The sequence below is a fragment of the Astatotilapia calliptera genome, chromosome 6 (genome assembly GCF_900246225.1).
Source record: "Astatotilapia calliptera chromosome 6, fAstCal1.2, whole genome shotgun sequence".
Classification (NCBI taxonomy): Eukaryota; Metazoa; Chordata; class Actinopteri; order Cichliformes; family Cichlidae; genus Astatotilapia; species Astatotilapia calliptera.
Genome location: NC_039307.1, coordinates 33,104,425 through 33,176,513, shown reverse-complemented (window position 1 = coordinate 33,176,513; position 72,089 = coordinate 33,104,425). Strand labels below are relative to the sequence as shown.

The window sequence follows — 72,089 nt, the reverse complement described above, 5'->3', positions numbered from 1 at the left end:
CATATAAAAATACTGTACAAATGCCTACATGCATATCAGCGAACCAACTAGAGGGACTATCATGGTGTCATGCGTGTGTCCTACGTAGCGCCTATGCATAGCTTTTCAGACCATGTCCACATATTGTAGCTATTAACTATCACCAGGGGGCAGTGTCTGTGGGGCTCACTATTAAACCAATCAGCTTTTGACCCATGTATGCCATCCTCACCTTCAGGCCAGCACTGTTGCTTTTTGTAGGACTGCATGCAACCACATACGTATAGGATGCATATCTCACATCCTTCACCCTGATAGCTGAATATCAACACAAATGAACACCAACAAGGTTATATCAATTCTGCTTCAAAGGATGGGTTGGAAATGTGATCATGTGGCTTCAGGCCAATCATTGTAAATGGCAAAGGTGAGGGTCGAGCATGGGTAGCAACATTATTTGATGCATGAGTGCATTTAAAGGTATTGTTTAGGATTTGCCCCTAAAAGTACCACTTGAGGTCCTCCACGTTGGTCTAACCTGGTATATCCCATCCAGTACTCACCCGATTGGCAAGAATATTTATTTATTTACTGATTGATTGATTTTTAATAATTAATATCATGGTCTCCAAAAAATGAAGTGACATTTCCTCCAGCACCATGTGTTATCCTTTTGTGGCTTTTGGTAACACGTCTTGGCATGACCGTAACATTTGTCACAGATCTCCGTGGCAGAGGATGCAGCCAGTTCTTACTAAATTGCTTGTTGCAGTTTCAGAATCAAATCTCCACCTGTCTTTAATAAGTTCTACATTTACATGCTTAGGTTTTTGAAAACTAATGACCACATTAATGACCTGCCTTACTGAAGACTATGTGGTAACCTTCCATTCAGTGTGTTTCTGCATTTTGGCAAAATTTGAAAATACTGCAGAAATGTTAAGGGGGATAAACAGAAACATGAGTTACACTTGAAGATTTCGGGCAAACACACAGCAGGCTGACACACCCTTGGCCTTATTTTATTATGCAACATGCTGTCAAATTGATTAGGCCACACGTTCAGCTTGCTTTAAGGCAGGAAAAGAAAGTGTGCAACAGACGTTTTAAAGTTACTGAAAGCTTTGCAACTACAAAGGCAATAACAATTAGTCAGATTTTATAGCTGGTTTAATATCATCAAACGGGAACAAAAATTAATCTCTTACATCATACTCTACCAACAAACATCACCCCAATGCGTGCCTGCGTGTGTGTGCGCGCGTGTGTGTCTGTGAATCATAACAAGTAACAACCACTAATCAGCTGATCAACACACACTGCACTCATGCAGCTGTTATAATGAATTGGTTTAAGAAGCCACGTCTACAACGCCAGAGCATCAACTTGGCATGCATCTGCACTCCGGATAAAGCACATACGCGCGCACACGCACTCAATGTCGGGCAGTAGGCCGGCGCGTGAGAGCGTGCGCGGTGATATAGCTGCCGGGGTAAGTTTGCAAAAGAAAAAAAAAGCTACTGCTGAGTTGGCGACTTGTGAATAACTTCTTCAGCCTCTGCACGTCTCTGCAAGCGCACCGCCGGCTGCTTTTTTCTTTACCTTCATTCACCGTTTCTTTTCCTTTTTTTTTGTACAGCATTACGATGCAGAGTCGGTCGATTGTCATAAAGTCGCTGTCACATCTTGTCAGAGTGTCTGGTCGCTTTTCTTACCTGCAGGAGTCTCAGACGAGGAGGAAAAGCAGACTGCTGGTGTCAGACTGAGAGGAGGAACAACTGAGAAGAAACCTCTCTCACTCTCTCTCCTATACACACACATTCCTCCCTCCCACTCCTGTATATAACCTACCCTCACACACACACAGCACAACAAATCCTCCTCTTTCATCAAATAACATAAAGTCAGTGTTACTCCCTTCTCCCTGGTGTGTTCATTTCCTGCAGCCCCTCCTCCACACAATCTCTCTCTCCTTAAACTCCAGATCCATCATTCTTACTTAACAGAGAGTCAAGATAGCTGCGTTTCCATCCAGGAGTTTTATAACAGGGAGCTCAAAGTGGCACGAGGAGCTGTCACCACCCAAACTCTAATATAGGTCATCGCTCTCCTCTGTTCAGGCAGCGCAGATGCCCATGACTCAGATTCTGGACTGCAGCAACATACTTTCATTTAATTTGTTCCATTTTAAAACTATCACCGTCATAAAGTCCTGCTGTAGCTGCTGTTAAGACTGTGAAAATGCATAACCAGCATTTTCTTTTCTAAAACATGTGCTGCAGAATATCAGAATGAATTCAGCAGGCATGGGAGTATCTATCATCTGGGTGTCCTGGTGGTCCAAGCGCATGTGTGCACAAAATAAATAATTTAGCCAATTTAGATTCTGTTTATTTTGTTTTATTGGTATATCAAATTGTTCTAGTTCTTAACAAAAATGTTATTGACATTTTCTTGGTGTCTTTAAAAAACAACATTACTAAAAGTGGCAGGCAGCCATGAAAATCATAGGTCAGACAGCTCATCAAAGACCTCAGTCCCTTTATGGACAGTGTGTTACAATAAGCCTGGGGAATTTCGTGTGACCCAACTCACATCCTGTTCTCACAATATGAACTTTGTACTTTCTGGCAGAAGATACAAAGTTCCACACTGTAAGTTTGACAGACTGAAAGTCATCAGTTGCTTGTTCAATTGATGCTCTGAACAGCACTGTGTAGTGTGGAGGTCATTGGGTGAGAGCAACCTATCAGTTACACGTACAATTATTGTTCATGTTGATTAGTGTTATTAAAATGTGATTTGTTGTGATTGGTATTCTTGGTAGTTTTAAAGGCTGTACTGTAAACTTGGATTTGAAGTCCAAAAGTCCAAAACTCCTCCTTAGGGATCATAAAGTAAACACATTCTGAAACACCAAATGGGTGGCTTCCATGCCCAGTGAGAAACCACTGTTCTCAGAGGTTTCAGTCAGCTGATATTGCAGTGCAAAGACTGAAAAAGAGCTGATAGCAGTGAAAGTGAGCTCTTAACTAAGCAGCAACCCGAATGGCAGAAAAATGAAGCCAGTGCAGACCTACCAAAAATTATGGTTCCTCCAAAAGCCAGCTGAGGCCGGCTGCACACACAGGACTCTGTCCCCATCTCACGTCTTTAGCTATGAAAATAACGTATTTACATCCTGGTACAAAATGCTGGTCTCTGTAGTTCAAATCGCTATTGCTATCATCAGCTAATAATTTAGCTCTTCACCTGTACAAACAAGGTCATTCCTGTTTCTCAAAAGAACATTTTGCTCATGCTGAGGCCATGGATGGTGTTGTGTAGATTTCTACAAACTGAGAGCTAAGTTCATTGGATGCCAAACTATCGATCCATCTCTTTTGTAAACTGGAAGCTGTGACCAGATGTCACAGAGCGAGAGGCGGGTTACAGCATGGACAGGTCGCCAGTCTATCACAGGGGCCACAGTGGACATCTGTATCCTCCGTGTCTTCCCTCACTTTAACTGTTAATAATGTTCACCTTCCAGATATGATCTTTGTGTGTGCCTTATCAGTTACTGCCATGACAGTGGTCTCAGATGAGCTTTCTTCTCTTGAGATAGGTATAAACTGGTGTTTCAAATCCATCAGGGGTGAAGCACAGTGACTCTGGTAAAGGGAAGATAGATACCCTGCAGCTTTTTTGTCCAAGGCCTCAAATTACCTTTCTCCTGGAGGAAAGGGTGACAGAGTTTGGTTAAATGGTGATTCTAAATTAGCCATAGGATTGAATGTGAGTGTTAAGGGTTGGCTGTCTCCTTGTCTTAGCCCTACAGACTGGCAACCTGTTCAGGGTGTACCTCTTGCCCCATACAACCCAGAACTGGCTAAGTGGAAGAAAATGGATGGAAGGATGGATGAGTATTAACTAGGAACCATGATGCAAACCATGCCAAAAAATTGATTCTGTTCATCTGGATGCAGACGTCACTCATCCAAGTGACTTCTTCAAACTTCTTAAGTCTCTGGAGACTGGAGAAGTCACTTGGATGAGTGACAAAACGTTTTTTTCACTGAAAACGCTGCATCCAGATCAACAGAATCAACTTTTTGGGATTTCCTCAAATAACTCCATTTGAATGAATCCACTGCCCCACCATTTAGGCCAACTGATTAGGCACCTTCCTTCAAGCCAAATACATGAAAGCATTATGGAGCTTTTATTTCCCCAGGTCTACTCTACAGTTTTCTGTTTGTCAGTTATCTTGCTTTCATTCTCAAGTGGTAACACCTTTACTTTGGAAAAAAGATCCTCTGCCTTTGCTAGTCTGGCTAGAATCATTAACAGACATGATTAGCTTGGGTGTTTTTGTTTTTGGGTGAAATAAATTAGCCTAGTGCATCTGTGCTCAGAGAAGCATTCATTTAGGCTATCTCTGTAAGATCAACAGAGGGGAAATTCCCTGCTATTAGCACTGATTAGAGCCAAAAGTGAAAGTAAGTAAGTAATAAAGTCACTTTTTAGTTGCCTCTACCTGAAACCAGCTAGTACTTAGCACACTCTTTGGATAACACCCACACAAAAGGATAGCTGTGATGGTAAAAACAGCTAATTATAAAGCAAGCGTACCCAGGTGCTGTTTTATAAAGATCCTTTGCCTTTGATCCGTTCTCTTTTACCAGGTCCCTGCTTCACTGAACTCCTTCATGACGCTTCAGCAGCAAACGCGGTCAGAGGCTTTTAAAACCCTAAGTACACCCAGCTTACAGGCTTAGTGATGATGTCATGGGTTTTGGGGTTTAGACACTAATTTGGTCATTTTTTTAGTTTTCTAGCCTAGAAGCAAGACAGCAACAGGGTTTAGAAAAATCAAACTGTGTTTCGTTAGAGTTACCTCCCAAAACTTCCCATGATCTATCTTTGTCCAAACTCACAGCCCTGCTTCCTCCTCCCCCTCCTCCTCCTTCTAGCATTCCATCACACGGGCTTTCGTCTATTCTCCGGGGTTTTTGATTGGGTCCTTCATGTTTTGCTTCCTGTCCAGGTCAGTGCTGAGCCCTCAGCCAACCAGACGCCACAGAAGTGAAAGTAGAAAACAAAGCAAAAACACAGAGAATACTCATGAAATCTGTGTCAAGAGCTTCTGACTGACCCAAACGGTGATGGCCTTGAGCATGTAGGACCGTGCTGTATGCTGGGAGAAAGGAGTGGAAGTTGGGTTCCCTACCAATAAATTACTCTCTGTCATATTTAATGGGCGACCGTGGCTCAGGGGGTTGGGAATCGCATCTGTAACCGGAAGGTCGCCAGTTCGATCCCTGGGTTCTCTGTCCTGGTCGTTGTGTCCTTGGGCAAGACACTTTACCCTACTTGCCTACTGGTGTTGGCCAGAGGGGCCGATGGCGCGATATGGCAGCCTGGCTTCTGTCAGTCTGCCCCAGGGCAGCTGTGGCTACAACTGTAGCTGCCTCCACCAGTGTGTGAATGTGAGAGTGAATGAATAGTGGTATTGTAAAGCGCTTTGGGTGCCTTGAAAAGCGCTATATAAATTCACTCCATTATTATATGTTTATTTTAAAAATGTAACACAACCATCAGCACTTCTGAGGAAAAAAAAGTATTTCTGAAAAACGTCATTTAGACATGTTTGTTTTGGCAGCTCTGCAGAGTACACTAGTTCAGAAGTTCAAGACTGTAAATGTGAATGCATAATGATACATAAAGATATAAAACCTCACACTGCAGTCACGTAAACAAGAGTCACGGTTTTACGTCTCAGTATTCATTTTGTTTTGGTTGCCTGGGTTACATTTTCTCAGTCAAGCCATTCAAACAGATGATCACGTGCAATGTTCTCTTTATAATATAAAATAATAAAAAATGATGTGAAACGTTTATGTGGCCACATTTATGTCACTTACTGATTTATGGAATTGACTGAAATAAAAGTGATCCATTTAGACCAAAACTAGTTTTATGCAGGCTGTAGAAATGCTTTTTATTGCAGTTATATTGGTCATTTGAACACGTATGGGTGCCGACTTTGTTTTGAAGTCAGTCTCAAGTGACGCCTCCAGGAAATGCACAATTTGGCTCTGTTGTGTTGGTGCCATGCAGCCCAACAGGCTGCTGCTTGGTTATTACAGTAAGAATGTGCAACAGGAGTGGGGAGTGGTCTTTGAGGAACCTGTTCTCTCTCAGAAGTGTTATAGAGTCAGCAGCAACATGTATATAAATCTCACTGTGCAAAGAAGATCTGGTTTGGCTCGGACCAGACTCAACATTTGAAAGCACAAATGAATTGTTCCCTTTGTGTGCTTTGGGAACGCAGGGCCAGGGTTAAATTGGCCCAATGAATCAGCGGCCTCTGGTGCAACACTCGGGTAATATAACAGTGTGTCCAATGTAGCATCGCTTGCTTTGATCAAATGTTTTGCTTTGTTTTGTTGGAGACAAAAGCAGCTCATTTCTTTTCCACTTTCCTACTCACCTCCATTCACTCATAGCTTGTGTCTGAGAATGACGCCTGTGCTTTTCTGCCTCTTTACTCTTTGTGTGTGAGTGAGTTGTTAAGTTGTTGTTGCTTGCCTTTTATTTCTGCTTGTTATTGTAGAACTCCATTTTTAGTTGGCTCTTCTCAGCTCATTTGCAAACTTTGATCAACTTTTGACCCGTTTCAGTCCGTGCTGTTTGACTTTTCTGAACCACATCACATTTTTAGCAGTGGTTTTAGTTGCCTTAAACTGTGAAAGAAGTGGGCTCATGTTCTCTCAAGTCAGGGGGACTGTTTACTTATAAAAGCTCTTTTTCTTCTTTCTTTTTTCAGTCTTAATTTATTGTTAGAGTTATCCACATTTTGTTGGCTCACGAAGAGCCATGTTGACATTAATATCGACAGGAACACAACTGAGGAATTCAGTTTGTGACTAAATGAACTACAGAGGCTGTCTTCTGTTTGTGCAACAACTCCGCTGCAATCAAAATGACAAGCCCAGGGGTTAAACAGCATTCAGTTAATGAGCATTTAAATCTGATCTGCAGCTAATGAAGATTACTGTCGAGTGAGTTCATTTTTTGTGTCCTGCAGCCTGGCATTGCTTCCAATGATGGCTTGGAGTTGAGTAATAAGACAATAATGAAAATAATGACATCCTGTGGCTCGCTCGCATCGTTTTTTTCTAATCCCTATGATGCAGTCAAATAGAGTTGGTCACAGTACTTGAGGATCTACAAAGGAGGGTGGCATAAATAGAGTAAAGCTTTTTTAAGTGCCAGGCAATTTCAAATGCAACTTTCCAAGATGGAGAAAGATGTAAGAAAGGGGGAGCAGAAGAGGAAGAAGATGAGAGTTAGGTACAGTACTTCCAGCTGCTGACAATAATCTTTTTTATACAACTGATACTTGTTTTGGGTTGCTGAGATATTGTTGAAGCACCGTCTGCTTTGATAGCAGCCTTCAGCTCTTTTTATTTTTGGTTCAGGTGTTTTTCATCAATCCAGAAGATTCTCCGTGGCTCTCAGGTCGGAGGAGATGACTGGCCAATCAAGCAGTGTGAGAAGATGGTCAGCGAACGATTTGGTATTAGTTTTGGCACTCAGAGTGTGTCAACAGATGGAAGCATGAAGTGCTCTGAAGTCTCCATGCAGATGGCAGTGTTGACTTTGGACTTGACAAAGCAGAGCAGACCAACCACCACCAACAGCAACAGATGAAACCTTAAATCATCACAGATACCAAAACGTCACACTGGACTTCAGAAACCTTGGATTGAGCCTCTTCCTACAGAATCCAGGACTTTGATTTACAAATGAAATGAAGAATTTACTTTAATCTGAAAAGAGTATTTTAAACCACTGACTGATGCTCCACTTCTTTTTTTTTTTCTGTAGCCCAGGTAAGACGCATCTGATGTAACTCTACTTGTTTCTGATTCAGAATGGCTTCATATAAGTGACAGTTGTAGCTGTTTTTTGGAAGACTTCTTGATGCACTGGCAGCAGCTTCAGTCCACTCCTTGCAAAACTCTCCCAAGTTCTTGAATTAACTTTTCATGACAATCCTCCCAAGTCATCCCTACTGCTTTAGCACCTTTTTTTTTAATTTACCATGCTTCTTCCTTCCATGTTGATGATCATCTTCTTCATGCTCTTCTTTTCACTTTTCCATCACGCCACCAACCCTTCATACCACATAGCTTCCCCTCTGAGCCTGGCTCTGCAGGAGTTTTCTTCCTCTTAAAAAGGAGTTTTTCCTTCCCACTGTTGCCAACTGCTTGCTGAAAGGGGATCGTGTGATTCTTTTCTGCAAAATACTTTAGGGTCTGTACCTTGCAGTACTGTTATTATCATTTCCTAATCACAATAACAGTCAATGCGCTATATAAATAAACCTAAATTTGAACTGTGATCTGAACTGAATTGAATTTGGACAACTTCCCACTGTCCATGGTTACATATACTGCACTGGACCAAAAAGACTGCATTTACACTCTTTGAATAGTACTACTAGCACTAGTACTCAAACTCAAAAGGAAATATTCTAATAATGTTTCAATTTTTTTCTGATTTTCATGAGCCATTAAAACAAAACGAATTACCCAGAAAAATTGCATTCTCATTATACTGAAATCATTTGAGATGCTCTAGTATAAGACTGGGACTGTGGTTTCATGGTGAGAGTCCTCGGTTGACCTGTGAGAAAGCTTAAAGTTGGCCATTGTAACAGTCCAACGATAACCTGGGACAAAATTCTGAGAGAAAGAATCAAACCCAGAAAAAATAAATTGGGGGGCTTCCAGCCAAGAAAAAAATGTTTGCATGATTAGCACAACTGTCATAGTCGATAAAAAACAGACTTGGGGTCTTTTATACAGTCACTGGTTTTATCATTATACAGTATACATAAAGTTTATTTAATAAACAAAATGATTAGATCCATGTCACAGTATCACATGCAGTAAACACAATCTCAGTCTTTTGGGACCTTCAGCACGAGGGGCCAGATAACCAACCATCTTCCAATCTTCAGAGCAGGTATTTTGGTACATAATCTTAACAAAACAAGTATGTTTGGCAAAGTCGGTCTTTCATTTTCACTTTCTCTTTAATGTTAAAGTTAATCTTCTCAGATTTCCATCCATTCATCGCCTTCCAGCTACATTATCTGGTTTACATAATTACTATTAACAGAGGAGTGCTCCATGACTTGGCTGCAGATGTGCCTTTCTATGAAGCCTGTTTAGCTGTTCAGCTTATGACAAACAGTGACCTTGGAGAAAATAGTTATAGTTAGCCTGGAGGTTGGGGTGTCTTGAGGTCTTTTTTAACAGATGTGATGCCATCTATAACCAGACAAGAGTATTAATGAATCCAGATTTTCAAATAGGTAAATATATGTTGGCTGAACATGATTTGTTTCTAAGAGTCTTTTCGAAATATCTAAAAATCTCGATTTTGCAGGGGAGAGATGGTGAGTATCAGTTTCAGAGATCACGTAGTTCTTTCTCTCCCACCGGACCTCCATGGTCAAAAAAAAATGATGCCTATAGCTGCAGTTGGTTTAAAATCTCTCATTGTGGGATACATTTTCTAAAGCCTAGAAAACAAAGTCAAAATGAAAAGGAGCGGCTTATTTCTCTCGCAGACTGCAGACAGTACACTGAAAGGTTATTTTGCTCAGTGACGCCAAATAAATTACAGCCAACACCAGCGTAAATCAAAGCTCACACTAATTTGAAAAGGTGAAACACACCCCCACAAACCGCTGCACTCTCCTCCAAGATCGTACTTAGTGTAGCTGTGATCTTTGTGGAGACATTCAGTGTAAGTATTATATTCCACTTCAGGCTGGTGATAAGTGTTTTTCCACTCGACTCCACTTCTCAAAATCATCCACAATCCATTTCCTCTGGTCACCTGCATGAATATAACACTTCCTTTCTTTCTGCTACTTTATTTTTATCCTTTGGTCTGTGTCTGTGTCTGTATCTGTCGATAGCTTTACCAGCGATTTTCTTTCTTGCATCGAGTTATGTTATTTCCCAGCTCTGCATGATTCCTCGGGTCCCATCTGTGGACACTCAGCATGGAAGAAAATTAAACAGATGGTGGGGCAGACAGGGGGACTTAACATTATGTGTGTGTGTGTGTGTGAGTGAGAATGTAATCTGGACTGCAGTTTCTGCAGTCTCTCTATGTGGATGTATCTCTTTATGTTGGTTAGTTGACAGTAATAATTCTAGGAGCTCCATATAACCTAAAGTTCTGAGTAATTAGAGATGACACTCCAGACACTCCAGACACTCTAAACCAAGGCACAATGTACATTTCAATTCCTTTAATTTTAAATATGTTTATATTGTCTATCCTGTAAAATAGTCAGATGTCTATTCATATTAATGTACAGAATTCACCTGCTTGCTGCTACTACTGCACATTCACCCAGTGTATGTATATATATATATATATATAATGTTCTTCCTCTACACCCCCCCCCCCCCCCCCCATTTTTGCACACGTCGAGGAGCGTGTCAGGCTACATTTCACTGTGTGTTATACTTGTATAACTATGCATGTGACAAATAAAGAACCTTGAACCTTGAACCTTGACACAATGGTTTCTGTCAAAAAGTAATTCTGTTGTTCCACTAATTTTTATTTATCTCTCCTGTGTTTACCTCCCACATCCAGCATGAGTGTTGGCTGTAAGACTCTTTTAGCAGCAGACGTGTAAAGTAAAATTTGCACGTTCATAACATTTTGACCCACCTATTGTTGATGCAGCCATCCATACTGACAATGAATAATTTCCATTTCGTGTGTGAATAAACAGATCGAACCAATCAGACCACTGCATTTGCCAAGAAGTGTCCTCGTAGTTCACTGAATATACAATCACATGGAAATGGTAAAGTAATATTTTTTTTACCTCAGGCACACAGCTAGACACCACCATGATACATAATACATTAGGTTATGTTCTTTGCTGCAGCAGCCAGCTGTGTGTTCTTGTGCAAAGTTAATAACTGCAACGTTACCCGTGCAATGTGTGTGCACAGCTTTTGGAGATTTATCAGATGTTAAAGTTATGTCACCTTAAAAGTTTTGAAAGTTTGCTCAATTTTGCATCCTGCTCTGTCCCTTTAAAATACTGTTTCACTGCTACAGCTGAGCTCCAGTTAGTGAACTTAGCACCGAGATGATTTATTGCTACAGTTGCAGAGCTGGGCCAAAATTTTTACACTTCACTCTCTCTCTCTCTGTGCTTTTCTTTAGTTTCTGTGTCACTCGCAAATTTGATTTCCGTTCCGTTCAGATGCTTCGATGCAGAAAAAATATGAAAAAAAAAAAAAGATTTGTCAAACCTGCCAAACTTTCATGTGTAATTCTTGGGCGTTGGAAAAAAAAATGGATTTGTGTATTCATTGTGGGAAATATGTCAGTATGTTTTAGTGCTTATTTAAGGTTCTATTTAAAATCTATTTAAGATAGGCTTTAAAATGGTTTCTAGTCATCATTTGTAAATCCAAATCAATTAAATCAAACCGCAATCTGCTCGCTGCAGAAATGTCTCGTTTCTGTCAGTCTGGATACGTGTCTATGGGATTACAGTTTCCTCTCTATATGACAGGTTTTTACCTCAAACAATGGAGAACAATGTTTTGTAACTGTCTCCAAAACCTATACTGACACAAAGGTTCGATATACAGTCTATGTTAACTTTGAATATGAATGTGGATCTATATGTTAACATATTTATTCATCATCTAATGATATCTGGGAAGCAAACTTGTCTGTAGCCCATTAAGACACAATTTTTAATGACAATATAAGGGTTGCACATAGTAGTGATGGACAAGCAGAGAAAGGTCCCTGAGTCTGACAAAAGCCACAGACTGAGCAGCTGCTATACCATCGCCTCGTGTTGCATACAAATGACATCACGGGACTTTTGGGTAATAACCCAACGCACATTACTCACCATAACTCAAAAATGAGTCACGCTGAGCCAATCAGAGTAGATATTAATGAAAAAGGACTAAATGTGATTGTGTTGCCTTGAATGAGTTCAATTCAATTCAGTTTTGTTTATATACATTAATCCAACAGTTCAAGGCACTTTACATCGTAAGGTAAAGACCCTACAGTAATACAGGTAACAGAGAAAATCCAAACAATCATATGACCCCCTATCAGCAAATGCTTTGGTGACAGTGGGAAGGAAAAACTCCCTCTACCAGAAACCTGCAGCGGAACCAGGCTCAGGGAGGGACAGCCATCTGACACATCCAGTTGGGGGTGAGGGAAAGAAGATGGCAAAGACCCACTGTGGAACAGAACCAGAGATTAATAATAAGTACTGATTAAATGCAGAGGGGTGTATAAACACATGAGTGAGTGAAAAAAGTAAGTGAAGAAGAAACAACCTGCAGCCTAGACCTACTGCAGTGTAACTAGGGAAGAATTCAGGGTCCTATAACTCTATGGTTTATCAAAAAGGAAAGCTTTAAGCCTAATCTTAAAAATTGAGACTTTATCTGTCTCCCAAATCAAAGCTGGAAGCTGTTTCCACAGAAGATGGGTCTGGAAACCAAAAGGCTCTACCTCCCATTCTTTTTAATATGCTACAAACCACAAGTAAGCCTGCAGTCTGAGAACAAAGTGCTCTAATAGGGTGATACGGTACTATGGCATCATTAAGATAAGATGGGGCCTGATTATTCAAGACCGTGTATGTGATGAGAAGGATTTTAAATTCCAAGTCACATGCAGTGGCTTGTTTTTTTCCCATGCTCTACATTGAAGTTCACTTTTGTATTGGAAAACTTTAATATGTCTTGTATCAAACTAATCAGAGATATTGCCAAACTTTTCTGCTTGCAACGCCCCCTCATTCACCTCCTCCTCCATATCTTCTTCTTTCCACCCTAATATCTCCCTCACTCTTTCAATCCAATTTTCTCCTCTTCCTCCATTCTGTCATCCCTTGTCCTCCTCACTGTCCGCCCCCACTCCCTCACATCATTTAGGTCTTTTCATCTCTCGGTCATGCTGTCTATTTGATTGGAGCTTGCCTTTATGGAATTTCATTCTTTAGCTTTGGGGTCATTTTCTATCTGTCTATCCTCCTACTATATTCCTCATTTCCCTTCTTTTTTTGAACTGTTTTCCTCACTTCTTTATCATCTTTCAATCACATTTCCTTCCTTTTTTATATCTTTCTGTGCCCAGTCTTCCCTCTCCCTTTAGTTGAGCTGTTCCCTCAGCTCATTTATTGAACTTTAGCCTATGTTCCTCTGATAATTCATATTCTTCCTCTCCTTTCCATAGTGCATAGTATTATGTCACCATTACATTAATCATTTCCATAAGTTTACTGAATAATACTAGCTTAGAAAGTTTACTTCTGAAACCATCAATCATTAAGAATCTGGACATGAAAATGTTATTTTTCTTTGCTACCATTAGCTAATATTTCCCTTTCACAAACATTACACCTATATAAACTAAAGTCATCATATTCTATAAATGACCAACACTGATAAAATCTAGATATATTTGGAAATCTTGTGCCTAGGCTTTGCAACACATTTGTATGGAGGCATGTTTCTAGGTGACTCACAACTGCCCACGTTTGACTTTTGAGTTTGAGGCCTTGTTCTGTGGTAAAACGTGCAACCCATCACCTCTCTGTTCCAGTGCTACATATTTCATAAGGTCTCTCTTAAGGTCCCATCACAGCTTTTGATAGAATCCTAGCAATGCTGAAGTCTGGAGTTTGGTCTTAGTCACTAAAACACCTTCATTCGTTTCTTTTTCAGCCATTCTGTTGTAGACTGCCCTGTTTCATGACTCAGTTTCAGCCACACATTTGCTCTAGAATACTGTGGTATACAGAGGAGTTCACAGTTGACTCACTGACTGCAGGGTCCTCAGGTCCTGTGACTATAAAACAAACCTGAATCATCACACCTCCACCACCATGTTTGACACTTAGTATGAGGTGTTTGTGCTGATATGCTGTGGTTTTCATCAAATGTGAAACTGAGCATTGTGGGCAAACATCACCACCTTGTTCCTAAGCCATGCTGTCACCTAAGCCACGCTGTCATGATCGTTTTCTCCTGTTTTCTCTTGACAATCCTCGTCACTGATGATAAATTGGAAACATTGGCTGATCAACTCAGTTCTAACACAAACCCTCTGATTAGATTCTTTATTTCGAGGCTGGCTCTCCACTCCAGTGATAATCGTGCTTATCATTCCAGCCCTGTTTCTCTGTTTTGTAGCACCATGTCTGAGGTTGATACAGTTGGTTCAGTGTACACCAGACTCAGAGTGGAAACTTTTGAGATTCTGCTGATCACACACGGAGGCACTTGTGAGCGTCATTTACAGAACTTTATTTACAAGCCCAAGATAATAACGAAGGTGATTCGACTGTAAACTGTGAACTATGACAAATAACATGAGACTCTAACAACATTAGCAAACACAAGTGATACTAAACTATGTGAAATACTAGATTTACAAAAAGGCACTTGGGGACTGTGACAAGGGAATAGGAACAGGAAACACGATCAGGACGCTCTGAACACTAGAAAGAGAGAAGACAAGGTTTAGTGGCTGGGTCTGTGAAGTCCTGGTGAGTATGAACCATAAACAGATTTTATCTTACTTTAGCAGGTGGAGCAATGGCAAGAGAGGGATAAGTGGTCTGAGTGAGGCAGTGTGGGCTACAGGAAGAGGGGATCAGTCGAGTACTGTGACAGGAGGACAGGCAGGTGAGTGAATCCAAAAGGTGCTGTGATGCAAAGAGCTGCCGAGTACAAACCAGTGTCCGGATAAAAGAGTGTATTGCCAGAGGGAAGTGACAGGATGGCTGAGGGTAGGAAAACACAAGGTGAATAAATATTACTATAAACAAAACTCTTTCTGTGAAACACTATGACGGTCAGCACTAATTGCTATTAGCTGATGACTTGGCAAAGAGTAGTGTTGCGTGCTGGTCTAAGTACTGGCAGCTCAATTACCAGCAGGTGTGGAGACATGCAGAAATGTAGCGACTCGGCCCAGCGGTGGAAACCGTGACTCTGTGAAAAGCCTCAGCATTCACTCTGAGCATGACTCTTTTGATAGAATCGTAGCAGGGCTGCAGTCTGGAGTTTGGTCTTAGTCACTAAAACTCAGTTCTAACACAAACCCCCTGTTAGATTCTTTGTTTCGAGGCTGGCTCTCCACTCCAATGATAATCGTGCTTATCATTCCAGCCCTGTTTCTCTGTTTTGTAGCACCATGTCTGAGGCTGATACAGTTGGTTCAGTGTACACCAGACTCAGAGTGGAAACTTTTGAGACTCTGCTGCTCCTCTGTGCCAAGCTGACCTTACTGAATGGAAGGCTTCATATTGTCTTATTTTGTAGCTGCCATACTTGTTCAATCACATTGCTGCAACAAACCTCGTAAAGGTCCAGAACTTAACCCAATTAAAATTTTGTGAAGAATGCTAATGGATGCCCACAATGAACTGAAGCAACGGTGGAAAGAAGATGGGCCAAAATTCATCCATAATGATGTGGAAAAACTGATAAAGTCATACAGGAAATAATTACTTCACATTGTTACTTGTACAGGTGAGTCTACAAGCAGCTGAATCATGGGGTGTAGTTTTTCACAGGACTCCTCTTATAAAACTTTATTTTTCACATGAAAGCTAAAAACACTGAAGCTGTAAAACTGTCAACATTTTTCTGTAAAAAAAAAAAAAGTAAAGAAAAATCCTAAATGAAATTAGTGACGGCCAACAGCACGAAAGACTGTGGGCACCCCAGCTTGAAACTGACACACATGTGAGCTCATTTATGTATACAAACATACTGCATCCCATCACAGCAACTTACTTCAAAGTCATAATGTTAAGGCTAAAACATGTCATAATAGCTTTAGGAGGATTAGGATGATTCATGCCAGGGACCCCACATGGTTCCCAGAAATACCAACGTCTTTTTTCCATTACATAACTGGTTAGACACCAACTTTACAACTGGATGGAATTACAGCATTATGTGCCCTGCTAATTATTATGGTCACATGTTAAAAACCCTACATACTCCAGTGTTCAAATGTTCAACTTATAGCATTCAATGTATATATAATAAAATGTATAATTTCATTGTACATTCTTGGACAATGGCAATAAAGTATTTTATTATTATTATTTATAATTATTATTATTTGAAGCATAAATAATTACAGTGTTGTTTAAAAAGTAAAATTCTAGTATTTTACTTGTTCGTTATTTAGCTCATATGTGTGTGTCTGCACTGCACCTGTGCGGTTTATCAATCCAGCTTGCGTTAGCTGATAAATCACTACTCCACACTTTAATCTACAGACGGTAACTTTTGTCTTAAAAAACAAAACAAAACATGGAGACAGCCAATATGCTAATGTTGGTACTTAGTTGGCTGTAGTTATATCCTAAACACTTTTTGTCGATACTTAATGTTAGCATATTCTATGAACTTGGAAATTTGCTTGGTGTCTAAGGTGTCTAGTTTAGAAATTATTACAGTTTCTCATCAAACGTAATACTGAGTTGGTCATTTTTTTTAAAGCTAGGCTTGTCCTGGTCTTGACATCTCCATTGCAGCTTTTGCGTCTCTGTCTCTCTTACCTCCTCTTGCTCACCCTGAATGAGGACCACAGCAGTGAGTCTTCTGCACACCTGTTTCTCATCTTCTCAGTTCACTGCAAAGCTTAAGTATCAGCCTCCGCTTCCTTTGTAAGTACAGTTACTTTCATTGTAAGTAACTATACTGGACTGATTGGACTTTTTGATTATTCATCCTGCCACATTATTTTTCATTTGACTTTAATTCTATTTCTCTTATTGTCCTATACTTTTACAATAACCTAAATATTTCTAACAAATCTACAGAAATCTGTAATTTTATTCAATTTCATTTCATTTGGTCCCTCGTTAATGGCGTCATATATTTTATATTCTTGCTAGCCATCAAGCTAGTGACTTGTAATGTTAGAACCACCTCATAAACTGATTTTTGTATGATTGTTCTGACCATGGGTAGCAGCTCTAGGATATCTTCCGACTGAAATTAATGTCATATAATGTTAGTTAAACAAGATGCATTGGTAGCAGACCAGTTATTATTACATTAGCTACATTACTTTTAGCTTTTTTATTAGCGTGACAACATTATATGAATCTCAACAACAAAAGGTGAAGAGAATAAAACTGGAATATTGTGCATGCAGCCAGAGAGGGCAGGATTTTAACTCTATTAAAAAGATTTTTGCCTTAGCTACCAGTCTTTTATTTTTGTGTTTTTGCTCCCTTTCGTGTTTCCTGATTGATTTCCGCACAAGTGTTCTCCTCCCAGACTACCCTTCTCTTCCTGTCTAAACACACAAAGCCTTAAGATGTTCAAACCATTGAGAAAGAAGCTAAGGGCAACAATGGAGAGATCAACTGAATAACAGCCTTATACCCCATAACAATAATTAAAACCAAGATTTATGACAAGTTTGGTTTAAAATTACAGTAATTATTCAACACTTTATTTCTTTTGCTTTTTCATTGCTCAATATTTTGTATTCATTGAGACACAAGAGTGAAGTAAATGAGTTCCAAGAAAGCTGTATTACCATTTACTTTGTTGTATTCCATTAATTTAACAGAACTGCTCGTGTGCGGGACCGATCTTAAACAATGCTTTGATTATTATTATTATTATCATTTTAATGGATAAGGCAGAAAATTATTTGATGGATAAGGTTTTAGAGCTTTGAGTTTTGGAGACAGTTTTTAAATTTGGCAATACAGAAGAAGTGAAAAATGCAGCTGTCTTTATCCACTAGTTTCCATGGAAATATTGGTCAGTTTGTTTTCAGAGAGAGTGCATGTCATTATTAGTAAATGGATCACAGCTCAGTAATTGTGAATTGTGAAATCTGTTATCCACATAAATCCACAGACACTGGCTTTCTCCTTGCTCTCCACTTTCTAAGTAAAACACACTTCAGATGCAGTAGATTCTGAATCATTTCTGGCAATAACCCAAACATGAACAGAGGTGGAAGGAACTCATGTGAAGCTATGATTGAATAACAACATGATGCTCAGTGATGAAAACCATATATGACCTGTTGTTTTTCCACTCTTTTTTCTTTCATATTTTCCTGTTACGGTGGTCCATTACAATGGATCATCATGGTCAAACTGCACACTAATCACTAAAGCTGTGTAGATACACACACTGGAAGTGATTTGCAGAGACTAGAGTGACCAGAGACCATAGAAAGATATTTGACAATTTCAAGCACTGTGGGCAAAAAAACTGCTGCTGACCAAAAGTGGGCGGGACCCAAAGTAAACTGTGTGACCAAGAAGGTCTTATTCTGATTGACATAACACCTTCCAATACCACTGTCATTGATAGTGTCTTGTGTGCTTTTGCAGACTTTTTCAATTTCATTTTGTTTACATATATATATATATATATATATATATATATATATATATATATATATATATATACACAACAACAACACCCAGCACGCCCCTGCGGGCGGTTTATCCTTCAAGCTCAGGTCCTCTACCAGAGGCCTGGGAGCTTGAGGGTCCTGCGCAGTATCTTAGCTGTTCCCAGGACTGCGCTCTTCTGGACAGAGATCTCCGATGTTGTTCCCGGGATCTGCTGGAGCCACTCGCCTAGCTTGGGAGTCACCGCACCTAGTGCTCCGATTACCACGGGGACCACCGTTACCTTCACCCTCCACATCCTCTCGAGCTCTTCTCTGAGCCCTTGGTATTTCTCCAGCTTCTCGTGTTCCTTCTTCCTGATATTGCTGTCATTGGGAACCGCTCCATCGATCACTACGGCCGTCTTCTTCTGTTTGTCTACCACCACTATGTCCGGTTGGTTAGCCACCACCATTTTGTCCGTCTGTATCTGGAAGTCCCACAGGATCTTAGCTCGGTCATTCTCCACCACCCTTGGGGGCATCTCCCATTTTGACCTCGGGACTTCTAGGTTATACTCGGCACAGATGTTCCTGTACACTATGCCGGCCACTTGGTTATGGCGTTCCATGTATGCCTTGCCTGCTAGCATCTTGCACCCTGCTGTTATGTGCTGGATTGTCTCTGGGGCATCTTTACACAGCCTGCACCTGGGGTCTTGCCTGGTGTGATAGACCCCAGCCTCTATGGATCTTGTGCTCAGAGCTTGTTCTTGTGCTGCCATGATTAGTGCCTCTGTGCTGTCTTTCAGTCCAGCTTTGTCCAGCCACTGGTAGGATTTCTGGATATCAGCCACCTCCTCTATCTGCCGGTGGTACATACCGTGCAGGGGCCTGTCCTTCCATGATGGTTCCTCGTCTCCCTCCTCTTTCTTGGGTTTCTGCTGCCTGAGGTATTCACTGAGCACTCGGTCAGTTGGGGCCATCTTCCTAATGTATTCTTGGATGTTCGTTGTCTCATCCTGGACTGTGGTGCTGACACTCACCAGTCCCCGGCCCCCTTCCTTCCGCTTAGCGTACAGCCTCAGGGTGCTGGATTTGGGGTGAAACCCTCCATGCATGGTAAGGAGCTTTCTTGTCTTTATGTCAGTGGCTTCTATCTCCTCCTTTGGCCAGCCTATTACCCCAGCAGGGTACCTGATCACGGGCAGGGCGTACGTGTTGATGGCCCGGATCTTGTTCTTACCATTCAGCTGACTCCTCAGGACTTGCCTGACCCTCTGCAGGTACTTGGTGGTTGCAGCTTTTCTAGCGGCCTCTTCATGGTTCCCATTCGCCTGTGGGATCCCCAAGTACTTGTAACTGTCCTCTATGTCTGCAATGTTGCCTTCTGGTAGTTCAATCCCCTCAGTTCTGACTACCTTCCCTCTCTTTGTTACCATCCGACTACACTTCTCCAGTCCGAACGACATTCCAATGTCATTGCTGTATAGCCTGGTAGTGTGGATCAGTGAATCGATGTCTCGTTCACTCTTGGCATACAGCTTGATGTCATCCATGTACAGGAGGTGGCTGACAACTGCTCCGTTCCGTAGTCGGTATCCGTAGCCAGTCTTGTTAATGATCTCACTGAGGGGGTTCAGGCCTATGCAGAACAGCAGTGGGGACAGAGCATCTCCTTGGTAGATCCCGCACTTGATGGTGACTTGTGCTATATATATATATATATATATATATATATATGTGTGTATATATATATATATATATATACATATATATATATATATGTGTGTGTGTGTGTGTGTGTGTGTGTGTGTGTGTGTGTGTGTGTGTGTGTGTGTATATGGAACAGAAAAACTCCCTTTCAACAGGAAGAGTGACTGATAGTGGGGTGGCGGGGACATTTGACCTTTCAGGGCCACTGTACAAAAGGTCAAGCGCTAGGCTTCAGGTTTTTAATCTCTGTATGATATAAGTGAGAGCAGACATGGTCATTCTGAGCAGCCCCACCCACTTGTTGTTTAAACCTTCAGTTTGCAAGGGGCAGCCAATCAGAAGAAAGCAGGTTTAAAAGGGAGGAAACTATTGAGCTGCTCAAGTAGTGTCCAAAATAAAAAGATGAAACATTTGGAGTTTGAAATGAGCATAACTAGTCTGCTTTAATCTGCAAATATCTCCTTGGGTGAGACTCATGATCATTTTCATTGCATGTAAAGACTCACTGTAGCCATCTGTCAGTCTATCAAGTTTACGATTTTTCACATTTCTACTTTTAAGACTCTAATTTACCAGAATTTCACAACAAAAGGTTGGCAGCTGTGGCTCTGGGAGCAATGTTGGTTGTTCAATCACAGGTTTGGCGTTTTGGTTCCCAGTCTGTGCACTTGTCCATGGGTAGGAAAGTGAAGCTAAGTCCCCAGCTTCACATTGTGTCACTCAGTTCATGGCAAGTGTGTAAACAATTTGGGTACCATGACAGAAACAGTGATCAAAGTATCTGAAAACTGATTGTTGAGCAGGACATACACAACTTTCTCACCGTCTCGCTGTCTTTGCCGAGCAGTTTCCTTCATGGTTTTCTTTGATGCTCTTTTTTAAATGAAGATAAATACACTGCATCTTAGCCTGCATCCATGGCATCTACTCAGTTCTTTCCTTAACTGTGAAAAATTGGTTTGTAAATAAATCCTATTGTGCATGATGACGCTTCTCACACTGCTGCAAAGCCAGTATTCACGGCTGAGTGAGCGCAGTGAAGATGTTTTAATGTAGCAGCCCCGAGGACAGCAAGTTAACTACTGGATTGAGATTAAGTGGATTTCATGTTGCTATGGACAATGTTATTACTGCACACCCACACCCACACGAGCCTTTAGTTATACCTACGCTATTTAGTATAGATTTATTTTGGGTTTGACCCCATTTTTAAGTGGCATTTGATACTGCAGCCAGCAATAGTGGTTTGTGGTTTGCGTGTTGGCACATATAAAAGCTTCCAAAGAGTGTTTTGTTGGAATGTCCATGTATTCGAGACAACTATGTAAATATCAGGTCTTAGTTTTCTCTGCTCTACTTGTGCTTTTGTGAAAATTGGCCAGCTGGTCAGAGTTTGACATGGTTGTTCAGCTGTGCAATGTAAAATGAGAGCTATTAGCTCATGTTGAAGTCAGGGGGGTTCACTGGAATTGCTGAGTCATTTAATTCTGTCACAGGGCGTTTTCATACTTGGCCTAAATACTCAAAATCTCCATCCAGCAGCATTTCTTTGGAAGACAAAGACAATATTAGAGGTTTTACTACATTTATTGGCCACTTACTTAAATATATGTGTTCAACTTCTCCTTAAAGCAAATCTCTATATGTAGTATCAGCCAGTCACATGGCAGCAACTCAATGCATTTAGAAATGTAGATGTGGCGTGCTGACGTTCAAACTGAGAATCAGAATGGAGAAAAAAGGTGATTTAACTGACATTGAACGTGACATGATTGTTGGTGTCCCTGGTGCTGGTCTGAGTAATTCAGAAACTGCTAATCTGCTGGGATTTTCCCACACAGCCGTCTCTGGGGTTTACAGAAAATGGTCCAAAAAGAAGAACGTATCAAGTGAGTTTCAGTTCTCTGGGTGAAATTACCTTGTTAATCCCAGAGGTCAGAAGAAAGACAGATCACCCTGTTAGCACCTTCTGTCACCACAGGACACTGAGATTACAATCCACTCAATAGAAGAATGGAAACATAGCCTGGTCTGATAAGTCTTAATTTCTGCTGCAACATTCAGACTGTAGAGTCGAAATGAAAGTATGTATCCACCCTGGGTGCAGTTCCCCCCTCCAGGGGCAAGGGTACCTAGACCCGGTTTGTAGAGTACGCTTGGGGAGTGTGATCGTGTGTACAGCGTCTCTTTATGTCTGTCTCCACGTTGGTTGAGTGTGGAGTAAGTGCATATGAGAGCATGAGGGTGGGAATGGATGTTTGTATCTGTGTGTGCCTGTATGTCTGTGTCTATATGTCAGGTTGGGTGTCAGGCGCCACCTCTCTGGGGACATCTCAGGCCCTCCAAGGTTTGGAGGCCTATCTCCCCCTACCACCACTTCCCCTGCCAGTGGCGGACTCCCTCAGACATCGGTGCGTTGGTGGTTCTTTGGGTCCGGGGATGGGGGTCCAGGTACACACCGGCTCACTCCTTGGCGGCCGCTTATCGGGGCCTGGAGCCTGGGGCTCGCTCGGGCCACTTCGGAGGTGGGGTGCCCCCGGCCTCTCGGCCTGGGGCTCGGTCACTCAGGCACGGCTGGCTGCCGGCGGAGCTCACGGGCGCGTCACTGCAACTCCCCCTGGCTTCTGCTCCGCGGCTGCTGAGTGAGCCCTCATCTGGGACTCTCCTCAGCTCTTTCTGGGACAGTGGCGCAGCTGCCCCTCTGTTGGTCTTCCTTGGTCTCTTGTGTTCTGGGGGCCTCTGGATGTCTGGAGTTTTGATCTCTCCATACCTGCTTCATGCCCTGGAGGACGGGGCTGTGGCCCCCCCACACCCTCTAGCAGATCATTACATGAAGGAACCTTTAAAAAAAAAACAAAAAAAAAAAACAAGCGCGTCCATGCTCACAGGTGTACACATGGGTGATCACACCCACAAACTACACCCTTTTTGGCTCCTACCTCAAAGCACACTGTGTTCTGTTGATCTTATGTGCTGCACAATAATGTTTAATATTTAGTATTTACTGTCATATTCCCATATATCATTGTGATGTTGTTTATTCTATTACTCTTGTTCTCCTCTGCTTGTTTTCTTTTTTTCTTTCTCAGCAGGTGATCCAGGTGATTGATATATGCATTTTTTTCTTTTCCTTTTTCTTTTTTCTGCCCGTTCTGTTGGTTTTTGTCTTTTGCCCTTCTCCCCCATCCCTCTTCTCAGCTGTTTCTCTTTCCCTCTTTCTTTCTCCCCTTCTTTCCCCCAGTCAAGTCTGTCCCGTATTCAGTAAGTGAAAATAAAATGAACAATAAAAGGTGAATCAAATGGACCATTACGGCAAGGCTGGGATGGTCAATTTGGTAAAGTAAATCCGTTGGGCATCTTTCTTTGCCTTTAGACAACAATTCTGATGGCAAAAGAGCCAAACGGGACAGGCAAAAAAAAAAAAAAAAAAAAAAAAAAAGTATGTATCCACCCTACCTTAAATCAACAGTTCGGGATTCTGGTGGTGTAATAATCATTGTTTGAAAATGTTTGAGTCATTTAGTACCAACTGAGCATTGTTTGACTGCCACAGCCTACCTGGGTATTGTTGCTGACCATGTCCATCCCTTTATGACCACAGTGCATCCATCTGGGCTGCTTTCAGCAGTAAAACACACAGTTTTGCATTATCGATGTGCAGTCAACAAGTCTGCAGCTATCATGTCAGTATGGACCAAAGTCTCTCATGAATGACCTTACTGCAGCAACCTTTCTGAATCTCTGTAAAGAATAATTAAAATAGTTCTGAAGGGAAAAGAGGGTTTAATTTGGTACAAGCAAGATGTAACTGGCAAAGAAATTGGCGAATGTAAGTGGTAATTTATAAATCATAAACCAAACAGCTGGAATCTATCACAGTTAAACTCAGCTCTTTGTTGCAGACCCAAGTTACTCTTTTTGTTAGCCAACTGCAAACTTCACATTATGTTATTAAAAAAACATCTTATATTGACATTGGCACAACAGCAAGGAGTTGTTGCATCACACCTATTTTCATACTCAGTATTCATTTTGATCCCAACTACACACCGGTAAAGTTCGGTGACTGCGTCTTGTACCAATGTCTCCAGCATTTGAACATTACAAAAAACACAATTGCATAAATTATCACACCCAGAACACTTTGATTATCATAACTTGCTGAAGCAACGGGTAGAAGTGCTGAGTGTTAGTTTTGCAAAGTGTATTCAGAGAGATTGAGCATGACAGAATGAGAAAAATATGTGGACGTGGAGGAGCCTGCTCACAGAAAAGGAAGAGAAGAGTGTGGTGTGATGTAGCAAGAGAGGGCAACAGAATATAGGAAGTGCCAGGAGGATTGCCATGATTTATACATTGGGGAAACCAAATGACCTCTGGCGAAGTGGATGGCACAACACAGAAGAGCTAACTCATCAGGGCAAAGACCTCGGAGTCTATTCAGACCTGCAGGCCAGTGGACAATCTTTCAATGATGAGGAGCAACGCTGGTTTGAGCTCGTCAAGGAGGCCCTTTACCTGGTTTTTGGGGATGTTGCTAACTCCGGGTCTGATAACAGGCACCACACCCGCAGTAGATGCGCTCGGTGTGAGGTCTCGCAGCAAGCTATCAAATACAGCGCATTTCTTGGCTTAAAAAAAACAAAAACGCTATGCGTCGCCAGGTGTTTCATCGGATTCGAGGTGTTACCTCCTTTGACAGTATCACAGTATCAGCTTAAAGCACTTGTTGCAGGCTGCTGAGTTTGCATATTTTGCTGTGAAGTACAGCCTGACTTTTGACCGCTTCGCCTTGGGCATTTTTAATCTGTAGCTCTGCTCTAAAAGAACTACGTACCTGGGCCCGCCTACTATCCTCGGAAACATAAAATGATTGGCTAGAAGTGTATCACAGCTCAGGAAAAAAAAGCACCGAAATAAAGCACCAAAATGTGCGCTGCTTTTCGGTCTGGTTACTACCGTTTATGTCAGAACGCACCGGACACCGGTACCCATCCCTACATGTGTGTTTATATTTAATGTAAATATTGTTGCTAATGTCTCAAAAAGGCTCAGTACAGACAGGACACACAGTATGGTGGTATCGTAGTTGGAATGAAACGAACCCCATCTGTCCTCCTCTGACTGTTTTCGCAGGCAAAGCAAAACATAAGAGCAGCGAGATGGCCGATGTCCATAACTTAATCAACATCTCAGGCCAAGCGAGCTGGCCTGTTCTTTCAGGCTCTCTCATCTGATTTATGTCCTTCTACTTTTGAATGAATGTACTGGTTTCTTGTTCCTGTATACGGTATATGCTTAACTGTTTGATAATGATGAGCTAAGCATCAGTTCACACCTGAAAGTTCCTCAGCTTCTTTTTCTACAAATTCAGACTTTTGTTTTATGAGAATAAACATATTTTAAGAACATTAACAGACACAAGGATCTTATTTTGGGACCTCGGGGAGTTTGTGTTGTGTTATGTGGGAAAGTAGGAAAGTCTACAGGCTTTTTATGTTTTATCTGGTGTACACAGCTCACTAGATTTGGTATTTCCAAAGGTAGCAGCTGAGGAAAAAAGTCTTTGTTTTCTCAGTAGTGTGTAAAATTTGCAAACATAAACAGGAGACAGTCTTGAATTTTGATTATCTTGTCTAACTGTCCTTCTGTTAGTCTCTTTCTATGACACATCACTGTGAGTCAGCATCTCAGCGGCCTCAGCGTCTGGAGTTTGTCAGTCATGTTAGTGACATGTGTCATCACAAACATCTGATGAAAATGGGTATCAATTATGAGTCATTTTTTTATTCATCAATTAAATCTCTATTTGCCACTTGTGTGTAATGTCTCCCCCTAATGGTGGCCAGGATGGAATGATTGAAATATCATGATCTAAGAATCACGCAAACTGGTGTCATTTTTAATGCTGTACAAAAGTGAAATTAAACCTGTTTTATACATTCAAGACATCAGACATGATTGGCAGTCACCCTTTAATGCATGGGCTACAAAATAAATAAATAAAAATAAACAAAATCTGTGAAGGTCAATTATAAACATTATACATTATGGGGCAGGCAACACACCACTGATGGATTGTTCTTCGTGGCCCCCAAAGGCCTGTTTGAGCACTGTAGTTATGCTTGATAGAGCAGAACTGCTATTATAGTTTACAACCTGATAAAAGAGAAATTACACTGAAAATGGAAACTTCAAAATATTGAAATATCCCCCGAGGATCAGGGCTCATTTCTCAGATGGGCAAGAGACACAGAGGACAAGGTAGACAGACAGACAGACAGATAGACAGATAGATAGATAGATAGATAGATAGATAGATAGATAGATAGATAGATAGATAGATAGATAGATAGATAGATAGATAGATAGATAGATAGATAGATAGATAGATAGATAGATAGATAGATAGATAGATAGATACCCTGCTGTGCTTACCAACAAAGATCTTTCCACCAAGTACTAAGCTGTGTTTTGCTATGGAGTCAAAATACTTATTTGAAAATCAATTTATAACTTTTATGTAATGTGTGTTTTAGGAGAGATGGTTGGTTTCTTTGGAGTGAGCACAATTACCAATAGACAGATAGATGTTAATATCTGTAATCAAATCTACCTTTTGAGAACATCGCCCTTCATCCGATTAAAAAGAAAAGATCACAGTGACTCATGAGAATCCAAGAACAGGGAGTTATGCCAAACACCTGCTCCCAGTCCCTTTGAGAATGTTGTTGTTATACATGATAAAATCAATTGAAAAGAAAAACCGTCTGTCATGTGAGAGCCCATTAAACCTTGCACCTGGGTCACTCCAAATAAAATCAACCCAATCTGAAACAAGTTGCCACCTGAGCTCCTCTAATCAGCAGAATTTTCCTTTTTTGCATGGAGTAGTTTCAGTACATTTAATGATGCCACACAATTAGGGGTGGTTTGAAATTTGGTGCATTTTAATTTACTTTGTTTTCTGAATATTTTTGAGCCGTCATCTTGTCTTAAGCTGAGGAGTTAGCCACACGACATTGTCATGTCTGCATAATCCCATGTGTTATATCACCATGTGGGACAGTTGTCTGCTCAAAACAAGGTAAACGTAAACGGCGCTTTCCTACTCTGTCTGAGCACTCAAAGCACTTTACACAACTAATTCATTCACTTCTTCAAAGCTCTATCTACCATTCACACATTGACACTATACGATGCATGCATCGGAGAGCAACATGGGATTAGCATCTTTCCCAAGGATATTTGGCATACAGACTGGAGCAGACTGGGATCAAACCACGGATCTTCTGATTAGTGGCTGACCTGCTCTACCACCGAGCTACAGCCACCCCAACACAAATACCTCTTTGTACCTTATTTTAATACTGTGTTAAAATACGTAACTATTCCATCTCTGTCAAAATAACTTTCTGATAAAGTCATATTTTTAACACTTACGAATGTTGCTTATGGCAGCTCATAAAATAGTCCTGGTGTAAACCAACATCCAAAGTGTAACGTATGATATTGTATCTTGTACCTCCAAAGCATGAAGTTTTACCTCAGCAGGAGCTGCATGGAGGTAAATGTTGCTCACAGACATGTGCACTGTGTGAAGTGTGCATTATGTATTTGTCACAAATGGCTTGAAAAAAATATTAACATTTTTTGTATATGCAACTCCTACATGATTGCTATGGCTTCCCCCCACTTTTTCTCCAGAATGATCCATCGTTTAACCAAAAACTCACTTTTCTGTGTCCTAATTAAGAAGGCAACCGTAACCCACCTGCTTGTTATTGTAATTGTGTCTCTTAAGATACTTTAGACACTATGAAGTTTAGATCAGGGGTGTCACACATAAGGCGTGGAGGACATCTTTAGAAAATCTGAAAGAAGTCATAGATTTTAACTGTATTGTCACAAGTTTACATTTTTTTTCCTGACTGTTATGCTCCCAAGGTCACACCAAAGTAATCTATCTACTATAGAAATTTCTGTTTCTTACCAGTGGATCCACAGTAAAAACACTCCTATGTCCTCCCAAAAATAGCAAAAACACTGGACTTCTGTTAATTAACCAAAAAAACTTTCAGTTTTATACTTACAGAGTGGTCTTTGCAATGATCTACCAAAACATTTCTGTAATTTTAAACATTTATCTCTCACAGTTTAAGCTGAAAGAGTTGTGCTGACAGAGTTTTCTGTAGTGTAGAATAATGGCAAACTGTAGGGCACTGAAACCAGCTTAACATCCCTTAATTAGATGATCTTTTCTTTCTTTGGTTTACGTTTTACTATGTTGCAATTAGATATGCAAAGACCATATATGAACAAAAGCCAAAACTTCCAGGTCCAAAAGGTGCAGCCTTAAAACAACATTCTTTCTAATAACCAGCAGGGGGCGCCTTCTCCGCTGCAAAAACAAGTTGGAGTCTGCAGAAGTATAGGAGTCTCAGTCTCCTCCAAAGTACCCAGCTGGAGGCTAAAAGTACTAAAGGTATAAATAGACTCACGCAGTGACTGTGGACTTGTCTTGTTACACATATTTTACATTCATTTTAAATCAGAGATGCAAACACAGAATATGTGAGGCTATATGTGAAGTTTATTATCTTTCAAATGAGGAAGATTCAGCTTGTAAATGATTTTTGCTGGGTACAATTTCAAAGCGTTTTTTTACTATCAGTTATTAGAGGCGTATCGTTTCAGTATTTCATTACTTTTGTTACTTTGGAAAAAAGCCTTTAACATTTCACAGTTGCATTGTTTGGATAAGAACCAGTCTCAGGTCATCTGTGAACACCTTAAGGCATTTTTTCTCTCTCTTCCGGTTTGGTGTTCTGGTGCAAGTATGACATCAGTAACTCAGGAGCTGCTGATGACCTGCTTTATCCAGTTGGTGAGCCTGGTGATGCGAGTGTAGACACCATAGTAGTCTGGACGCCCGCAGCCTCTACCCCAGCTCACCACCCCGGCCAGGAACCAGCGACCTGAAGGCTCCTGACACACCAAGGGACCGCCCGAGTCTCCCTAACAGACAAAGGTAACGTTAACGAGGCACAAATAAGACTGGGTCTTCACAGCACAGAGGCACCATAATAATTGACAGTACTTATAATTACTACAGTGACTCACTATATCATCATCATCAGGGGTTCTTAGATATGTGGCTTTTAAAACTCATTTTATAACATCGATGTGTTTTAAAAAAAACTGGGCTAAAAAGAGGAAATAACGTTATAGATTTTTTTAATATTTAAAATTTTAATCGGTTTCTCCTTTTTTGTGGCTTTGAGGACATCTTGACAGAGAGCAGGACTACACGATTCTAAGTGATACATAGAATTTTACTTTCATTGCATCATATCAACTTTAAAACACTGCAGGAACTTATTGAATTTAGATTTTTTTGTAATATTAGTTATATTAAAGAGAGAATCCATACAAAATCAGTTTAATTTAAATCTCTGCTTTGATTTTACCTACAGTTTCTTGGCAGTTCTACACACACACTTGTGCGGTATCTCCACCCAGCAAACCAAAGCCTGGTCCTCTTTTGACTTGTTTTGTTCACTCTTCTTTTTTCAAATGTAGGTAAAGATATTTTAGACGGGAATGGTGAGATTGTGACAAAACAGTAAAAGTGCAGGCTGTAAAGGAAACAATGTGTAGAGCTGAGGGGATGAAGTGCTAAGTGTTGTGTTGGACATTCTGAGTTCCACTTGCTTTTTAATTTTTAGTCATTTGATCCATTTTTGCTGCCAAAGTTCAAAGCACATGCAGCTTGTATTTCTTTGTACCTGACAGGCATCTTTCCTTCCATTGCGGTAACCGGCACAAAGCATTCTGGGAGTAACCAGGTGTCCATAGGAACGGATGCAGGATTCCTCGCTAACCAGGCGCACATCAACTTTCTGAAGCACATTACTGGCTGTGCCTGGGAAAAGTAAGAGGACAGAGTGACAGAGGGCAAAAGAATATCCTGTCAGTCATAATGCTGTTGAGTCTTTGTGCACTGCTTAAGGCCCCAGTAACACCAGCTTAGAGACCCATTAGCAATTGTTTGGAAATGGCCAGCGATGAGGGAAAAACAAGTTTTCCCTGACTGCGAGTGCTTTTGGGAGGTTGTTGCAAAAAGGTATACATTTCTGCACTGACAACCTTCTTTTGATTGTTTTGGTTGTCATCACTCATAGTACGCCTGGAAAATGCTAACTAGCGTTCAGAGTCAAATCTGTGTCTTCTGAAACATGTTGGTTTCAACTGTAAGACACAACGTTTACCGTGAAGCCAAACATTCTCCGTTTTCACTTCCCATCGCACTTTTCAACTTTCACTGTTGACTTGTCTGCAGACAAATCAGCATACTTTCATGCAAACTGCAGCAATCTGCTAGCGAGCAAAGCAATCACAGAGAAGATTTTGGTGCAGCACCATTTGCAATAGATATCACCCAACAGCACTAATAACACTCTGCAACCTCCAGCGTCCAATAAACATTCCTAATGTGCCCTTTATGGACTGGTGTGAGGGAACCCATTGTGTGCTTGCCCATAGAAAGCTCATACAGGGGTCCTAAAGGGGCAAAGGTGCTGTGGATCCTGTGTGTGCACAGGTATTTGTCTAACATTCCCCGACACACTGTAGACTGAAGTATCCAGAGAAATTGATCCACCAACCTTCCAGCTGCTATATTACCCATGCTATCTAATGAGGCACAGCCACCCGACTTTGGGCCTACATGGGTATGTCTGCCAGCATATTACTTATATTAATGAAACACTATACAGGGTAATGAAACCACGGAACATGTTTTAGTACACTGCGAGAAATAACAGGAGACTGAGAAGCTGAGAGAAGGTGATTGATGCAGAACCTCAGAAACGCTGTTCCACGCTGCATACAGCTGGTGGCTGGAATGTACCACGGGGCACAGTTAGGCAGCCCTCTGTGATCCCTGCTACTGGTGTGAAATGTGGGGTACATCTGGGCAGACCACACTTAGCATGCTTTGTGTGGGCAGCTGCTGTTCCCCATAGTGTAGAACCCAGATGCACCCATGTTTGCTGGAAAGCCTGGTTGACGTGTCTTCACTTACTAATAATGAACAACAAAGGTCTTCCCTTACGGTAACAAGAAAACACTTTATTCCGATTATGATCATGCAAATGCATTTTAATGTATTCAAATTTACCTTCGATTTTTCTCAAAAGTTGTATTGATTCTTATGAAGCGTTGCATGCCAGTATATGTTCTCCCACACCTTTTCTCTCTCTCAGCCTTCAGTTTATTAAGTTCATCGTGATAGCAGAAACCACTTCCACCCACACCACTCCATCTCCTCCTGCCTTTTTGATTTAAATTAGGTTTTTTTTTCCATGTGTGTTTGCTCAGATATCAAAATAGCACACCCACTTGCCTCCACATCACCGTCTGCACAAAAACTCCCCATATCTCGCACGCACTGACAAAAGGATGTTTTTAAAAACCACACAGTCGTTTGGTTGTGAAAATGATGCATCACACTGAATAATACATAAGTCGGTAATCATTCTGCAACAGGAGTCAAACTTGCTTAAAAGAAAAACTAAAAAGTGAGTGAGTGCTCTTCTTTTAGAGTAAACCTTCCATTTTTAAAGCAGTAAATGTAACATCACTCTAGGACCAGTAGTGTTTATGAAACTGCTCAGTGGGATTTAAGTGTCTTTTAAGGTCTGTTGTTGTGTCTGTCCATAAAGCAGCCTGTAGCTCAATGTGATTTATGATCGTGGAGAATGAAAAATGACTGTTTTGAGAGGCAGGTAGGATAGAGGTCCCCAATCCATTTAAAATGTCAGAAGATGAATTTTAAACCTCCAAGATGTTTGATCATAGAGGAAACCAATTAAACTTTGCTCTAATAAATATGGATGGCCACTTGAGGCTGGCTCTGAAAGCAAGTCAGTTGCCACGGTCTCCTATATCAAACTGCCCAACTTTACAGCAGAAATAAACATGGGAAAAAAACTGGTCTCTGTGGCTAATACTCATTTTTTAAAGGTTTAAAGTTTGGGTTTATTACTGGCACAGCTGCTCTGAACAGCAGATGGCTAGGTCACAGACGGTTAAACCTTCTGTCAGCTCGTTCAAGTTACTGAAATGGACCTGTGTTTTGCAGTTTTATTTCAATATTTTAATGTCATTCCCAGAGAAAAAGTAGTCCAGATGGCACGATACACAAGGACAGGTCTCTAGTCCATCATAACGCCAAAACAGAGACAACCACACACTCTAAAATCTAACCTACAACAAATTCAAAATCACCAGTTAACCTAATACTCATGTTTCTGGACTGTGGGAGGAAACTGGAGTTTCTGAAAGAAGCCCGTGCAGGCAATGAGTGAACATAAAAAGCCCCAGCTCACCAGGGGAGTCTCACCAAGACCTGTCAGAGGTGCTTGCTTATAGAGGTTTGTCTGATTGTTGGGGTTTTTCTATACTATTGTAGAGTCTTTACTTTACAATATAAAGCAAATTGAGGTGATAAAGTGTAGCAGATATGGAGGCATTTTGAGAGGTCAAACCAAAAACTTGGAAATCACTGCCATAGCAGGTTTACTGGTTATTAAAAGATCTGTAATTTGCTATTCCATACTCTAGCTTCTTTGCACATCCTTCAAGCCCTCCCCTTCCCTGCTTTCAAAGCTCACCCCCCTCACGGAGTGCCCCCCAGCCAGTGACCCAGCAGAGCAGGCCTGGCTCCAGCTGGTGCGTTGGTGGGGGCAAGCAGGTGGGTCGAGCATGCCCAGCCAGCAGCGCAGCGGCGGGCCGGTCCAGCTTGAGCAGGGCCAGGTCGTAGTCGTGGGACTCATCGTCATAGTAATGATGAAGATGGATGCGTTGGACCCGCGCCACCTCCTCTGTAGGGCTGCTGCGGTTGATCAGAAGTTTGCCAAGGTAGACTGTCCACACTGAGGGGGAGTAGAGACTGCAGCAGGAACACAAAGAGGTCAAATGTGTTGTAGGGCCAATAAGAAAGCGTTTTTTTCCTGAGCTATTTAAAAAGAAAACACCCACACAGTTAGCAGTATTAACTCATGCCAAGAAATATCTGTTTATACTTTTTCAGCTTTTTTTATCTTCCTCATCCACAGACTCTGAAGGCTGCTTAAGCTTTTAATCACCATGCAAGAAAATTAAGCAGAGAAAAATAGGTAATGCTCTAGAGGATGCTGCAGCTATAGTTTTGGGGATGGTCCAGATTGTGGGGTTGAAAAACACAAGTGTATACAAATCCATAAATACTCTGCCTCTGACTCAGACAGGCTGTCACAGTTAAACCCCGGTCAGCAAAGATGCAACCGAAGGACAGAAGGAGGAAGCTGCAGCAGAAATAAACTTGATTTATAAAACCACGACTAAAATGCTCCATCAAAGTCACGGCAGAGGATGATAATATTTTAATCTTTACACAACAGAGAGCCTTTGGTTGTCTTCTTATTAACATCACTTTCTAACATTTAAGTCATCACACCACTTCCTTCCTTTTTGTTTCCTGCCCTTACCGGTCGTCATAGAAACAGTGGGCAGCCGACACCACCCACTGACTGGCGATTAAAGTGCCACCACAGATGTGGTTACCCCGCACCTGCAGGCTGGCCTGCCATGGCCACTCCCCCTCTGAGGCGTCCGTTCCCCCAACGATGCGGCTGGAGAACTGCCTCAGGCCGCACTCTGGATACACACACGCAGGTATGTTTAAACACACTGATGTGCGCAGTGTGAGCTAATACTTTTCAAATAAAATGCTCGCGAGTTATTGAAACAAATTCTCTGACATAGAAGCACACAGAAGTCTCGAAATTTTAATGTGATACAATTAAAATAATGAGAATAAAGTTAGAATGTTAGAAGGTGTTAGGTGATCGAGTCTTCTTACCACAATGTTTCTCATCGGAGGCGTCAGGGCAGTCAGTGACAAAGTCACACTCAGGATTTGGTTTCTTCAGACACGTTCCGTCAGCACACACATAGGTCATATCTGTACACTGCACGCCTGGGCATGGACACAAGTATAAATTTATATTTAATGCAATTAAACAATAAAGTTTACATCATGGCCTGTGTCTGCTTCCCTCATCAGTTCAGCTTGAAGCTAAAAGGAACCAATATGCACTGTTACTGTTGAGATGTTCAGGATAAAGTCATGTGGGTCTTCCAAAAGGATGCAGGACAAGATAAAAACAGGCCACTACCTCACTGAAAACAGATATTCCTGATATGTTTTTGGCTGTCCCTGTGGCAGCAGACAGGCAGGGTTTGATTCTGCCGTGGGCGCTTTGCTGCATGCAACCCACACCTTCCTATCCCTCACCTTCATGCATCTTTCTAACTGTCACCTTCTAATTAAAAAGTCAGACACCTCAGACTGAATTGAACGACTGAATGAATCAATGATATAAAATGACGTCTGGGTGGTTACATCTTAAAGCACACTTTTTATAAGCTAAGCATTTTAAAAGGTGAATGGAGGCTTTGGTTATACAGCACACAGGAAATGTAGTGTTAGAGGCATCTGACTACATATATTCCAAAAAGGGGGATCGTAGTGATTTTTCCAACTACCTTTTGCCGACGGCTGTGGAAGTATTTTATGTGTGAAAAGAAGGACACTTGCAGCCTGTTACCTTCAGTGCAGTTCATCTCATCGGTAGCTTCAGGGCAGTCTGGGTGTTGGTCACACACTTTGTAGTAGTCCACACACTGACTGTCCTCTGGACATTTGTATTGTGCCACACATACTGAGAGACACACATGTAAACACTACATTCAGAACCGTTCACTGACAAAATATTGTAGAAAAACTCAGCCGTGTAACACGAGTTAGCCCACTGTGCTTCTTATTTACAGATTAAATGTATTTTGAGTGTGTCGCAGTACATAATTAATAGCTTGATTTAATGTATGCTGGATTATGTTTATTAGGAGAAAAGCAAAAGAGGAGTTTTATTAGAGAGTACATTTGAAAAAGTTATTAAATAAAGTGCTTTTGATGCTTTTGTATAACAGAAATATACAGTAAATATGTCTGAATTTGTGGCTAGCATATTTTACTTTCTGTAAATTAGTATAGTATTAGCATTAGTCTTTGCCATGAAGAAGTATTTGTCGCTTCCATATTTTTGGTATTATGTTTTTGCATGTTTGTCATAGTTAAATGTTAGATAACCTGAGTAAAATGCAGTTTTTAAATGATGATGATTTTATTTATTAATGGAAAACAGCCATCCAAACCTACCTGACCCTATGTGAAAAAGGGTTGGTGTTCCGATAAACCAAGCGGTCGTTCAGCCTGAGTGGTTCAGTGGTTCACCTTCAGGATCTTCGTGCAGAATCTGTGGTTCCTTCAGTTACAGCAAGTCATTGAGCAAAGCAGCCCAGACCATCACTCTACCACCAACCGCCATGTTTGACTGTTAGTATGATGATGTTTTCATGAAATGCAGTGCTAGTTTTACACCAGATGTAAACCTTGGCAAATGTCAGACGAGTCTTTGTGTTCTTTTTTTCTCCTTGATCTCTCCCATGGAGGCCATTTTTGCCCAGTTTCTTTCTCATTGTTGTTGAACTCTGACCTTAACTAAGGCAAATGAGTCCTGCAGTTCTTTAGATGTTGTTCTAGGTTCTCTTGTGGCCTCCTGGATGAGTCTTCAATGCACTTTTGGAGTAAATTTGGTAGGCCAGCCACTCCTCGAAAGGTTCACTGTTCCAAGGTTTCTCCTTTTGTGGATATGACTCTCACTGTAGTTTACTGTGAGTCCCAAAGCCTTAGAAATGGCGTTCTAACCCTTTCCAGACAGATAGATGTCACTGACTTTTTATCTCACCTTTTTTAGATGTCTTACTTCATCACACAGGGCCAGGAAGGTTTAGATAGCTTTTTCCCTTATCCCTGGTTATCTTTGTCTAATATTAAAATTCTCTTGATGATGTCTGCAGAACGTCAAGTCGTGGTTGGCGCTAAACTTTCTTTGTTTTAACGATTCGAAAACTGAAGTAATGGTGTTTAGACCTGCTTCCACTGCTGTTCCGTGTGTTGATCTGCAATCCCTGAAATCATTCTGTAAACCATTCATCCATCCATCCATTCGCTTCTGCTTATCCTTTTCAGGGTCGCGGGGGGCGCTGGAGCCTATCCCAGCTGTCATAGGGCGAAAGGCGGGGTACACCCTGGACAGGTTGCCAGTCTGTCGCAGGCAGGTAAACCAGAGTTTGTTAATCTGGGAAAATGGATCCTGAGCTTAAGCTTGAAAGCCAGATCGGGTTGGTTGTAAGGTCTAGTTTCTTTCATCTGAGGCAACTGGCCAAAATTAAGCACTTTCTTACGAGACAGCAATTTGAAACAGTAATCCACGCTTTTGTAACCGTTCAGCTGGATTACTGTAATTCTCTTTATTTTGGGGTGAGTCGATCTTCTGTTTTTCGACTGCAGCTAGTCCAGAATACTGCTGCACGGCTTTAAACTGGCACTCGTAGATACGAGCATATCACCCCAGTTTCATTGGCTGCCCGTGCATTTTAGGATCCATTTTAAGCTGCTTTTATTTGTTTTTAAATGTTGGTCCAATGCTGCCCCTGTGTACCTCTCTGAGCTTCTTCATCCATACATACCTTCCCGGTCCCTCAGGTCGGCAGACCAGCTCCTCCTGAGTGTGCCCAGGACTAATCGTAAACTCAGAGGGGATCGGGCGTTTGCTGTGGCAGCACCAAAATTGTGGAATGAGTTGCCTTTACATGTTAGACAGGCACCTTCCTTATCTGTTTTTAAATCACGTCTTAAAACATATTTATTTTCCTTGGCTTTTAGCACAGCAGGACTTGTTGATGTCTCTTAATATATTTTCTTATTAATTATATTATTTTTAATTTTAAGATATTTTATATGTAATTTAAACTGTTTCCTCTCTGTTTTATATTTGTAGCACTTTGGTCAACATTGTTGGATGTAAAGTGCGTTATAAATAAAGATGCTATGCTAAAGATGCTATCTGAAATATTTAGGTCTTAAAAAATGTGCAAAAACAAAAAAATCAGGACGGGGATGAACATTTTTTCACAGCACTGAATCAATAGTGAACACTTGACCTTAGTCAAACCACTGAGAGCATTGTAGCTTGACAGGCTGCCAACACTCACAGGTTTTAAAATTAGAGATTCTTTCTGCCTTCCAAGTGCTTTCATGGGGTTTTTAAAGAGTAGGCCCATCAGATCAGATCAACATCACCCCTGGATTTAAAGCCAGGCAGCTTTCATTAGCAGCACTCTGATAAGCCTCACATATCTGATGTTTTTCTGGAACAGTTCTACTCTCATCCATGTCATATAAATCTGGCAGTTTTGGCTCTCCAGTGTCACAAGTGGCCTCACCAAGAGGGTGGTGGCTGATAGACAATAAATTCAACATTATTTTACTTAGAATGGGCACATTTATGTGTCACATTCAGTATTTGAGCACTTACTCTACCCTCTCAATGTGAAGGGAGAGTTATTTATGTTTGGAGTTCTGTATATACCACAGTTTCTCTCATCGAGGCCATTGGGACAGTCCTTGATTCCATCACAGATGGGCACGCAGAGACCATTCACAGTGCACAGGAACTGTCCTGGGCAAGCTATAAAACACAAATACACACAGAGCTCGAAATTATGCTGAGAAAAGGTCACAAAATGACATCCCAATATTTTCATCAACATTTCATGGCTGTCAGTTCCAGCATCCACAACTCACGATCTGACAGGTTGAAGACGCTGTATTGCAGCTGAAGGCCCGGCCCTGTGAGTGACACCTCAGATGTCATGAAGATAGTGGCTGTCGTAGAGAGCAGGAAGAGACGTTCGCTGTAGGGCTGCAGAGCCCTGGTGCCGCACAGCCTGAGAAAGGAGAGGGAGGGTGAAAGTGAAGGGACGTGTCCCTGAAGGCATCACCTCTCCACTTGTACAAGAAACTATTGATCGGTTTCTTCCTGATTAAATAAAGAAAGTAAGGGATTTGTGAGTTTATTGCCTATACTGGAATTAAAATGCTCTCAAACATAAGGGGATTTGGTTGGCTTGTGTGGTACAACACTGCCCCCTGTTGTTCAGTAGGGAACAAAATCCTCTCAGGGTCTAAATACTTTTTACTCAGGCTAAGAAGAAGCAGAACTCAGCACCTGTGCATTACACAGAAAGACAAAATCCTTTACACATGACTATTTGCTAAAAAGGGAACTATTTGAAAGCACGACCCGCTATATCAGTTATGATGAGGATTTGTGTTGTGTTGGGCTATCTCAAATGTTCTTTTTGTGTGTGTAAACATGTCTAATAAGTTCCAGAATAGGCACTAACGTTGCTTTACTGGGCTGAAAAAGGTCTTTGTGGCACAGCTTACCTGCGATTCTGGATGACCCACTGTCCCTGGGTACAGGCCTGGTTGTAGCTGGCTCTGCTTAGCTCATAGCCCTCAAATGTCAAACACAAGCCCATCCCTGCACTGGGCATCTGAAATCACACACAGGACAGTAAATGTATCAATCAAGTCATTTACTTGACAGGTTCTTTATTATAATACGAGTTACCTTTAGTGATTCAAAGTTTGACGTGGATCATTTGATGATAAATAAAATAATCAATCAATGTGTGGATCAATAAAAGATGCACGGCTGAAGGAGAGGCTTACAGTAAAGTTCCAGGTACAGTTGGTGTCAGGAGGGTAGTAGCTGGGAAAGAAGGGTGTCTTTAGTGTCCCTTGGACCCCTGATACTGCCTCCAACTGTATAGTGGAATTACAGTCTAAGAATGATGAAGACACAAAGCAAGAAAGATTGTTCAGTCCACAATATAATCATTTAATGTGAATATATACAGAAAAGAAGAGGGGGACTCATGAATATAGCAGGATCCACACAAGATTGATTTCTACCATGTCTTTCAGAACACAACTTGATTGATTCTTGGTTTTGTGAGACCAAGATAGATTGCCATAAAAATACATGAGGATATTGATATCTGCTGCCCAGAGACTAAATCCCACTCACTCTGGTCATTCCTGTAGCTCTTGCACAACTAACCGGTCAATAATTTCATTTACAGTGTGATATATCTAAATATCTACTGGACAGAATACCAAAACGTTTTCCAGATGATGTAACTTTTTGATGTGCCACCAAAGGTTGACATTGCATGTTAGGATGCTGACTTTTAGTCAAATTATTGTATGATACATTTTTTACCAGAGAGAAGTGCAAAACATTCAGGTAGGCTTACCCTGGTGTTCCCAAGCCTGCACAGACAAAGAAAAGGATTCCTTGTAATTGTATAGACCCTGTTTCCAAACCACTGTCATCCACTCTCCTGATGACAGGACACGGACCACGCGCTCATGTCTGCTGCAGCCATACACACTGGTAGGAAGGAAGGAAAGTTGCACAGAGCCCATAAATGATAGTGATAATAACGTGTTAGTATGAGTTTCTATTTTGGACATCTATAACAGGAACTATAGAGGCCTAGATATGTGTAGATCATCCTATTTTAAAGGTCAGGCCAAATATTGATTTCATTTTTGTGGTTTTTAAATATTCCTGTCACTTTACATTAATGCCTCACAGTGCTGTGTATCAGTCTAAATATACTTATATTGTTAGGAGAGACTCACGATGTGATGAGATGATTATCAGCAGGGGTGAGCGAGTTGTACACCAGCAGTCTGTCACTGCACTCTGGAAGCAGCCACTCCATATGGAGCTCAAGCTGGGAGCTTGGGGTGGTCTGGAGGTGCCACAGACAGGAGGAACGCTGCGTGTTAGGGCCAAGGAGCAGAATGGGGCTGCTGGACACCACCTTCTGATAGCGGTAGCAGTCTTGGGGCAAAAAAGGCAAGAATTAAAGTCAGAACTGAGTCTGTACTTTTGTGCACAGATGATGGGATTTGTAAATGTTAAACTTCAATGGCTTTTGCTTCTATGGTTTAACTTAAGCTGATAGGGATTGATGACATTACACTAAATATAAAGTTTTACTTTGACTTTAGATATGGAGCTATTACGTTAAAAGGAATTGTCTAAAAAGAAACAATTAAAAGATCAGACTAAACTAGAACAATGTGCCATGTAAAAGTATAACACAAGAGAAAATCAGTTTATAGAGTTTTTGGCGTCTGTGCTAATAAAGCTGTAGGTCAAATATGTTGTTAGCAAATTTAAATAATTCAGTTGTTAGTTAGTATCCAAGTTCCATTGTTTTTATCGTGTTATTATTATGCCCCTTTCAAAACATTTTAAAGTCATTTCAAAACTAAACATATAAACTACCTGTACTATGATGTAGTTAAACTCTAACCATGACCAATGAGTGCCCATCTAAGCAAGTCAAAAAATGGGTATTAAATGTTGCCAATTAAATAATGATGCGACCTAATAGAGGTGGAGTTCAAATGTCAAAATAAGGCTTTAAAATTTTTGCCTTTCACCCCAAAATCACATTTGTTCAGTGAATTATGTATACAGTATAATAAATTAAATTATACTGAGAAGCATGCTCAACATAAAATCCTGTTTACCTTTGTTCCCATGAGTTACTTTATTTCTTGTCTAATGTACAGTGGACTGTGCTACTTGTAATTAAAGTTCCGGTACATGAATTAATTAATACAAAACAAAAAATTATAAACAAACTGAAATAAAATCTGATACCAAATGAGGCTTTCAAAAGTTTTACAACTTTGGGGTCAGTTTCTGTAGGGAGCAGAACAAAAAGAAACAGAAATTAAATTAAATGTACATTAAATTTAGATTTAAATCTTCCTTTAACTGTTTTTCTGCCCATGTTCTTCCTCTCACCACTGACAGATAGTGTAGGGAGATGGAAAAGGTATCCATCAAAGCTGGCTATCTCTTCCACCTTTGACCTGCTGTACCCCTTCAGCCCCTCCACCAGGCTCCTTCTGACCTTCTCCAGCGTGACTCCCTCAGCATGGCTGCTGGGTATATTCAGCAGTATCCAGAAGTGAGCCACAACACTTCCTTCCCTGCAGAGACAAAAAGACAACCAAGACTCGATGAAAGACCAGTCAAAAGTTTGGACACACCTTCTCATTTCATGGTTTTTCTTTATTTTCATGTCTATTCACATTGTACATTCTCACTGAAAGCATCAAAATTATGAATGAGCATATGAAATTATGTAGGAAACAAAAACGTGTGAAATAACTCAAACCGCTTTTTATATTTTAGATTGCTTTGTACACTCTTGGCATTCTCTCGATGAACTTCATGAGGTCGTCACCTGAAATAGTTTTCCAATAGTCTTATACAGTCTTATCCCCACACCATTGCGTTTGGGTTTAGTTTATGTGACTGAGGAGAACAGGCCATCTGGTGCAGCACTTCATCACTCTGCTTCTTGGTCAAATAGCCCTTACACAGCCTGGAGGTGTGTTTGGGGTCACTGTCCTGTTGAAAACGAAATTATGGTCAAAATAAAGGTAAACTGGATGGGATGTAATGTCGCTGCAGGCTGCTGTGGTCGCCATGCTGGCTCAGTGTGCCTTCAATTTTGAATAAATCCCCAACAGTGTCAGACGAAGAAGGCAAGAAATTCCACAATTGAACACTGACAAGGCACACCTGTGACATGAAAATGATTGCAGGTGACTACATCATGAAGTGCATTGAGAGAGAGCCAAGGGTTTGCAGCGCTATCAACAAAGCAAAGAGTAGCTACTTTCAGGAATCTAAAATATAAAACCTATTTAGATATATTTACCAACTTTTTTTCTACATGATTCCATATATCTTGCTTCATATATGATGTCTTCAGCATGTATCTACAAAGTAGAAAGTAGTAAAAATAAAGAAAAACCATTAAATGAGAAGGTGTGTCCAAACTTTTGACTTCTAGTGTTTTACTGTCTTTACTGATTCAAAGTATTTGGTGCCTATGGCTTCATGTTGTCATAAGTATGCTTGTTTTTGCAGGTATTTGGTGAAATACCAAAAAGGACAGTTTCTTAAATAGTCACAGTGTTTCACTTGTTTGGGCCCAAAAGCAACTTCCCAGCTAAAATCCGCAAATTTACAGTATAAATAAAAAGAAAAAAGAAATGAAAAATAAAACAGCAACATCTGAACAAGGTGAATTTTGAACTCTACAATCAGTCTATAGTCTGTGGTTTATCATTTTAAGGTTGCCATGTCGAGCTTTTTGTATACAGTCTATAGAAACACGCATGACCTGCAATACAGTTGGTACTTTTACCTCGTGATCTTGGGTTGATTATAATCGATCGTGGCTCAAGAGTTGGGAGTTCGCCTTGTAACCGGAAGGTTGCCGGTTCGAGCCCCGGCTCGGACAGTCTCGGTCGTTGTGTCCTTGGGCAAGACACTTCACTTACCGCCTACTGGTGTTGGCCAGAAGGGCCGATGGCGCGATATGGCAGCCTCGCTTCTGTCAGTCTGCCCCAGGGGAGCTGTGGCTACAACTGTAGCTTGCCTCCACCAGTGTGTGAATGGGTGGATGACTGGGTGTGTAAAGCGCTTTGGGGTCCCTAGGACTAGTAAAAGCGCTATACAAATACAGACCATTTACCATAATATACCTAAAACTGTTGGTAAGATAAAGTTGATCATCTTCAGTTTTTGTCAGTTCAGAAAGCGGTAGATTCTGAACTTGTTGAAACACATCAGTATTGTAGCAGTTAGCATAAAACACTAACCACTATAAAGAAACAACTGGTGGCTGCTCCCTTATTGAAAACAGAGTAAAAGCTTACCGTATGTTAAAGCCACAAAGATATTTTTCAGAGGTTAGTTTTAAGAAAAAATGTGCAGAACAGTGTAGATTTTAAATTTTACTCAAAGCTTATCAGTAGAAAATATCCTCCTGTTGACAAAAACTTGAACTGAACTTGGAGTCATGATGGCACAATATTCACTACTTATCAACCTAGTTCAAGGCTCAATTTGTATTTTAGAATCACAGCTGGCACTTAGTCTACCACTAAACTACAGTACTGCCCCATTCCTGTTGTTATGACTCTGACTTATGACTATGTGAAGAAAAAATGTAATGTACATACCCAAAGGCAAACACAGTGGTGCAGTTGAAGTATCGAGAAAGAATCGAACCTTTCATAATATTCTCTACCTGAAAGAAAGCAAAACACTATCAGCTGTTCACATGAAATCATTCAGGTGCAGGATGGTAGTGTTCCTGTCAGTACACATGCACTATATGTACTTTATACTGCCAAACATAGCCTCCTGAATGCTAATTTAATGTATTATTTTTGCTGTGCTATGTGGTTCTTTATAGCGTAGTCAATCTGACTACAGTCTGCTCTTCTTTTGATTTGATGTACCTGTATTAGTCCCACAAGGGGAAATTTCATAAGGCTGCCGACCTATTGCACGTAATGCCGGCGCCATCTTACCCTCCGACCATACATACATGACACAAAACATCACATGGGGAAGACAGGTCAGAGAGGTATAACAATGGAAAATGCACCACATGAGGAAAGATAAGGAGAAAAAAAATAACTCCCCTCAGACTGAGCTCCAACAGGGAGATCAGTTTGAGAACAGAAAAAAAACACCTTTGCACATAAGAGCACATGAAAAAAAACAAAACTTCTGGACTTCTGTTCTGGTCTATGACTTACTAGTGTAATGTACGTTAATGATAACAACTGTTTGTGGTAATATCTCAGAATTATTATAATCTACAGCACCTAAACAAACTTGCTAAGCATTATTTGTTTCAGCCCCCTTTTTTGTTATTGTTTACTTGTTAAGATTACATTGTGAAAATTAGTGGAAAAACAGAAAGCCTTTGAAACTGACAGGATCACCTAAGTGACCTAAATTTTTAGGACATCTGCATCAGAGGAATTCGTGGTCCCTGCTCACCATACTCTCGACGCCCTTGGCTTCCTTCTTGAAAACAGGACTGTTGTGAGAGGACAGATCAGTAGAGAAGTTCCTGTTGAGGATGGATAAGTAGGCAGTGTACTGCTGCTGGACACGAGCCTCTAACACCCAAACCTTGTATTCTGTTACAGAAATGTGGACCAACACAGAAATTAAAGACATCAAAGAGTAACTGTGATGCTACATAATAATAGTATCATAACAGTGATCCAATGTTCTTCATCTGTCGTATGATAATGATCCATGGGACAGCCCATCTGTGCTAAGAATAGGCATGTGTTGGATTGTAGTGTTATTTTATGCCATGTTATACCCCGAATTAAAGATTGTGAATTATTATGTAGATTAGTTTGCATTATTCTCCTGAATTAGAAGAAGCTGATAACTATTGCATTAGTTAAACTGATTTGCATGACATTAAACTGCTGACTTGTTGTGAATGAATGACATTGTTTTATGATGCATTATACTGCTGAGTTATAAGAAATACTGTTCACAGAGAGTTATTGTCTTATTTGTCTGATTAGAAGAGAACAGAATATGCTGGAGTTTTCTGCCCCATCGCAGCAGGAGCAGATAAGCAGGGAGCCAAGGTCGTAGCTTAGGCGCTGTGTGAGAGAAAGCATGTAAATATTTAGGCTTTTTATGATAAGGTGGAGGCACCAGGGGCTATAAAAGTTTGAGCAATGCTCCACCATTTTGAGATTTTGAGGCTGTCTGCATCAGTGTCCATCTCCCACGCGTGTGTTCATTAAAATCATCGTTTGACTCAACCCGACCGGACCAGTGTTGTTATTGTGGTTTTTTCTCTTGTTTCCATCCCCAATTTTGAACTCGTAACACATGAAAGGCAAGAAAAAAGGAAACTGGAAAATATTTGCTCACTCTGTTTCAGTATACGTGTGCGGTACCATTATAAATATAGCATCTCAGACTGACTCTGATTTGCTTTCCCTAGCTGTCTGTGAGTTTCTGCTTCTTTACCACATCCTTGTCAACCTAATTCAAGCCTTACATTTACATTTTAGAATCACAGCTGGTACCTGCTTGACCACTAAACTACAACACAGAGGACAATATCAACTCTTATTATTTTACACACTAACTCTAAGTTCCATCCATCCATTCATTCGCTTCTGCTTATCCTTTTCAGGGTCACGGGGCTATCATATCCCAGCTCTCATTGGGCGAGAGGTGGGGTACACCCTGGACAGGTCCCCCTTTGTTGCAGGGCTAACACACAGAGACAGACAGCCATCCGCACCCACATTCACACCTATGGGCAATTTAGATCAGTCTATTAACCCAGAGGGAACCCACACAAACATGGGGAGAACATGCAAACTCAACACAGGCCTGATGGTGGAATTGAACTCAGGACCTTCTTGCTGTGTGGCAACCGTGCTAAGCACTGTGCCGCCTAACTCTAAGTTAGTTTGTAAAATTTCATGACTAGATGTCACTGAATTACAGCTTGTGGTCAACTGAATTCTGTTTCCCTACTCCTCCCGATAAAAATGCATGACCCTGGCTTCTGTAGTCATTGTAGGACCAACATGTTTTAGTCAGCCGAGGGAGAACTAAAATATTACATTTAGATAGTACTCCATAACGGCTGCATTGTCAATAGCGTACGTCAGTAAAATATTATTTGGTATTTAATGTTCGGCAATTGGAAGAGTTGGCCTTGGTTCAGGATGTGAATCCTGTTGGCGTGTTGCAAATTTGATCTGGCTGCAAAGCATTTAAATGTTTCTCCAGTTCCATCATATCCTGAAGTGCAAATCCTTTGCCAAAACAGCAATTCTACAGGGATCCAAACGTATGGTGTTCTGGTTTGGGTCTTTAAATTATATCCCGATAAGCAGTACAATTACGGAGCCAGCTTCTCATGCACATGATGACTACTATCCTCAAATAATCCTCATGACTTGACAATTATTTGAAACTGAGCATGTTGCAAAAGATCATAGGTAAACATGCAAACCACATTTTGTAGATGCTGTATACATGTGGCCACTCACACAGCATTGTCATTGTCAGGAGCACAACTTGAGATTAAAATATTAACAAAATGAGAGACAATGTTTTGCTCACCCAGGAAATACCAAGCCAAAATTGCTGCTGCAACTATAATGATGACAATGAGGATGATGAGGAAGGCAAGGACACACTTGCAGGACCGAGACTTCCTAGTGGGCGGAGCCACAGCTTGTGTAGCAGCTCCCACCTGAAAACAAAAGCTTAACATGATCTACAAAAAATCTGACAGAGACAGACCCAACGCTGTGTCATCCTTTGTTTTAGAGAAAAATGAAAATGTAGTGAATCATTTAGTTAACATCTAACCTGGTTTTTGAGTAAGTTATGTTTGGGAAGTAGGTATCGATTTGTTTAAAATGTTATTATATTTATTTATTGTATTTATTAGATATCTGCAAATCCCAATCAAACACAACTGATTGTTACAAAGCATACTGACACAGTTTATGGAAACATGTATGTAGAAGTGCCTGAACCTGCATCAGTCATGGCATTAAAAGCACAGAAGGAGCCTCCATTTTGAAAGGTCTTGTGCATTCTCTAAAACATGCATTTACTCTAAAAAATGTTAGATATGCAAAAATCCCTACAAAGGACATAGATCAGAGTGCATTGCTGCAGTTTTAATGTTTCAGTATTACTGACCCCATTGCTTAGAGAAGCATGTGTGATCCCCTGGTCACAGGATACGGACTTCTTTGACCCGTGGCCAAGTGCCATTGCATCACACCACATTTCTTAGTCCTTGAGAAATCATCTTGACATCCATGAGGGGTCGCTGAGTTCTGAATTTCCAACCAAAAGTCTTTTACCAGCCATCTTTGGTAATCACAAAGCTGCACATGTTGCTCTGACAGACAAAGAGCAGTCCAATTTCTGTTTGTAAGTCCAAAGGTAAAAAAAAAGACAGTCAATATTTCCCAAACCTCATTTGGCTTAAGCATGTCACTCAGAGTTAGCTGACTTACCTCTATGCATCAGCAAAGCAAGAACTGATGGTTCGATATAACTGGGAGGAGTAAAAGTGAGTCAGGTACACAACCTGATATCACAAATCATAACCAAGCAACAGCAGTGCACCCAGGCAACTGCCTGCACAGGTAGGACTGCAGGGAATAATAAGTTATTTACAGTCTCTATTCTCCAGAGTTAGTTTTCCCTGCAAACAAGAGTCTACTACACACAGAGATATGAGTGTCTTTATCTCAGGGACTAAAGAGTTTCTCACTGATTTAAATTTTGCCTCTGCAAATCAATTCATTATCAGGAGCACATTTTTTTGAAAATGTTCATGTAAAATCTTTTCTTCGGTTTACATTAAACTTTAAAAATAAAAGGCCCACAAGCTATTTACACTTGTCATTTATTTTATTGTGAAGTTCATCACAGTAAACAACATGTTTTACGACTGACTTGATGGTCTACAACATACAGGGAAACCAAGATCAAAACAATAATGTGAACTATTAGACTATTTGTCATTGACATACTTCCATTCCATTACAGACGTATACATATATTTATTTTATTAAAAGGTAAAATTATTTTTATAAAACAAATACAAGTTCTTATATAAGTCATTTATGCTATTAATGATCTGTTACATCTAGACATTTCATCTTCAAATATCCTGGTTATGGTTAATATGTGATTATCATGATAACAACATTAGTTCACAAACTCACCTATCTGGAACTTACATTCCTTTACCAACATTTGTTTCAGTACAATAAGCTACATGCCATTTAGATGATCTCACTAAAACCACAATATAAACGCAAACACTTTTATTATTACAACCACATTATTATTAATTTGAGTTTAGTTTCTCATTAGATAATACATTTGGTTTTTAACAGTAACAGTTTAAGTGCAAAGTTCAGATATATGAAAAATTATTTTGTTTAAATATTAAAGATAAAGGAAAATACACTTATAAATATCACCACCAGCGCTGCTGAACAACGTGAAGTGTATAAAGTTTTATGTGATGTTACATTTTCCTGAGAACTTATCCGGTTGTTCAGTCTGACGTCACTAGCCGTGTCTGGGTCTAAACTCCGCTGCAGCTCCATGTATCAAACGATCACTGTGGCATTACTGAGAGTTGAAAAACTGTCTGAAGTCTTTCATCTTTAATAAAATGATCAGCGTTCTGCTCTACCAGGTGTAACAATTGAGTTTAACATCCAGGCATCCATGAAAACGGAATTTATGACATTTAACAGAGTTAGAAGTTAGCAGGAAGTTAGCTCGCTAGCTTCTATCTAAATACAATATAGCATGTCCTGACTGCGGGGTTTTGGAAACAAATTAAAACGTACAGCTCTGTTATCACTTCCAGCATAAATGAAGACAGAAAACTAAACAGCAGGGACGTTTGTAGGGTTACTGAAGTTTGGCTAGCTGGTATATAATGATGTGCTACGTGACCGCTAGTGACACAGCTATGTTAGCATAATATAAACAAGCTAACTTTTTTTCCACTCGATAAAAGTTAACGTGAGTGTTCTTGGTGGTCAGGAACAAATGTAATCGCATGGCAGGATGCTGTAAAAGGACCAAACTTCAGCCAGGAGAACAACTGAGATAATCCATCCACAATATGAGGTTAGTCATTCATATACTGCTGCATGGGCTGGGCTGTAGTTACATCCTAAGGTTTTAAAAACTGAGCTTAAATAAATGATTAGTGGTAATAAAAGCCGAGGGAGGTCAACAGTGATCACTGACTGTTTTAGGAGCTTTTTGAGATCAAATAGAAGAAAATACAAAACATTAAACATGTTAACAACACAAAAGCCATATTAAACGCAGACTACTTTAGGCCCGGAAGTAGGATTCATCACGTCATCACTTAACGACCGGATTGGGTGTGATACATGCAGTGTTGCCAACGCCTCAGTAAGGAAAATCGCTATTGGTTGTCCTAAAAGTCGCTAGAAGTCAAATGACATCATCGCCTAATTTGCATAATTGGTCATGCTAATCTAATTGTAACCTATGTTGTTGGAGAGAGAAATAACATTGTGGAAGAAACATAAAGTGAGTAAAAAACATCCTAAATGCATTTAGAGTTTATTTAGAACTACAAATTAACTTTTAGCAATTATTGTTTTTTTTAATGTCACAGTTCCAACCCTGCTCCTTTACCCGGGCTTGGACCGGCAAAAGTGACCCGAAATTGGCACTCTGGTGGAGTTACTTTGTGTGTGTGTGTTTATAAGTAGTTTTAAACCTTGTGATCCACAAAACAGCATAAGAGTAAAAGAGTAAAAGAAGAACTGACTGCGTTACAGCACCCGCTGCTTGTTGAGAGTAAAAGCGATACGCGCTTTCACGTCTTTTTTTAGCAACTTTTTTTAGAAAAAAAGTCGCTAAGGGGTCTGAAAACTCGCTAAATATAGCGACAAAGTCGCTAAGTTGGCAACAGTGGATACATGTGCTACATGCTATTTTGTCCTGGTAGTTGAGCCTGCTGTCTGTTCTCAGCCCTCCTCCTGTTTCACTGGCATATATCCATCACCAGAGGGCTCCACCGACCTGCCTGTTGACATCAGAGCAAACCCCTGTGTCTTGTGACCTGGCTGGAGCTGCAAAGCTGGACTCAGTCGTGGCCCAGGCAAGTTCAGAGGCAGTTGAGGAAAAGAGAGCAGGGAGCATGGTAATGCACTGGAAGGATGAGGCGGAAACAGGAAGCGTGTAGATTCAGTGGACTTATCAACATCCTCCATGCCCTCATCCTGACTCAGCTGCTCCTCTCCCCCACTGCTAACACCTGAATCCAAGCTGGGAAGCTCCGGGCTGTCAGCCTGCTGTTTCTCCACTCGCTCATAATCAGAACAAACCTGGATAGACTTGCCAAACACACCTCCGCTGCTTCCAAACAGCCTCTGAAAATCTGCCTTTTGTTCATTCCCTCCCTCCTTCTCTTCCTCAGCCTCAGGTTCTTCATCATGGCTATCAGTCATATTGATGCTATCTGCCTCCATGCTCTCTTCACTGACCTCTGCACAACTGCACATGCCTGAATCTAGACTCTGGAGCCTAAATCGATCATTGTCGAGCCTCTCAGTTTTCTCGTAGTCTGAAATCACCTGCACTGGCTCACTGTTACTGCTGCCTTTGAGCAGCAACATTAACGTCTCCTTTTCTTTCTCTCTCGCTTCATCACTTTCCTGTTCTGCGCTTTTTCCTTCACCCCGAGTACCAACAGGACCATAAGGCGTGTCAACCGCACAGGGCTTCAGATTCCCAGCAGTGAGTGAGGAAATAGGAGGAGGGCTACAAAGCTCAGAGTAACTTGGGTTAGTGAAGCTGGAGCTGGTGGAGTCATAGCTGCCTTTGTTCAACACCATCTTCTCATCTGGCTTGTAGGCCACAGCAGCATCCACAGGTGAGGTTAATTCTACAGTGATAAATTCCACTGGTTTCAAGAAGGAGTGAAAGTATTCACTGGAGAACCCACTCTGGAGGAGAGAAAGTCACAGAACAGAAGAGATTAGAAAGATTTGAAATATATAAAATTATCAATCTGCACTTTAATGGGATTAAATAGGAAAGCATCAGGTGTTTGGGGTGCTTCACTCAAACTTTAGTGAATTTGAGTTGTTTGGATCATAAAGGTCATAAGTCTGTGGCTGGATTAGTGAGTCACTTTGTCTGTCTGGTTCCACCTCCCACAGAGTTCACAGCTATCTGCAATGCTCTGTCTTTTTATGGTACATGTTGTGTCCGTCTGCTTTTTAAGCTACATTAGCTTATTTTGTTTTGCTTTTAGACTCCTTAAACTCTCTGTAGCTCCCTGCTACTTTGCAGAGGTTTTTTTTTTTAATGAATATGTTTAGACATGAAAATTAGACCCTGATGCAGTCCACCTCTGTGGTTATACAGTGAGCCTTGTTCCCAGCAGGCAACAGGTTAACAGAGAAAATACTGTGAGGTGACTGTTGTTGTTAAATGGTGCTGCATGAATAAAACTGTACTGAACGAAAATTAAATCATTGTATAATAGACTTCCCATGAACTTATCCAGCATTTTATTTTAACACTGTGATGACGCACTCTACTCTTAACCCTACACTAAAGAAGAGTCACTATTGCACTAAAACTATTGGCTAAAACACAGCTTTGAATATATGATAATAATTTGATTTCCTGCAAACAAATTCACCACAGTATTTCATAAATGTTATGTTTACTGCCCTGAAGTACACTTACCTGGATTTCTCGCAGGAAGGATTTTCCTGGGTCTGGTATGGGTGGACCTTTGATTTTCTTTATTATGTAAACCCTAAAAAATTAAAGATCAATCAGAGTTGTAAGAAAATAACTCAAAATAGAAGAAATGATAATAATATTTTTTGCCATAGAAACTTGTGTCTGTGCTCACGTACCGGGTGGTTTTGTGAGTGCTTAAGAGCAGGCCTGCCAGCAACACCACCACACCGACTATCGTTACGGGAACAACAAACGTATTACCTGAAAAATACGGGACAGATCAGGACACAGTGGCTCAGAAACATGAGAAAACTGGGTCATACAGCCAAGTCCATGAGACACAGACAAGTTTGCTTCTGCAGCCGATACAGTGAATTTAAATAGAAATCAAGATGTGAGTGTGATTTATTATTCAAGAGACTAAGGATGAACACAGCTGTTATCCAACTGCAATAACACATCTGAATACTACAAAAAAATGTCCATCACGCCACTCTTGTGTTAATCTATGCACGGTCTGAAGCATGTGTGTGGGAATGTATGTGAATGTTTTACTGTTATATCTTATTAGTATTTTAAGTATTCTATCTATTTTATTTATTGAATTTTATTGTTTTATTTATATTTTGATATTGCTAGGGATGATGCAATGATCGGGGACCATTCTTAATTTCGTTGTTCTCATGACAATGACAATAAAGTTTCTGATTCTGATTCTGATTCTTTTGCATGAAGTGCATGGATTATAAAAATACAGACATTTTCAGTTATGCCCTTCATCTAATTATTATTACTAATCCTTGAGTGCAAATCTTTTGTATGTGACTGTCTGAAGTCAGAAACCTTCAAAATGCCATTTCTTCCCTTTACTGCAGCCTCCTTCAGTTGCTGTTTGCTTCTGGGTCTTTCTTCTGTCTGTCTTCACTAAGTGAAAGTACGCCATGTTGGGCTGGGGTCATGTGACCGATTTGTCCTTTTATGAACATCTCTGTTCCTTTTGCTGCATGTTTTGGGTCATTACAGGCCCATCCTGTGAGTTTGTAATATTTGACTGAATCAGAAAAGAAAGTATTGTTGTTGCTGTAGCTGCTCTGTAAGCATTCACCAGTAAAGACCAGCTAACTATTTCCATCAGCAGCCATGCATGCCAGTGCCATGAAGCTGTTGATGTGACAACCCTCTAAGTGTTGTAGGACCTCTATGATAAGTCTCTTTTGTGTTTTAGCCCATTCAAGGCCTTGCACTGGTGCCCCATATGGACTGCATATTTTATGTTCCCATGAAAAACTACCGAATGGAAACTAAACAATTTCATCAACTCAAGGAAACAGTCCAGATGTGGACATTGATGCTTTTGAATCTGAGAATTAATGTAGTTGTAATATTGGTAGTATGTGTTATTGTTGTCTGCCGTTTATCTTCTTCTTTGGTGGCTAACGAGTGTTTGTTGCAGACAGACCACTCCTAGATCAGTCCTATTGACTTTGAATGGAGAGCCAGCCCTCTCTCTCACCTCTCCCTTAGTGGCTGAGTGGCAGTTACCACTCCTTCACTTTTCCCTTGTATGTTGAAGGTTGTGAGTTATATTACAGCATTGGACATTTTTCACAATGGCTTCTTCCCCTCTATGCTGTGTATTACACACCAACACGCTTCAAACTTTAAACATTTTCCCATATACATAATTATTCCATACTGCAGTAATCATGCTCAGCATAAATGAATTGGAAAGATTTTGACATTGGTATGTTATGTTAAACAAAACATGTTGAGATAAATGTACCTGGTGGTGGTTTTATTTTCCCTACTGGTGACTCCCATGATGCAGTGGGGCTCCAGTCACTCCAGGCTCCCTCGCGGTGCTGAAAAATAGACCGAACACGAACTCGTGCCTTGTACCTCTCACCTTGTATCAGCAAATCTGGCTCCAGCTCTGCCTTGCACTCCTGCTTGCACTGAATGCCACTTTTATTGTGCACAGCAGGATCCTGACACACAGAAACCAGTGTGGGGTTGAGAACGAATCTTGTTTCACATGTGAACTTTCATGATCTCAACTTTATACTTAAACTTGTTCACATTGTGTCATAAAATCTAAACTTACACTCCATGACTGATCCTGCTTCTTCCACTCGACTTCACTTCTATATGAACTGATCCTTTCATGTTCGGGGACTTGGGACAACCAGGAAACAGACGTGAAGTTGACTTTTGGCTCTGCAGGAGGATTCACCTTTACTGCAAGATCACACACACAGTTGTTTTAGGTCACCATGAATAGCTCGCACTGTAAATCACAAAGAGCCAGTATTTATACTGTAGATTACACTCACTGTGACAGGATGGCTTGAAAGAAGTGATTACACTCTGCTTCATTTGGTTGCAGCTCAGATTAAGGGACAACTCATGGAAATACAGAAACTGGAAAAAGAAATGTTTGAAAAATATTTAATGTTAGAAGGGGGCTTAATAAAAGCTTGATTTTGTTAAATGACAGATAACTAACTATTTGGAAGAATGCAATGACTGCCCCTAAGCTTTCTTTAGAATATTAGCTCTTCTTTCTAATTAAATTAAACTACAAACTGAGATATAGGATATATGATTGTATATCTTGGGCTTGAAAACAATTAGATTTTTTCACACACTCACAGTGTATTCCATTTCAAAGATCAGGGAGCACTTCTTTACTGCTGGTCTGGAGACGTCAACAGACTTTAGGTCACAGGAAGCGCTGTAAGAACTGAGAAAAACATTATTATTCTCTTTTTGGTGCACATGATGACAGGTGTGATTTATATATTGTGAGTTTTATGTGTTGAGCTTTTCTCTTTGTGATTGAGCTCCTTACAAGCGGCGAGATTCATAATGAGCATGTATGGTGCATTCAGTGTCATCAGACACGTATCTGCTGTTCCACAAACATGTGATGTTTCTATTGTAGTCAGTGTAGCAAGTGAGATCTGTGAGAATTAAAACAGGAGAGATTAAATGAAAATGAGTAAATATGTCAAACAACAGATCTTAAAATCAGTTAAACATGAATAAAGAGGAATAAAGACTAACTCTCTGGAAGCCTGGGACACTCATCACTTCTGCAGAGCAACAGCAGAGGCAGCAGAATAAACAGGGAAAGGCTTTTCTTATTTCTCTCCATTAAGTCGACAGTTTTCTTTCTTAGAGGCTGCTGGGATGGTGACTGTGACTGGAAGACTTGAAGGACTGTAGTTGCTTTAGGTATTGACTGACTGCTTCCTGATTCTTCTCATCCTGCAAAGGTAACCACATGAAATAAAATGTTACCATGTTAGCAACATGATTAGAGACGACACAGTTTTATTTCTCCAAACAGTCAGACATCAACCCACATAGAAGAAAAACAGCTGGCTACAGATAAACACAATATAAACAGAGGAAGGAACAACAGACACACAAGTGTTTCAGATCCTGCCTCAGTTTGTAAAACTAAAAGCAGTGATGATGTAATCCAGACTCCTACTGTGTATACTAAGGAGCACTTAAACTTACTGTGTTTTAATTTACTTTCATCCATTTTCTTCTACTTATCCGATCTAGCATCGCAGCGATGAAAGCTAGAGTCTATCTCAGCTGGCACGGGTCGAGGGGTAAGGTGCACCCTGGACAAGTCACTTTACTATATAATACAAAGTGCTGTTCAGCAACTGTTATTGTGGTTTGGAGACATCTACATAAAATGAAATTGAATTGAAATCATAATTTACATGAAGCGCTTCAAGAATTAATGTTTCCATTGGTGTTGCATTTGTGGTCTTTTCTTTCAGACATGCATCTCTACCACAGCCTCACAAACTGTTGGCTGCTCAGTTTGTGTTCACTTGGTTTGATCTGCTCCACCATGTCAAATCAAATAAAACTGATACATAAATAACAACAACCTGATCTCCTGGATGTTTTCTTACACAAAAGAAATTTGCACTGAATCTTAAACTGAACAACATTCAGTAAAACATTTTTAATATTGTAATTGTAATAATACATTTCTCTTATAAAAATAATAATAGCTGTACATTAAAGGACTTCAGTCAGTGACACTTACCTGCTGGCTGAGCTGCAACTGATCTGCTTCCAACTGCTGACTTAATTTCACCTGATATCCTGTCAAAGAGCATCACATGAGGGTGTTACTTTGTTTACGTATCAAATGTAACCAACTAAACTGACAAGACAAAAAAGGCAGGTGAATTCTGTGAGGTCACTGCCAGAACTACAGCCACAAATCTAGATCATCTCTCGATCACAACCCACAGAGCTCTTCTGACGAACATTTGAGCTTCTGAGTGTTTCACTTGAAGCCTTGTAACCCTTTAGTTTCATCGAATCTGATTCTTCAACTTATAAACGGTTGTATATAACAGTACCTGCAGTGCACCTGTCTGTATAACTCTGAGCTGATAACTTCAAGCATGCAGCATCAGGTGGAAACTGGCTGTTCTGGGTTGTTGCTACAGTTTTTCATCTTCCTTGACTTTAGTACAGCCTGTCAATTCCCCCACCCTGTTGTATTTCTGACCACACACACACACACACACACACACACACACACACACACACACACACACTGCACTTCTTATTAGTAGTAGCTCCCTTTGCATGTGGACCACACTGACATTTAAACTGTGTGTTTGTGTGGATTTGTGCTTTTTGTGGTTTTGCAGCCAAGAGCAAGCTGCCCCACAAACACCCACATCCTCACCTAATGTCTTCACATTATGCATTAACTGACTTTAAGCATTTTATCTTTGCAAGAACACATTTCAGACAAACTTTTCTTTTCATAGTGCTCAATACAAACATATTATGTTTAAACAGCATAGTACTGAAGTTGGTTTAGATTCTCATTCACATAATAAATATCACGTCACATTAGATACTCCAGCTTTGCCCCAAACATAGAGCCAGACTCATAAAGAAGATCTTCAGATCACATCTTCTATAGAACAAAAACTGTGGATCTTTCTGAGAACTCAAATGTTCCATTAATCTGACAGGTTCACTTCCTGCTCAAAGCTTTTCAAGTTGATATAAAAGGTGTGAAAGAGGAAATCATGCTGACTGATCCTCTTAAAATGAGCTTTCAGAGCTTTCAGTTGTGTGCTGCAACTCACAAAAATGTTTCAAAGCAGTTTATGGTTTCTGTAACAGGTGGTCCAAATGCATGAAGGAAATAGCACTTCCTTCCTGATCTACTGTTATAAATATCAAAGAAGAAGCTGAACTTTACTCTGCCAAATCTACCCAATGGTTGAAACATGTCATATAGTGTTTGATGTGAAGCAGCTCTTTGTTTATTCCTGTACTGAAATCCTCTGCATTTAAACCTTTCAGACAGATTCCAGTTGTTTCATAGAACTTAAACACAAAAAGTTCATCATGGGGTTTCACGAGGTTCTGTGCTGACACTCATCTTTATTCATGCTTAACTTCAACAATATCACTAAAGTACTGCATGCATTTTCATTGCTGTGATGTCAGAGCCCAGCTATATTTATCTATGAGGCCAGACAAAATGTTCATTTAGTCCAATTTAAGCATGTCTTAAAGTCATAATTGTCTAAATAATTCAGACAATACTGAGCTAAATATAATATAAATAATATAAATCTAGATTTATATAGCTCTAAATTTAGTATAACCTCTGCCTCAAGTACTCTCATTGTGATTACCCCCAGACAATCGTATTTATTTTTAATTCCAACATATCCTCAGATCAAGTCTTTGGCACTGCCTTCTTTCAGCTAGATCTTCCATGATGCACTTCACCTTCCTTCCACTCTCCTTTCTTTCTCCTCCCATGCATTTCTGTGATCCCATCTGTGATCATTGTGTGCTTTCCTGTAGTCTGGCTTCTTCCTCACTCTGTACCTGTTTGTAAGTGTCTCCAGCTCCAGAAACATGTTTCTGATTACTGTCACACCAACCTTCCCACTGTTTGTGGTTTCTCACTGCGTGTCTTTTCATTCTTTAGTCTACATCAGATGATTGATGCAGATGAGTTGGCCAGGTAAGTGTGTGACCTGTAAAGTGCCTGCAGATTACTAATAACATGGTGCATTAAATATAAATGCAAGAAAACGACAGCTGAAGCAAATTTCATTAGCCCAGCAGCGTCATGATGATTGACCATGACATTTAAAAAAAAGTATCTTTGTGTTCTAACTCGTTCTTATCATTTTCACAGAGCTGTGAAGCGTATGTTCTCTTTATTTATATCGTCTTCTGACTTTTGGACTTCCCCTAACGCATTACAAGAAAAAAGTGAGAAAGATGACCCTCTTATCGCTTTCTTTTTGCCTCACTGAGTCAGAAGCACGATAACCACAAATACACACTAAAGGCTCAAACCACATCCTAACCCTCGTCTCTTCACAGAAAACAATTTTCTTTCCACTGATAAAAAAAACAAACACAAAACGTCATTCACTACCCAGAAAGTCTGCTTTCTCTTCCTTCCTTCCTTATTAGGTGTTTTTTCTTTACATGAGTGGTTGAAAGGAAGGTGAACGCACGCAAAGCTACTGGTCCGGACGGGATTCCCGGCCGCGTCCTCAGGTCATGCGCGGCTCAGCTGGCTGGAGTGTTCACGCACATCTTCAACCTTTCCCTCTCTCTGTCTGTAGTCCCAGCCTGCTTCAAAATGGCCACCATCGTCCCTGTACCCAAATCCTCCACCATCTCCTCATTGAACGACTGGCGACCTGTAGCCCTGACCCCCATCGTAAGCAAATGCTTCGAGAAGCTGGTCAGGGACTTCATCTGCTCTGCACTACCCGACTCACTGGACCCTCTACAGTTTGCATACCGCCACAACAGGTCCACTGATGATGCCATAGCCCTGACACTACACACTGCCCTGTCACACCTGGAGAAGAGAGACACGTATGTGAGGATGCTGTTTGTAGATTACAGCTCAGCATTCAATACCATCGTTCCCTCGAAGCTGGACAGGAAACTGCAGGATCTAGGACTGAGCAGCTCCCTCTGCAGCTGGATCCTTAGCTTCCTGTCTGACAGACGCCAGGTGGTCAGACTGGGCAGCATCACCTCATCCCCCATCACACTGAACACTGGTGCTCCACAGGGGTGTGTACTGAGCCCTCTCCTGTACTCACTCTACACCTACGACTGCACAGCCACTAACAGCTCCAACATCATTGTGAAGTTTGCGGACGACACTACAGTGGTGGGTCTTATCACCAACGGTGATGAGACGGCTTACAGGGAGGAGGTCAGCGCCCTGACCCACTGGTGTCAAGACAACCATCTCACCCTCAACGTCGCAAAGACAAAGGAGTTGATAGTGGACTTCCGGAGGTGCAGAGAAGTACAAACCCTTATCACCATCAACGGCGCTGCTGTTGAGAGAGTGAGCAGCTTCCGGTTCCTTGGAGTACATCTGGCTGAGGATCTTACGTGGTCAGTACACACAAACAAAACAGTGAAGAAGGCGCAGCAGCGCCTCTTCTTTCTCAGGAGAATGAAAAGATTCGGCATGAGCCCCCGCATCCTCAGGACCTTCTATCGCTGTGCCATTGAGAGCATCCTCACTGGATGCATCACCACCTGGTATGGCAACAGCACCGCCTACAACTGCAAAGCTCTCCAGCGAGTAGTGCGGTGCTCTGAACGGATAATTGGAGGTGAGCTTCCCTCCCTCCAAGACATCTACAGGAAGCGCTGCCTGAGGAAAGCGGGGAGGATCATCAAGGACTCTAGTCACCCCAGCCATAAACTGTTCAGACTGCTTCCATCAGGAAGGAGGTTCTGCAGCATCCGGTCCCGTACCAGCAGACTGAGAGACAGCTTCTTCCATCAGGCCATCAGACTGCTGAACACGTCATAGACACCTCAGCTTCACTACTGGAACTTCAACATTATGCACTCCACACTGTATATAAATGCCACTTGTTTTGCACATATTCAACTCTGTATATTTTATATATTTTATTATTATTATTATTATTATTTTATTTTATTTTTTTACTATTTAATTTGTAAAAATGTGTACACACACACACACACACACACACACACACACACACACACACACACACACACACACACACACACACGTAGGAAAATATTTAGTATACACATCCAGAAATGCATACACTATTATATATTGTACATATATTTATTAGTTTCAGGTTGGCCATTCTTGTATTTTGCTCGTTTGTGTTGTTGTGTTTGCACATCTCTGTTGCTTGTGGGGCTCGCACACAAGAATTTCACTCGCATGTGCTGTGCCAGTGTGCCTGCACATGTGATGTGACAATAAAAAGTGATTTGATTTGATTTGAAAGGCATCTGAGGCCACAGCTTCAAACAGGTGGTAAAGGATCTAGAGAGAGTTAGTGAATCAGTAAGTGCAAATGATTAGTAAGGAGGAAATGGCTGATCACATTGTTAAACACAATCCTGGACAATGAGAGGATGTCTGAGGTAATTTTCAAGTATGACAGTGTTGTCTAAAGCTTAACAACTACAGAATGATAAAGCCGAGGATCCATACCATGAAGTTATAGGAAAGAGCTTATCAGTGAGGAGCAGTGAGTCTCCTGCTGAAAAACAGCTCTACTGGTGTCAGATAGAGGACTGCAAGTCAGTAGAAGCAAAACAGAATAAATGCATGTGAATGAGAGAGAGACATGTGCAAGGAGTGGAGATAGTGAAGGTGGATGAGTTTAAATAATTGGGATCAGGCAGGGTGGAGACAAGTGTCAGAAGGGATTTGTGACAGACATATAGCTAGAGTGAAAGGCAAGGTTTACAAGTTGGTAGTTGGTATGTATGGTTTATGTGTGTATGTGTGTTTGGAGATGGTAGCACTAACAAGTAGCAGAATTGAAGATCTTAAGGTTTCAATGTGAGTGACCAGAAGAATGAGACTAGACATGAGAACATCAGAGGGACAGCTCAGCTTAAGCAGTTTGGAGACAACGTTAGTGAGGTTAGGCTGAGATGGTTTGCATACGTGCAGAGGAGGGATATTTGAGAGTGGATGTTGAAGATGGAGCTGCAAGGCAGAAAAACAAGAAGACAGGAAGAAAAGAGTCCTAACATCCAGACAGTCTGGGTGCTCGGGGCAGGGTGAAATGGAGGCCAATGATCCACTGTAATGATTTCTTAAACAAGCAGCTGAAAGAAGGAGAAGACGACTCTAGGAGAAACCAAGATGGACTTGTACCAGAAGGATGACGAGACAAACGTATGCAGAAGGGAAGATACAGCTCATGAGGTCAGGGCCACTGTGAAGATGCCACTGCTGATAGATATAGCAAGGACAAATTCTGAAGTGTACAGGTTTATACTCTCAGCTCAGAATCAGCCAAATGCTGCAGAATTGGCTGGCCAGCACTTCATAATGCAAATAGATAATGGGTGCAAAAGCATAACAACCCAAGAGTTTCTCAAATAAAGAAAGGATATTCTCCAAGGACTGCATACAGCATGCTTTTAAGTTACTGAAGATAAAACTGAAGACAAAGAGACCCACAAACAGTAAAGACCTAGCAGAGCATCTCAGTGGAGGACACACAGCATTGGGTGATGTATAGAAATGTTTTTAATATCAGATAATAAACAGATACAAAACTTTTGCTTTGAATTTTGAAATAAAGCTGAAAGTCTGCACTCCAAGCACAAATTGATTGTCTGATGTGCAGAGGTGAAATTACAAGCAATACTTTTGATAATAATGAGCTGTAATTCATTATTATCAAGTTGTCTTAACAACTTCCTAAAACACCAACAGTGAAGGAGAGAGCATATTTTTCCCATATTGGTTCTTTTATTGCCTCCCTGTTAAATCTAGAATATAATTTAAAATTATTCTCCTCACATACAAAGTCATTAATAATCAGGCCCCAGCTTATCTTTAAGACCTCTGTTTCATCCCAATAGAGCAGTTTGTTCTTAGACTGCCTGCCTATTAAACTAAAATATAATAAAATAAAAATAAGTGACATCCGGGTGTGTTCAGTGTTCTGTCATTTCCATGTCTGTAAGATAATTCAGGCTTTACCTTTGCCCTATATAACACTTCTTTATATCTATCATCTAGTGTGACTTATGAAAGAGAGTTCAAAGAAAAGAAGAAGCTACGCACATTGGGTTTTTTTTTTTGTTTTTTTTACTGATGACAGTAACTTAGTGATATGGTTGGTCACATGTTTTGACATTTCATATCTGAGAATGAAACAGCCACTATGAGTATGTGAGTTTTTCAATCCCCTTTGTACTCTTTATCAAGTTACTTAACATGTAAGCCACCAACGGCAGGTAGAACAGCACCTTGTAGACTTGTTAAAGTGAAACTCTTTATGTGTTAAAAATGTTTCATGGTTACTATGACTGTGAAATAAGTGAAGTGAAAGTAGTATGATTTCAAAACTAAACAGTTTAAACAGCCACACAAACCTTAATTTTATGTCTTTGTTTTTTCTTGACTTTTTAAACTTAAATAATAAGTTCTGTTTTATTAAGGCGATTTTTAAAGAGTCCTTGGGAAATATGTCTTCTTGCTGGGAGAACCTTGAGATCTCTTTCCTCTGTATAGTACAGGGTTCATTACTAATTTCTACTAAAAATTACTATTGGATTAGATACTTATTTGCAACAGTGTCAGTACCAACACACCTGCTGACACACAACTTTACACAGCAGTGCTACAGGCAGGCAGACATCGCCTCCCCTCACTAATAGCTGAAGTAGAGGATGTTTACACTGAACAACACTTTGGGAGGAGTGATGCAACAACTACTTTTACAAGTGTTAACCTGGCTGGCACATACGTTACTGTCAGTTGCTTTATTATTAGCAATTAGCAGGGGCGATCGTGGCTCAAGAGTCGGCAGTTCGTCTTGTCATCAGAAGGTTGCCGTTCGAGCACCGGCTCCGACAGTCTCGGTCGTTGTGTCCTTGAGCAAGACACTTCACCCGTTGCCTACTGGTGGTGGTCAGAGGGCCCGGTGGCGCCAGTGTCCGGCAGCCTCGCCTCTGTCAGTGTGCCCCAGGGCAGCTGTGGCTACAATGTAGCTTGCCATCACCAGTGTGTGAATGACTGAATGTAGTGTAAAGCGCTTTGGGGTCCTTAGGGACTAAGTAAGGCACTATACAAATACAGGCCATTTACCATTTTACCCAGTGGGTCACCAGGAAAGTTTAGAGGGTTGCGTAAGGGGGTGCATCTGGGAGTATATCTTTGCCAAATCAAGCACAAGAATCCATCCACTGAGGAAACCCTGTGGAAATAAGGGCAGCACCGTAAAATAACATTATGTGAAGGCACATTGGCCATCTGTTCAGCCATTATTAAGGTAGTGGCTAGTGGCTTTAGCTAATAATAGTAATAAGGATAATGTGGGAACTAAGCACCAAATACAATCTTGCCCATATTTTGCCTTTGATGTCAAGTATCAAAGATTTTCTTGGTTGACTTGGATGATTTTTATTGACTTTGACATTCATGTCATGATGTGACAGTATCATGGTTTCTCACAAGATGTCATGATTACATTGCTGAAGAGCTGTCTACTATAGTGAATTCGATACAGTCACCAGCTGCTAGGGAAGAATGTGTAATCCCCACAGGGCTGGACTGGTAATCTGTCATACCGTCATACCATCATTTTCCTAGTGGGGTGACGGGTCAATTGAAGGGCCCTACAAGTTCTAATTCTTGTTAACAGAACTGAATGTTGCAGTTGCTTTTCACACTGTTGATGGCGACTGTATGCTGTTTTCTTTGTACCAGGAAGGCACTGTTAAGTACAAGTTTTAGTTGATGTTGTATAAAAAAATGATGAAGAATGATTTTGTTTTATAAGAGAAAAGCTCTTTTTATTGTTGTTGTTGGTTAGGAAAAAGGAGATATAATGTCTCTCATCTCTTAGTTACCATAAGGAGAAAAATAAATAAATAATACTGCCACTTTATGATCACAGGTTTGGTTTCAGCTAGAACTTTTAAAGAAAGACTTTATCGATGTTGTGTTGGAAAAATATATATTAGTCTTTTGTTAAGTGTTATGTTTGGAAAAAAAAGGAAAATACTCCCAAGCTGGTGAACTGAATGTTGCAGTTGCTTTTCACACTGTTGATGATGACTGTGTGCTGTTTTCTTTGTACCAGTTGCCAGAATAAAGAGGGAGCCCAGAGTAAGGGCAAGTCCAGCGTCACAGTGCCGTCCTTTCTACATGGACATACTGTATCACACCACATGCACCATAGACTCACAGAACAGCAACAGCTACACTTGCTTCTGCATTTGCTGCTGTGAATGAGGGATAATGAAAGAACCTGGCATCTTGGTGCAAGAAGGGACGAGATGAGATGAGATTAGATTAGATGACACTTCATTAATCCCTCGGGTGGGTTTCTCTAGGAAATTCAGTTTCCAGTAGCATAGCACCGACAGAAGTTGCATGTTACAGAGTTGGAATACCAAATAAAAGGGAATGAGAGTAACAGCAAATGTGTCCTCCTTTTCCCCACACTGAAAAAAAGGGATTGGCCAACTCTTGTATTTACGTAAGCATCTTGCGTGTATTTAACACAAGTGCCTTGTGCTTTAAAGTTAAGTGTAACTACATAGTGTAGAAACTACATGATATGCAGAGAGGCTAGATTAAATTGTTCATATCATGTTCAAGTGAAGTAAGTCAATAATATATCAATGTTAAATCCCGTGACACTGCACGGGTTTCAGACTCGCGCTCTTTAGATCGTGGTTTCAGGAAGGCATCCATCTCAGTCAAGTCGAGCAGCCACCTCTACTGTTTTTTAGTATACCAAAAAAAGTAAATTGGGTGGTTGTTACATTAAAAAATTCTAACTTGTAATTTGAACACAATAATTTCATGTTTCTATGAACGTAATTAAATCATGAAGAATCTGTACGAAATTCAACAACTTAATTTGTTCTTGTTGAGACGACCTGATACAATCTAGTAAGAGTGGTTAGTTGCTGAACTCATGAAATTCACAAGATCGCACAAGATTTCAAACTGCAGGAAAATCACTGGAGTTATAAGAGGCAGACAACTGCACGCACCACGTGCATGCTATTGCTATTTATTGTGTATTATTACAAAAACAAAAAAATTCTGCATCAAATACAGGAAATCATAGCTTTCCTACATTTCCTAGATTGTTGGCATGGTGGTTAGTGCTGTTGCTTCACAGTAAGAAGGTCCTGTGTTCAAATCCACATTCTGGCTAGTTTGCAGGTTTCTCTCTGGGTATTCTGGTTTCCTCCCGCAGTTAAAAGTCATGCAGTTGTTAGGGTTAACTGCTGATTCTAAATTACCTGTGAATGTAAATGGTTGTTTGTTTCTATGTGATAGACTGGTGAGCTGTCCAGGGTGTACCCTGCACCGTAATCTATCACTTCAGGGTTATTTCCCAGCCCTCCTGCAACCAGGATAAAGATAGAAGGATGGTAGTTGTTGAAGACCCATTCAATTTTTATGGTAACCAGACTCTAGACTTTGTTGAACATTATGTAATATGAAGACAGCATGTAGTATTTAAGTGACCAATAGTATTGGGGTAAAAGTTATTGAATAGTGTTAAAATAAAATGACAAAATTGTGAAGGATTAAAATATTCCAAGAGCTCAACTTACTTCATCTGAACATGTTCCAATCGCGTTTTATGAACACAAAATGCACAGGTTTACTGACTATGAAAAAGTTGTGTTGATTTAACTCAGTTGTTTAAGTTTCTGCCAAAGCAAAACATTTGTGTGCAATCAGTGTCCACTATTGAATCAAGTAAATCCAACATGGCCTTTTTTTCAGTGCAGATTTGAAGGATTGGTCGGATGTATCCTGTCAATTGGACAACTTAAAAATGTTCTTGTTTGGCTTTTTTCAGTGTTTTATTTGTTCGTGAGTAAATCAGTTTGGCTGACATTAAAGTGATAGTTTTCACACAGTTGAATCAACATCAAACAGAAAACTGATTAAACAGAAATGTGAGATGGTTTGAGAATTTAGGCCAATGTCCTGTTATGTTTTACATAGCAAGAAACAAACGGTTGAGTTTATTAAACTCCAGCGAGACAGCTGGTAATGCAAAACTGAAGGCTAGACCATCCAGTTTCACAACAGCTCACTTCCGGTCTACCCGCCCTGCGGAGAATCCGGCCCACGCAGGCCGCGAAGGCCGGGTCCTCAGGAGGATGCAGCCTATGAATTTGGACACGACCGGTTACTCATATTTTGTATCTTAAATACGTAACGTATGTGTATTCCGTTACTCCCCAACACTGTCTGCCTGCATGGTTTTGGCTCCCACATACAACGAGCCATTAATAATTGAGATTATCTCATGGGCCAGATATAATTGTATAAAACACCCCTGGTTTTGACCCTGTTTCTACCCAATAAGCCATTACACAGACCCACTGTATGCTTCACATATGTCTCAGTTTATCTATGTGCAATTACCTAGAGGGTCAGAGAGTATCTCCTCTTCCTTGAAACTTGTTTCACTCTGTCTTCATCGCTGCGCTCTGGACACTTGTTGCTCACCCCATCGTGTGAATGCTCTCAGTTAGGTGCTTTTGACTAGAATTCATAGGATAGACACACAGGATTAATACATTATTGACTGTATAAATAGTAGAGACCATAATAGATATGTTCTCAAAATCTTTAATAAATTGCCTCCCTCACTGCTAAAAGCTCTAACTTTCAGGAATGGAGAATTATATTTTGGTGCAGTTCTGGACCCATGAACAGTGATGGATAGCTTTCCTCACTGTCTCTTGGGCAGTGCTGCACTGATCCCTTCCTCAGAGCTATCACAATGCAAACACAACGAGTTATTCAAAGTCATGAGTTTTTTTGATGTGTTTTCAATATTTCCTTTAACTAAGGGAGAGTCAGGTCACATTTTATCTTGAATGAGTGAATTGGTCACAAGCTCCATGACTTCAAATGCACAGTTTGCTTCACTCAGAGTCCTACTGGCTTGTTTTCCTACTCTGACCACAGATCTTGAAATCTTACCGTCACTTCTTGAATCCTGTTTGCTGCTGTAGGAAAGACATTTTGCGGAGCTGTCAGCTGACTTGACGATGTTCTGTCCACTCTTGTACTCACCCTCCTAATTTCATCCTGTAGAGCTCCACTACTTCTCTGGAGATGTATCTTTCAGCTAAACACTTCACTCTTGACAGTGCTACCTATTGTTGGATCCACAGTTTAACATTTTCCAAAAATAATGCATTGAAGCATCCTGTACTTTATCATCAGTAAAATTTTCCATGGATTCTGTGAATCGTTTGATTAATCATTGGGGTGCAGTGACAATTCCACCTGCAGATTTTGGCTTCAACACACATCTTTGAGTTGGTGTCAGTGGAAAATCCACAATCTTTCAGATTTTTCCATAGTACTAAGTCCCCCCCCCCTCCCCTTCCTCCCCCGAGCCGTGCGCTCCCGTGTATCTTCATCAAAGTTAAGACATCTCCGTTATGGTGATGTTGCCCACGACACCTCATGTTGCCCATTTCACCTCAGAAATGCCGCCAACATTTCACTTAGACGCAAAGGCACTTTGAGTTGTATATAACTTTGAAATAAGTTATTTTATTTACTCCTTGGCGCAACAAACACACAAACACGAGCGTAAGAGTTCAGTGCGGCTGCACGCTGCAGGCTGTCCATGCACTAAAGCACTCTGGTTAACGAACTATCCATTCACACTGACAATGACACGTCTGGTAATATAGAAGCCGACAGGTGCTTACGCTTTTTATGTCCTCGTTAACAGTTCGCTAGTTGGAGCATTTTGACACGACAGGTTCATGTACACAATTTAAACCGCAACACTCAGAAGTTATAACGCTGTATTTACCCTCATCCGGTTGCTTGAAAGTAGTGAGGCTTCAAAATGGCACGTCAGAAACCAGCTGATGATGTCACCGTATTTACGTCCTGTTTTGGGAGTGTTGTGGGAGTTGGTGTCTTATTAAACATGGAAGGAATTGTTTAAAACTACTGCTGTGAATAAAATATTTAATCTCAAGTATGTTTGTTGAAAGGGTTCGTATACATTTCACATTTTCTTCTCCAAGAAAAAATGAAATCTTTCATCACTTCTTCTCAAACAGACGTCAGAGCGACGGAACCGCGTACCGACATGACTGCCGCAAAAAACAGCGGCAGCAGTGACGCTGGTCAATCCTCGGATCCCCAAGATTCATCATATGTGCATATGTGCCAGTGTCAGCGTGGAGCCTTGTCCCCTCGCCCCCACAACCCTAAACGACAGGGACAAGGAAGAGGCGGGTCTCCCGACATCGATCAGAGTGGGCATGGCCACCCTTTCTAAACCCAGAGAAAACACAGGAAGAACTTTGTGTTAAAGATGTTGAGTATGTATATTTATTTAAAAAAAATAGTAAAATTCTTAAAAACAAAAAACAAATGCAAACTCTTATATAGATCAGTAATGTTATGAAGTAAACTTTATGTTAGCTGCCGTTCAAATGTAAGTTAGAAATGTTAATATTTATTTGACACGGGACAGATGACGGCGACAGACACAGCTCTGTTATTATTCTGCTGTTGTCCTTGGGGCTGGCACAATATCAAATTTTTCACAAGATCTATACCAGTCTATATCTAGGCATTTGATTTTCAAATATCCTGATTATATTTAATATGTGATTATCATGATACCCTCTAAATGACATCAGTTCACACACTATACAGATAACACAACTATCTCAGCTATCTGGAACTTACATTCCTTCACCAACATTTGTTTCAGTACAATAAGCTACATGCCATTTAGATGATCTCTAAAAACACAATAAAAATGCAAAAACTTTTATTATTATAACCACATTATTATTAATTTCAGTTTAGTTTTTCATTAGATAATGCATTTCTTTTTTAACAGTAGAAATATCTGATGTAACAATTCACTTTTAAAAGCAAGGTTATAGTGCACAGTTCTGATATATGAAACATAATTTTGCATAACTATGAAAATAAAAGAAAATACTTTTAACGTTGCTGAAAAACGTGAAGTGGATAAAGAATTATGTGATGTTACATTTTCCTGAGAACTGACTGACTGTGATGACTCCTCCATGTGCTACATGCTATGTTGTCCTGCTAGTTGAGCCTGCTGTCTGTTCTCAGTCCTCCTCCTGTTTCACTGGCATATATCCATCACCAGAGGGCTCCACCGACCTGCCTGTTGACATCAGAGCAAACCCCTGTGTCTTGTGACCTGGCTGGAGCTGCAACGCTGGACTCAGTTGTGGCCCAGGCAAGTTCAGAGGCAGTTGTGGAAAAGAGAGCAGGGAGCATGGTAAAGCACTGGAAGGATGAGGCGGAAACAGGAAGCGTGTAGATTCAGTGGACTTATCAACATCCTCCATGCCCTCATCCTGACTCAGCTGCTCCTCTCCCCCACTGCTAACACCTGAATCCAAGCTGGGAAGCTCCGGGCTGTCAGCCTGCTGTTTCTCCACTCGCTCATAATCAGAACAAACCTGGATAGACTTGCCAAACACACCTCCGCTGCTTCCAAACAGCCTCTGAAAATCTGCCTTTTGTTTATTCCCTCCCTCCTTCTCTTCCTCACCCTCAGGTTCCTCATCATGGCTATCAGTCATATTGATGCTATCTGCCTCCATGCTCTCTTCACTGACCTCTGCACAACTGCACATGCCTGAATCTAGACTCTGGAGCCTAAATCGATCATTGTCGAGCCTCTCAGTTTTCTCGTAGTCTGAAATCACCTGCACTGGCTCACTGTTACTGCTGCCTTTGAACAGCAACATTAACGTCTCCTTTTCTTTCTCTCTTGCTTCATCACTTTCCTGTTCTGCGCTTTTTCCTTCACCCCGAGTACCAACAGGACCATAAGGCGTGTCAACCGCACAGGGCTTCAGATTCCCAGCAGTGAGTGAGGAAATAGGAGGAGGGCTACAAAGCTCAGAGTAACTTGGGTTAGTGAAGCTGGAGCTGGTGGAGTCATAGCTGCCTTTGTTCAACACCATCTTCTCATCTGGCTTGTAGGCCACAGCAGCATCCACAGGTGAGATTAATTCTACAGTGATCATTTCCACTGATTTCAAGAAGGAGTGAAAGTATTCACTGGAGAACCCACTCTGGAGGAGAGAAAGTCACAGAACAGAAGAGATTAGAAAGATTTGAAATATATAAAATTATCAATCTGCACTTTAATGGGATTAAATAGGAAAGCATCAGGTGTTTGGGGTGCTTCACTCAAACTTTAGTGAATTTGAGTTGTTTGGATCATAAAGGTCATAAGTCTGTGGCTGGATTAGTGAGTCACTTTGTCTGTCTGGTTCCACCTCCCACAGAGTTCACAGCTATCTGCAATGCTCTGTCTTCTTATGGTACATGTTGTGTCCGTCTGCTTTTTAAGCTACATTAGCTTATTTTGTTTATTTGCTTTTGGACTCCTTAAACTTTCTGTAGCTCCCTGCTACTTTGCAGAGGTTTTTTTTTTAATGAATATGTTTAGACATGAAAATTAGACCCTGATGCAGTCCACCTCTGTGGTTATACAGTGAGCCTTGTTCCCAGCAGGCAACAGGTTAACAGAGAAAATACTGTGAGGTGACTGTTGTTGTTAAATGGTGCTGCATGAATAAAACTGTACTGAACGAAAATTAAATCATTGTATAATAGACTTCCCATGAACTTATCCAGCATTTTATTTTAACACTGTGATGACGCACTCTACTCTTAACCCTACACTAAAGAAGAGTCACTATTGCACTAAAACTATTGGCTAAAACACAGCTTTGAATATATGATAATAATTTGATTTCCTGCAAACAAATTCACCACAGTATTTCATAAATACTATGTTTACTGCCCTGAAGTACACTTACCTGGATTTCTCGCAGGAAGGATTTTCCTGGGTCTGGTATGGGTGGACCTTTGATTTTCTTTACTATGTAAACCCTAAAAAAATAAAAAATAAACCAGAGTTGTCAGAAAATAACTTAAGTAAATCAAAATAGAAGAAATTCTAATAATATTATTTGCCATAGAAACTTGTGTCTGTGCTCACGTACCGGGTGGTTTTGTGAGTGCTTAAGAGCAGGCCTGCCAGCAACACCACCACACCGACTATCGTTACAGGAACAACAAACGTATTACCTGAAAAATACAGGACAGATCAGGTCACAGTGGCTCAGAAACATGAGAAAACTGGGTCATACAGCCAAGTCCATGAGACACAGACAAGTTTGCTTCTGCAGCCGATACAGTGAATTTAAATAGAAATCAAGATGTGAGTGTGATTTATTATTCAAGAGACTAAGGATGAATTTTGCATGAAGTGCATGGAATATAAAAATACAGACATTTTCAGTTATGCCCTTCATTTAATTATTATTACTAATCCTTGAGTGCAAATCTTTTGTATGTGACTGTCTGAAGTCAGAAACCTTCAAAATGCCATTTCTTCCCTTTACTGCAGCCTCCTTCAGTTGCTGTTTGCTTCTGGGTCTTTCTTCTGTCTGTCTTCACTAAGTGAAAGTACGCCATGTTGGGCTGGGGTCATGTGACCGATTTGTTTAGCTGCTGAGTTGTTGATGTGACAACCCTCTAAGTCAGCGGTTTCCAACCCCCGGGCCTCGGACCGGTACCGGTCCGTGAGTCGTTTGGTAGCGGGCTGCGAGAGTTGAGGCTCAGGTGTGAAATGTATAGTTTTCATGGTTTTTATCAGTTTTCAGCGTTATTTTGTTATCGTTTTTATCGTTAACTCAGTTTTCCTGGGTCTTTTCACTTGTGTTATGAATAAATCATCTTTTTTTTCGGTACTGGTACTAGTTTTATTTTGTTGCATTTATCCGCGACACCTTAAAGGCCGGTCCGTGAAAATATTGTCGGGCATAAACCGGTCCGTGGCGCAAAAAAGGTTGGAGACCGCTGCTCTAATTGTTGTAGGACCTCTATGATAAGTCTCTTTTGTTTTTTAGCCCATTCAAGGCCTTGCACTGGTTCCCCATATGGACTGCATATTTTATGTTCCCATGAAAAACTACCAAATGGAAACTAAACACTTTCATCAACTCAAGGAAACAGTCCAGATGTGGACATTGATGCTTTTGAATCTGAGAATTAATGCAGTTGTAACTGGTTGATATTTTATTGGTAGTATGTGTTATTGTTGTCTGCCATTTTTCTTCTTCTTTGGTGGCTAACAAGTCTCACTCTGATTGTTGTAGACAGATCACTCTTACCTCATAACAACCGGCTACTATTTCTTTGTTTATGAAATATTTCACTTTTTCTGGTGACAAAGTCCTATTGACCTTGAATGGAGAGCCAGCCCTCTCTCTCACCTCTCCCTTGTATGTTGAAGGTTGCAAGTTAAATTACAGTGTAAACGTACACGACACACACAGTAAATGTGCTCACTATTATTGCTTTTTAATGACTATTGTGTGCTCAACGCAAACAGTCTGTTCCAGTTCATTTCTCCTTCCTCCCCACTCAAATCTGCCTTCACTATATAGAGCAAGGGGTGGGCAACTACAGGCCTCGACTGCCGGTGTCCTGCAGGTTTTAGATATCACCCTGTGTCAACACACCTGAATCTAATAATTAGTTCATTCCCAGGCCTCTGGAGAAGTTCAAGACATGTTGAGGAGGTAATTTAGCCATTTGAATCAGCT

General features: G+C 40.8%; 4 protein-coding genes and 1 long non-coding RNA gene across 5 annotated transcripts in view; 1 reads left to right on the top strand and 4 right to left on the bottom strand.

The window, feature by feature from the left end:
* c1qtnf6b (C1q and TNF related 6b) overlaps positions 1-2,149 on the bottom strand; it is a 16,738-nt gene extending 14,589 nt beyond the window's left edge. Inside the window, exon 1 of the mRNA XM_026171823.1 lies at positions 1,695-2,149. The gene's annotated coding sequence lies outside the window, so the exon portion shown is untranslated. The remainder of the gene's footprint in view (positions 1-1,694) is intronic.
* A 26,594-nt stretch (positions 2,150-28,743) lies between these two features.
* Positions 28,744-47,029, bottom strand: tmprss6 (transmembrane serine protease 6). The gene is made up of 18 exons (XM_026171822.1): positions 46,791-47,029; positions 46,200-46,332; positions 44,082-44,224; positions 43,250-43,317; positions 41,013-41,200; positions 40,866-40,907; positions 39,830-40,034; positions 39,439-39,575; positions 38,852-38,964; positions 38,564-38,673; positions 37,919-38,061; positions 37,704-37,802; positions 34,818-34,931; positions 34,070-34,186; positions 33,696-33,864; positions 32,841-33,118; positions 29,952-30,088; positions 28,744-29,181 (listed from the first exon to the last, which is right to left on the bottom strand). The coding sequence occupies exons 1-18, from the start codon at positions 46,878-46,880 to the stop codon at positions 29,017-29,019; spliced, it is 2,451 nt and encodes an 816-aa protein (XP_026027607.1). The 5' UTR covers positions 46,881-47,029; the 3' UTR covers positions 28,744-29,016.
* Positions 47,030-49,533: 2,504 nt separating this feature from the next.
* On the bottom strand, positions 49,534-54,554 carry LOC113024626 (interleukin-2 receptor subunit beta-like). The gene is made up of 9 exons (XM_026171821.1): positions 54,432-54,554; positions 54,217-54,328; positions 54,018-54,108; positions 53,699-53,786; positions 53,470-53,603; positions 53,149-53,353; positions 51,542-51,626; positions 51,366-51,438; positions 49,534-50,614 (listed from the first exon to the last, which is right to left on the bottom strand). The coding sequence occupies exons 1-9, from the start codon at positions 54,520-54,522 to the stop codon at positions 49,634-49,636; spliced, it is 1,860 nt and encodes a 619-aa protein (XP_026027606.1). The 5' UTR covers positions 54,523-54,554; the 3' UTR covers positions 49,534-49,633.
* Positions 50,483-54,991, top strand: LOC113024627 (uncharacterized). The gene is made up of 3 exons (XR_003272693.1): positions 50,483-50,541; positions 54,547-54,643; positions 54,942-54,991. It is a non-coding gene; the product is annotated as an uncharacterized LOC113024627 (long non-coding RNA).
* A 13,452-nt stretch (positions 54,992-68,443) lies between these two features.
* LOC113023349 (uncharacterized) overlaps positions 68,444-72,089 on the bottom strand; it is a 4,946-nt gene continuing 1,300 nt past the window's right edge. The window contains exons 4-6 of the mRNA XM_026169366.1: positions 70,482-70,566; positions 70,296-70,368; positions 68,444-69,542 (exon numbers count right to left, since the gene is read on the bottom strand). Of these exons, the coding sequence (XP_026025151.1) occupies positions 68,562-69,494 (933 nt within the window). The 5' untranslated portion in view covers positions 69,495-69,542; positions 70,296-70,368; positions 70,482-70,566 and the 3' untranslated portion in view covers positions 68,444-68,561. The remainder of the gene's footprint in view (positions 69,543-70,295; positions 70,369-70,481; positions 70,567-72,089) is intronic.

Excerpts from the sequence above, each read along its gene's own strand:
- tmprss6 (XM_026171822.1), bottom strand. The coding sequence starts at position 46,880 with ATGTGGTGTGATGCAATGGCACTTGGCCACGGGTCAAAGAAGTCCGTA. Across the intron at positions 41,201-43,249 it reads ACCACTGTGTTTGCCTTTGG|GGAAGGAAGTGTTGTGGCTC; the intron begins GTATGTACATTA and ends TTGTCTCTGCAG. Across the intron at positions 33,865-34,069 it reads CTCCGATGAGAAACATTGTG|AGTGCGGCCTGAGGCAGTTC; the intron begins GTAAGAAGACTC and ends GTGTGTATCCAG.
- LOC113024626 (XM_026171821.1), bottom strand. The coding sequence starts at position 54,522 with ATGGAGAGAAATAAGAAAAGCCTTTCCCTGTTTATTCTGCTGCCTCTG. Across the intron at positions 54,329-54,431 it reads GTGTCCCAGGCTTCCAGAGA|ATCTCACTTGCTACACTGAC; the intron begins GTTAGTCTTTAT and ends TAATTCTCACAG. Across the intron at positions 54,109-54,216 it reads CATTATGAATCTCGCCGCTT|TTCTTACAGCGCTTCCTGTG; the intron begins GTAAGGAGCTCA and ends TGTTTTTCTCAG.